Raw genomic sequence first — 59,375 nt, 5'->3', positions numbered from 1 at the left:
AAAAAAAAAAAGATTTTTATTTATTTGGCGGAGGGAAAGAGGGGGAGAGAGAGGGAGAAAACACAAGCCCAGAGAGTGGCAGGCAGAGGGACAGAAGTGGGCTAAGCTTAGGAATGCCTCGGTGGCTCAGTTGGTTGAGCAGCTGCCTTTGGCTTCCATCATGATCCGGGATCCTGGGATCGAGCTCTGCATGGAACTGCCTGCTCCTTGGGCAGTCTGCTTCTCTCTCTCCCGCTGCCCCTCCCCTGCATGTCTGCACTCTCTCAATCTCAAATAAATAAATTAATTAAATATTTTAAAAACCAAAAAACTGGGACGCCTGGTTGGCTCAGTCAGTTAAGCGGTTGCCTTCGGCTCAGGTCATGATCCCAGAGTCCTGGAATTGAGTCCCACATCGGGCTCCTTGCTCAGCAGAAAGCCTGCTTCTGCCTGTTCTGCCTACTGCTCCCCCTGCTTGTGCTCTCTCTCTCTGACAAATAAATAAATAAAACATTAAAACAAAACAAAACAAAACAAAACAAAACAAAAAAACAGCCCAATGCGGAACTCAAACCTAGGACTCGGATCATGACCTGAGTTGAAGACAGACACTCAACCAATTGAGCCACCCAGCCATCCCTGTTTGAACTTTTTTTTTTTTTAAGATTTTATTTTGACAGAGAGAAACACAGTGAAAAAGGGAACACAAACAGGGGGAGTGGGAGAGGGAGAAGCAGGCTCCCCACTGAGCAGGGAGCCCAATGCGGGGCTCAATCCCAGGACCCTGGGATCCTGACCTGAGCTGAAGGCAGATGCCTAACGACTAAGCCACCCTAAACTAACTCGGTAAAGTTGAAGGATACAAGATCAACACACAAAATCAGTTGTATTTTTTTAATGACTTTTAATTAGAAACTTTCACATTTTTAACTTAAAAAATTTTTGTTTTTAAGCTCCACAGCCAATGTGGGTCTTGAACTTATAAACCTGAGATCAAGAGTCACATGCCCTGCCAACTGAGCTTGCCAAACGCCCCCAAATTTTTAATTTTTTATATACTTCTACAGAGGCAGGCGGGGGTGGGGGGGAAGCAGGCTCCCCACTGAGCAGGGAGCCCAATGCGGGGCTCAATCCCAGGACCCTGGGATCATGACCTGAGCCGAAGGCAGAGGCTTTAACCCACTGAGCCACCCAGGCTCCCCGCATATGTTATTTTTATAATGAAAAAAAAAAAAAAAAAACTAACAGCTACAACAAACTATTTTTCTAGTTTCTTTTAATGTCTGTACCTTCAAGACTGCTTCTTTCTCATTTTCAATTCCTGAGAATGACAATGGCGCTTTGTGTGACGCCCACTGAATCTCTAATTTACCCAGTTCTTGGATTTTTTTCTGACAATGTATTAGAGTTCAATACAAAGTATTAAGACAAAAAATCAGTTGTATTTTTGTATAGTAGTGAATGGACAGTACAAAACAATTCAAATGAATAGCCAGGTATTCTGGAGGATTCAAGATTGCTAAGACAACAATACTACAGATTTGATGCAATCCCTACCAAAATCCCAAGGCTCCCCCCCACTCCGGAAATGAAGTAAAGCGGCTGAATTTGCTGACCCCTAGAAATCCTTTCCAGCTCAATCAAAAACAATACAACGATTAAGGTCATGGGTTCTGTTCTCAGACTCCTTGGGTTCCGTGGCTCCTATAACCCGTGCAAAGGAAACAAATTACTCAACTTCTTTAAGCCTCTGTTTTCTTATCTATAAAATGGAAATGATATTTTCCTCATACAAATGAGACTTGAAAGGGAGATTGTACGAAAAGAACCTGATACTCAGTGAAGGTTAGCTACATTTATTAATGTCTCTATGGTTCAAGCTTGAGCGAGGATCAGAAGTTAGTGTCATAAAAAATGAATGAGGGGTGCCTGGGTGGCTCAGTAGGTTAAGCACCTGCCTTTGGCTCAGGTCATGATCTCAGGGTACTGGGATCGAGCCCCGCATCAGGCTCCCTGTGCAGCAGGGAACCTGCTTCTCCCTCTCCCTCTGCCTGCTGCTCCCCCTCCTTGCGCGCGCGCTCTCTCTCTCTCTCTCTCTCTCTGTCAACAACAACAACAAAACCTAAATAAAAATAAATGAAAATTAAAAACCAATGAGAAGAGTTCAAAAACTAGGAGGTTGTCAGCCATATTAAATTCTGCAGAGACATCGAGATAAGCCACGATGAAAAGCCATTGGAAATAGCAATTAGGTCATGAGCGACCTTCAATAGCAGTTTTGAAGGGATGTTGGAGGCCAGAATGTCTTTGACTGAAGCAGCAAAGGAGGCAAGAAAGTGGGAACGGTAAGTATGGAGTTCTCTTGAGAAGAATAACAGTGACGAGGTAGAGAGTGGTCATTTCAGAGAAATGAGTGGCCAACAAGGGTGGCTAAGCTGGCCCATGTTTTCATAAAACGTACCTCAGCCACCAAAGCCAGCTTTGCTGCCATGATGATGACACGGCTGCCACGGACATGCAGAGATTTGAGGTGACCTCCTTTCAACCACTTGGTATTCTCTCCTGAACAGTGTCTCCTGAGACCGGCTGAAATCTGTCTGAAGGTGCCTCTCTTCCCAAGAAACTGCTGAGAAGGCAGAAATCTTAAACCGAGATTGATTCTCTGACTGTACTGCCTGTCCTCTCAACAAACAGAACACAAGGGACAGAAATAATTGATAGGGCAACAAAAATATAAACAGAAACATTTTTTAAAATTTTAATACCCCCCTGGGTGCCTGGGTGGCTCAGTCAGTTAAGCGTCTGCCTTCAGCTCAGGTCATGATCCTGGGGTCCTGGGATCAAGGACTGCATCAGGCTCCCTGCTCAGCAGGAGACCTGCTTCTCCCTCCCCTACTCCCCCTACTTCTGTTCCCACTCTCACTGTGTCTCTTTCTGTCAAATAAATAAAATCTTTTAAAAAACGTTTTTAATCTCCATATAGTTAACACACAGTATTACCTTATTTTCTGGTGTGCAATATGGTGATTCAACAACTCTATGCATTACTCAGTGCTCATTGTGGTAAATTAATCCGTAATCCCCATCACCTAGTCCACCCCTTCCACCTCCCCTCCGCTAACCTTCAGTTTGTTCTCTACAGTGAAGAGTGTTTTGGAGCCACCCATCCAGCTCTTGATCTCAGCTCAGGGCTTGGTCTCAGGGCTGTGAGTTTCAAAAAACTCACAGAGTTGTTGTTTTTTTTTTTTAATGAGCCTATGTAAAAAAGAAAAAAAAAAGGGGGGGGTAGTTTTCGTTTTGGTTTGTTTTTTTTTTTTAAAGATTTCATTTATTTGCTTGAGAGAGAGAGAGAACATAAGAAGGGAGAGGGTCAGAGGGAGAAGCAGGCTCCCTGCCAAGCAGGGAGCCCGATGCAGGACTCGATCCTGGGATTCCATGATCATGACCTGAGCCGAAGGCAGTCGCCCAACCAACTGAGCCACCCAGGTGCCCTCGTTTTGTTTTATTTTTAAGAGAGAGAGAGAGATTGCATACGTGATCGCGTTGGGGGGCTGGGTGTGTCAGAAGCAGAGGGAGAGAGAGAGAATCTTAAGATGGCTCACCGTGGGGACGCCTGGGTGGCTCAGTTGGTTAAGCTGCTGCCTTCGGCTCAGGTCATGATCCCAGCATCCTGGGATCGAGTCCCACGTCGGGCTCCTTGCTCAGCGGGAGCCTGCTTCTCCATCTGCCTCTGCCTGCCACTCTGTCTGCCTGTGCTCACTCTGACAAATAAATAAATAAAATCTTTAAGGAGAAAAAAAAAAAAAAAAGATGGCTCACCGTGCAACGTGGAGCCCAATACAGGACTCCATCTCATGACCCTGAGATCATGACCCGAGCCAAAATCACGAATCGGATCTTTAATTAACTAAACCACCCAGGCACCCTTATTGTTTCTTTTCTTTTTTTTTTTTTTTTTAAGATTTTATTTATTTATTTGACAGAGAGAGAGCACAAGTAGGCAGAGCAGCCGGCAGAGAGAGGGGGGAAGTAGGCTCCCCGCCAAGCAGAGAGGCCAATGCGGGGCTCCATCCAAGGACCCTGAGATCGTGACCTGAGCTGAAGGCAGAGGTTCAACCCGCTGAGCCACCCAGGTCCCCCACTTATTTCATTTCTTAAATTACAGATATGAGTGAGATCATAAGGTATTTGTCTTTCTCTAATTGTTTATTTTACTTTGCATTATATTCTCTAGATCCATTCATGTTGTTGCAAATGGCAAGATTTCATTCTTTTTATGGCTAAATAATATTCTATTGTGTATATATGTACCACATCTTCTTAGTCCATTCATCTATTGGTGGACACTTGGATTGCTTCCATAGTTTGGGTATTGCAAATAATGTTGCAATAAAAATAAGTGTGCAGGGGCGCCTGGGTGGATCAGTGGGTTAAGCCTCTGCCTTCGGCTCAGATCATGATCCCGGGGTCCTGGGATCGAGCCCCACATTGGGCTCTTGCCTCTGCAGGGAGCCTGCTTCCTCCTCTCTCTCTCTCTGCCTGCTTTTCTGCCTACTTGTGATCTCTGTCTGTCAAATAAATAAATAAAATCTTTTTTAAAAAAATAAGTGTGCATATATCTTCTATAAAAATATTTTGGGGCGCCTGGGTGTCTCAGTGGGTTAACCCTCTGCCTTCAGCTGAGGTCATAATCTCAGGGTCCTGGGATCAAGCCCCACATCGGGCTCTCTGCTCAGCAGGGAGACTGCTTCTCCCCTCCCCTGTCTGCCTCTCTGCCTACTTGTGATCTCTGTTAAATAAAAAAATCTTTAAAAATATTTATTTCTTGCAAGAGAGTGTGAGCGAGCAAAGGAGAATGAGGGAGTTGGGGAGGGACAGAGGGAGAAGCAGACTCCCCACTGAGCAGAAATCCTGATTCGGAATGCAATCCCAGGACCCTGGGATCATGACCTGAACCCAAGGCAGACATGTAACCGACTGAGGCACACAGGTGCCCTGCATATATCTTTTTTAATTAGTGTTTTGATGTTTTTTGGGTAAATACCTAGTATTGGAATTACTAGATCTCATGGTAGTTCTAATTTTTGGTTTTTTGAGGAAGATCCATACCGTTTTTCACAGTGGCTGCACCAGTTTGAAGTCCCAAAAGTGTAAGAGGGTTCCTTTTTCTCCACATCCTTGCCAACACTCATTGTTTCTTGTGTTTTTGATTTTGGGCATTCTCACAGCTGTGAGGTGATATTTCATTGTGGTTTTGATCTGAATTTCTATGATGAGTGATGTTGAACATCTTGTCATGTATCTGTTGGCCATCTGTCTTCTTTGGAGAAATGTCTGTTCATGTCTTGTGCCCATTTTTTAATTGGATTATTTGGGGGGTTTTTTGGTGTTGGGTTGTATAAGTTATTTATATATTTTGGATACTAAGCCTTTATTGGATATGTCATTTGCAAATAACTTCTCCCATTCAGTAGATTGTTTTTTCATTTTGATGGTTGGTGCTTGTGCACAAGCTTTTCATTTTGACATAATCCCAATAGTTTATTTTTGCTTTTATTTCCCTTGCCTCAGTAGACATATCTAGAACATTGATGCTATGGCCGATGTCAGATAAATTACCACGTATGCTCTCTTACTAGGACTTTTCTGATTTTAGGTCTCACATTTAGTTCCTTTATCCACAATGGATTTTTTTTTAAGATTTATTTATTTATTTGACAGAGATCACAAGTAGACAGAAAGGCAGGCAGAGAGAGAGGGAGGAAGCAGGCTCCCCACTGAGCAGAGAGACCGATGTGGGGCTCTATCCCAGGACCCTGAGATCATGACCTGAGCTGAAGGCAGAGGCTTAACTCACTGAGCCACCCAGGCACCCCTGGAATTTTTTCTTAAAGATTTTATTTATTTATTTGACAAAGAGACAGCAAGAAAGGAAACAGAGGGAGGAGGGTGGGAGAGGGGGAAGCAGGCTCCCACTGAGCAGGGAGCCCAATGCGGGGCTCGATCCCAGGACCCTGGGATCATGATCTGAGCCGAAGGCAGATGGTTAACGACTGAGACACCCAGGTGCCTCATTTTTAGTTTTTTTCAAGTTTTATTTATTTAAGTAATCACTACACCCAATGTCAGGCTTAAAACTCACAACCCCAAGATCAAGAGTCACACACTGCTGTGACTAAGCCAGTTGGGTGCCCCCATTTTTAGATTTAAGAAAGTGATCCAGTTTGATTCTTTTGCATGTTGCTCCAGTTTCCCCGACACCATTTGTTGAGAAGACTATCTTTTTCCCATTGTATATTCTTGCCTCCTTTGTCAAAGATTAAGTGACCGTATAATTGTGGGTTTATTACTGGGCTCTCTATTCTGTTCCATTGATCTATGTGTCTATTTTTATGCCCCCACCATACTGTTTTGATTACTACAGCTTTGTAGGGTGTCTTGAAATCTGGGATTGTGATACCTATAGCTTTGTTTTTCTTTTTCAAGACTGCTTTGGCTATTTAGAGTCTTTTGTGGTTCCATACAAATTTTAGGATTATTCTAGTTCTGAGATGCCTGGGTGGCTCAGTCAGTTAAGCATCTGCCTTCAGCTCAGGTCATGATCCCAGTTCCACATGAGGCTCCCTGCTCAGGGGGGAGCCTGCTTCTTCCTCCACCTGCCACTCCCCCTGCTTGTATCCTCTCTCTCTAATAAATAAAATATTTTTTTTAAATTTCAGGGGCACCTGGGTGGCTCAGTGGTTTAAAGCCTCTGCCTTCGGCTCAGGTCATGATCCGAGGGCCCTGGGATCGAGCCCCACATCGGGTTCCCTGCTCAGCAGGGAGATGCTTCCCTCTCTCTTTCTCTCTGCCTGCCTCTCTGCCTACTTTTGATCTCTGTCTGTCAAATAAATTAATAAAATCTTTTAAAATTTTTTAAAATTTCATTCTAGGATTATTCTAGTTCTGTGAAAAATACTGTTGGTATTTTGATAAGGATTGCACTAAATCCCTAGATTGCTTTGGGTAATATGGACATTTTAACAATATTTGTTCTTCCAATCTATGAGCGTGGAATGTCTTTCTATTTCTTTGTGTTGCCTTCGTTTCATCAGCGTTTTATAGTTTCCAAAGTATAGTTTTTTCATCTCCTTGGTTGAGTTTATTCCTGGGTATTTTATTATTTTTGGTGTAATTATACATGGAATTTTTTCTTAATTTCTCTTTCTACTACTTTATTATTAGTGTGTAGAAATGCAATGGATTTTTTTAAAAGATTTTATGTATTTATTTGACAGAGAAAGAGACATCAAGAGAAGAGATCAGGCAGGGGGAGTGGTAGGGGGTGAAGCAGGCTTGGACCCTGGGATCATAACCTGAGTGGAAGGCAGACGCTTAATGACTGAGCCAACCAGGTGGCCCTGCAATGGATTTCTGTACATTGATTTTTATCCTGTGACTTTACTGAATTCACCTATCAATTCTAGTAGTCCTTAGTGTCTTGGAGTCTTCAGGATTTTCTATATATAGTATCATGTCTTCTGTAAATAAAGGTTTTTTTAAAAGGTTATTTATTTATTTATTTATTTGTGGGGAGGAAGGGCAGAGGGAGAGGGAAAGAGTCTCAAGCAGACTTCTTTACACTGAACACAAAGTCCAAAGTGGAGCTTGATCCCACGATCCAGAAACCGTGACCCGAGCTGAAACCAAGAATTGGTTTCATCATTCTAGCTCATTAAATATAGGACACATGACTGCACAGAGAGGCATAGAAACCATGGAATTGGTCTAAGCTCCATTCTTCATCTCTTCCATTGCCATCCTCATTGAAAAAGCAACTACAGTAGAAAATGCAGTGCTAAAATTCAGAATAATCTTCCTCTACTGCAGTATTTCTTTTCCTTTTTGTGATAAAAGAATAGAGCACAAGGCGCCTGGGTGGCTTAGTGGGTTATGCCACTGCTTTTGGCTCAGGTCATGATCCTGGGGTCCTGGAATCGAGTCCCACATTGGGCTCCCTGCTCCACAGTGAGTCTGCTTCTCCCTCTGACCTTCTCCTCTCTCATGCTCTCTCTTACTCGCTCTCTCTCTCGAAATAAATAAAATCTTTTAAAAAAGAAAAAAGGAAAGAAAGAGGTGAGGCAATAAATGTGTTCATGATTGCCAACTGTTTAATTCATCAAACCAACTTGATACTTCAGATCTTCAAAGCTGTGGCCTGAAAGTTGTGTCGGTTAAGAGATGTACTACTCAGTGGCAGTACTGAACTGTCTTTATCTGTAAATTTTAAAGTTTGATTGTATAAATTATCAGTCCTTCCTTAAAGGCATCTAATCCAGGATGTTGAATGGGATTATTGCCATTTTATTTCATTTTGTTTATTTATTTGACAGAGAGAGAGAAAGCGTGCACAAGCAGGGGGAGGGGCAGGCAGAGGGAGAGGGAGAAGCAGGCTCTCCGGAGAGTGGGGCTTGATCCCAGGATCAAGCTGAAGGCAGATGCTTAACCAGCTGAGCCACCCAGATGCCCTGGATTATCACCATTTTATATGATATTTTTGTAAAATGTAGCTTAGTCATAATCTACACTGAAGATTTTGTATCACTTTTACTGTTTTTACTCTTTTAAGAATTAGAAGCCAAAAGACTTTATGCCTTAATGTGTCATTACATAACATTCCTTAAAAGAACTGTAAACACTGGTGTTCATTTGACATTTTAACTTGAAAGTCATATGCTGGGTTGCTTGAGTGGCTCAACTCATTAAGCATCTGCCTTCGGCTCAGGTCATGATCTCAGGGTCCTGGGATCAAGTCTCACATTGGGCTCCTTGCCCAGCAGGAAGCCTGCTTTTCCCTCTGCCTGCTGCTCCCCCACTTGTACACACTCTCTCTCTGACAAATAAAGAAATGAAATCTTAAAAATAAATAAATAAATAATCTTTGAAAGTGATATGCTGCAAGATAATGTATTTAACAATATCTGCTGGCAAGCAGTCAATAAGTAGTTAACATCTGTTAAAAATATAGTGAAAGTTTTATTTTTTCTTGACCAATTGGGAGCCCTTTCATTTCTTTTTCTTTTTCTTGTTTGATTTCTATGGCTAGGACTTCCAGTACTATGTTGAATAAAAAAGCAGAAGCATTTTTGGTATAGCATCTGGAGCTATAAACAGATGTAAAAAATCATGGTGCACAGGGCACTGGCTGGCTCAGTCCGTAGGACTTGTGACTTTTGATCTCAGGGTCATGAGTTTGAGCCCCATGTTGGGTGGAGAGATTACTTAAAAAAAAAAAAAAAAGAAAATCGTGATGACGTATTGAGGTGCCTCTCACAGTTTGGTACTGCTCTTCTCACAGCTTCTGTGAGTACTTCCTGTTCCATTGAAAATTCCTTAAAACAATCACCAGGTCATTAAATCACACCCTTACTTAGGACTCTCCCAACTTTATTGAAAAATTTCCTTTAATGGAAACAAGACCTCACTTGACCTGTCTTGAGTACAGTATCCATACATGGTAGTGCACTAAGCACTACAAGAAGGAAATAGGGCATAAAAAAATACGATGAGTCATTGCCTCCAGGAGCTGGCAGTTTAGTGTTTTTGTGTGTTGTTAAGTTGTCATTGTGTTTTTATTTGTAAAAATAAGCTAATTATTTTATTTTAAATCTTATGAATTTGTTTAAATTTTTAAAATATATGTATTACCTTTACAATATAGATGTATGTATTAGATACACATGAAAAATTCTCACAATGTGTGATTAAGTATAAAAGCCAAGAAATAAAATCACATGTTCAGTATTATTGCATTGTTAAAAATACAATTATACTTAGAAAACAATAAAAAATGCATTAAAAGAAAGTTAAAATCTGGGTTTTAAAGATTTATTTATCTATCAGAGACAGAGCATAAGCAGGGGAAGCAGCAGGCAGAGGGAGAAGCAGGCTGCCCACTGAGCAGGGAGCCCAAGGCTGGACTGGATCCCAGGACCCTGGGATCATGACCTGAGCTGAAGGCAGCTGCCCAACTGCCTGAGCCACCCAGGTGCCCCTCAAGATCCATTTTGATTTTGATCGAGTTGCCCTGAATTTATAGATTGATTATTGATTGACTAGGGGAAAATTGGGAGTCTTTTAAAAAATAAATCTTCCCATTTAGGAACACATTTCTCTAATTTTCTTCAAGTCTCTTTGGTATGATCTTAATTATTTTATATAGTTAGATTTCTAGAGATTTTTTTTTTAGATTTTTATTTATTTATTTGACAGAGATCACAAGTAGGCAAAGAGGCAGGCAGAGAGAGAGAGAGAGGAGGAAGCAGGCTCCCTGCTGAGCAGAGAGCCCGATGTGGGGCTCAATCCCAGGACCCCGGGATCATGACCCAAGCCGAAGGCAGAGGCTTTTTTTTTTTTTAAGATTTTATTTATTTATTTGACAGACAGAGATCACAAGTAGGCAGAAAGGCAGGCAGAGAGAGTGAGGAGGAAGCAGGCTCCCTGCTGAGCAGAGAGGCCGATGCGGGGCTCGATCACAGGACCCTGAGATCATGACCTGAGCCAAGGGCAGAGGCTTAACCCCCTGAGCCATCCAGGTGCCCCAGATCTCTAGAGATCTTATGTATTTCCTGTTAATTTTGTTTCCAAGTACTTAGGAGGCTATTGACATTATAAATGGGGTTTCCTTCTGCTTTTTGTTTCTGATCGTCACTGCTAATATATATGAGAAGTAAGGATTTTTGAATAGTTACCTTACATCCATCTGCCTCGTTGGACTTTATTCTTACAGTTTTCTATTTATTTATTTGAGAGAGAGAAAGAGAGCACGGGGTGGGGTGGGGGGGTAGAGGGAGAGGGAGAGAGAATCTCCAGTAGACTCCCCGCAGAGCACGGTCCCAGTGAGGGACTCTATCTCAAAACCCTGAGATCATGACCTGAGCGAAAATCGAGAGTTAGTCACTTAACCAACTGAGCAACCCAGTGGCTCCAATTCTAATAGTTTTCCAGTTAACTGGCTTGGCTTTCCAGAGAGCACTGCTGAAAATTTTGTCTCTACCTTTATAATATATTTTTATATATATATATATAATCTCCTATTTACTTCTCATTTCTCCGTGTCTATGGAGCTTCAGAGAAATACTGAATAAGAGATCAAAATAGGCCTTTATTGTTAAATTCCACATTTTAATGGAAATGTCTAACATTTCCCCATTAAGAGTAATATTTTCTATTATTTTCTGAGAAATAGTTGTTTTTGTTTTGTTTTTTTCTTGAACTCACGACCCTGAGATCAAGACCTGAGTTGAGATCAAGAGTATGTCGCTTAACAGACTGAGCCAGCCAGAAGACCTTGAAAGAGAATAAGGTTCCCTGGAGCAGCCTCTCCACCAGTGAGAAAGTTAAGTTGTACCACATCCAGTTCCACCAGAGCTTTGCTGAAAGGAACAGGAGCATGAACAAAGGCAAGATGGTTGTGGGCATCGTCATGGACTTCACCGCTCTCATTCTGATTTGGGGGAAGTACTAGGTGTGCCCGCACACCTTTGAAGAGGAGTGGGTGGCCAAGCACACCAAGAGGAAGCTCGTCCTGAAGGTCAGCCCGATGCAGGGCTTCTCAGCCGAGTGGGATGCCAACAACGAATGGAAGAAACAGGAGCCTGCCACGCACCCATCTGAGCCTCACCTCGTTCTGCCACCTCCACGCAGCTCAGCATCTTCACCGGAAATCATTATGTGGCAGCACCAGTGCTAATAAACGAGCTGTGTATGTGGGAAAAAAATGAGTTTAAAAAATTGAGTGTTGGGGCGCCTGGGTGGCTCAGTGGCTTAAACCTCTGCCTTCGGGTCCTGGGGTCGAGCCCCACATTGGGCTCTCTGCTCAGCAGGGTGCCTGCTTCCTCCTCTCTCTCTCTCTCTGCCTGCCTCTCTGCCTACTTGTGATCTCTGTCAAATAAATAAAATCTTAAAAAAAAAATTGAGTGTTGGGGCACCTGGCTGACTCAGTCAGTAGAGCCTGCGGCTCTTGAGCTTGGGGTTGTGAGTTCGAGCCTCACGTTGGGTGTGGAGATAAAGGAATATTTTTTTTTAAGGGTGTTGACTTTTTACTGGATGCTTTTTGGGCTCTATTTTTATGAATTATTTTTCTTTAATAAGTAAGTATGGTTAATTACATTAATAGAACTTCTAATATGGACTCATATTTATATTGCGGGGGATAACATCTCCTTAGTTATATATATATATGGCAGCCTGCCAGTGACTAGCTTGCTTGGGGACCCCTGTGTAAATTTGTTGGGAGGGTTCTGAAGGGCTTCCCCCCTTGGTAGGTTATAGGCAAGTGGGTTCAGCCCAGCAAGTTACTGTCTTGTCCATTTGGCCCACAGGAAAATACCCACATTTATATTGTGCGGAAAGATGGGAGTACAGATGGCTCCCCAGGCCCCTCTTCTCCATCCCACCATCTCTCTTCAGTCCTCCTGTCAAGCGCCAAGGAGAGGCTTGGGCACATGAGCAATCCACCACATCCGCTTCCTTCTACTTCTGTGGCTGATTCCAAAAAGATTCTGCTATTCTCCAAATCACTAGTAAAACCCATCACTTCCAGGGGCACCTGGGTGGCTCAGTCCATTAACTGTCTGCCTTCGACTCAGGTCATGATCCCAGGGTTCTGGGATAGAGCCCTGTATCAGGCTCCCTGCTCAGCAGGGAGTCTGCTTCTCCCTCTGCTCCTCTCCCTGCTCCTTCTCTTTCTCCCTAACTTTCCCTTTCAAATAAATACAATCTTAAAACAAAAACCAACAAACCATCAAACCATCAGTTACAAACCTCTCAAGTTTCGATGACTTTGGAAGAAGGGAAGATTATCTAACAAGTGGCTTGAGGACAATACTAAATTAGAGAGATGTTAGGTCTACGCTTTATGCTACTTGCCAGTTAGTTTTCAAATTTAATGAAGTAAAGTGGGCACCTGGGTGGCTCAGTCCTTAAGCATCTGCCTTCAGCTCGCATCATGATCCCAGGGTCCTGGGATTGAGCCCCACATGGAGCCCCACATTGGGTCTTCTCCCTCTCCCTCTATTTACTTCTCCCTCCACTTGTGCTCTCTGTCAAATAATTAAATAAAATATTTAAAAAAAAGAATCAACTTACAGAAATACCAGTATAAAATAAGATCAAAGATCTTCAGATCTCTGGAAGAAGGTTTTTTAGCATTGAAAGTAAGATTTGACTATTTGAATAAATAGTAAATCCTGGCACAGGTAGTTACGTGTCAGACTCTAGGTTTTAGCTCAGGTTGTGATTTCAGGGTTATGGGATCAAGCCCTGCATGGGGCTCAGTGCTCAACATGGAGCTGGCGTAGGAGACCAGCTCTCCCTCTCCCTCTGGCCCTCCCCCCAAAGCTTAAACTCTCTCTCACCCTCTTAAATAAATCAATCTTTAAATAGTAAACCCTAAGTGTAAATAAATAAATAATTTAAAAATTAAAAAAATAAGTAGTAAATCCAATAAGTAAAATAAGAGAAGGGTATAACCCCCAAAAAAGGGTATAACCTGCTAATTCATACATGAGAAAATTCAAAGGGTAAGTAAATGGAAATCTATTCATTCTCACTGGTAATAAAAATATAAAAATAAAGTACCTGAGGTATACTTTTTGAAAAATTAATTTTTAAATTAAAATTTTAAAAAATTTTAACTATGGTAAGGGTGCCTGGTTGGCTCAGATGATTGGGCCTCTGCCTTCAGCTCAGGTCATGGTCCCAGGGTCCTGGGATAGACCCCCTCATCAGGCTCCCTGCTCAGTGGGGAGCCTGCCTCTCCTTCTCCCTCTACTACTCTCTCTGCTTGTCCTCTCTCGCTCTGTCAAACAGATAAAATCTTAAAAAAAATTTTAACTATGGTAAAATACACAACAAATTTATCATCTTAACCTTTTTTGTTTTTAGAACTTTGTTTAATTTTTTATTTTTTTTTGAAATTTGTCTAATTTTTTATTAAAAATTTTTTATTGTAGTTGAGCCATCTTAACCGTTTTTTAAGATATGATTTTGTTTTTAAATTTTTAATTAATTTATTTATTTGAGAGAGAAAGAGCGTTTGTGAGAGTAGGTAGAAGGGGAGAGGGGGAGGGAGAAGGACAAGCAGATTCTACACTGAGTGTGAAGCCCAATGCAGGGTTCGTCTTCATGACTCTGAGATCATGACCTGAGATGAAGTCAAGAGTCAGACATCTAACCAACTGAGCCACTCAGGCAACCCTAAGATTTTTTTTTTTTTTAAGGAATCTCTACACCTAATGTGGGGCTTGAACTCACAACCCCAAGATCAAGAGTCACATGTTCTATGGACTGAGATAGCTAGGTGTCCCAAGATGTACTTTTAAATTTACTAAATTATTATTTTTTTAGTGTAATGATGAAAAGAAAAAAACAGAATGGTGTTTCATGCTTTCCAGCTTACTCTGTTGACAGTGCAGACAATGGATAAACACCCTTTGGAAAGCAAAATATTCAAATGTGATAGCCATGACCCAGTAATCCTACTCCTGGAAATCGTTGCTAAAAATAATTCAGTTGAACCAAAGGCTGTATTCATGAAGATACTTGTAATGTTTTCCTATTACTACTGTAAGAAATTACAACAGATTTTGTGACTTAAAGCAACACAAATATATTATCTTACAGTTCTGGGGGGTAAAGAAGTCCTAAATCCAGGTGTCATCACGGCTGTGTTCCTTCTGGTGCCTCTAGCAGTAAATCTATGTCCTTGACATTTTCAACTTCTAGAGTCATCTTGCCTTATTCGGCTTATTGCCCCTTCTTCCATCTTTAAGGCACCTCATTGGAACCTCTGGTTCCATTGTCATATTTCCTTTTCTGACTCTGACTTGTCCTTCATCCCTCTTACAAAGACACTTGTGACTGCATTGGAACTACCAGGTAATCCAGAATAGTCTTCCCAAGTCAAGATCCTTTTTCACAACTGCAAAAATCCCTTGTGCCATGTAAAGTAACATATTCAGAGATTCTAGGGATTAAGATGTGGGCATCGTTGGGGAACCATTACTTTGTATTGCACAGTATCACTAACAGACTTTGTTAATATAACCACAATATCGTTATTACACCCAAGATTAACATTTATTCATTCACTCATTTTTTTAAAAGATTTTATTTACTTATTTGAGAGAGAGAGAAAGAAAGAACACAAACAGGGGCAAGGGCCTGAAGGAGAAGGAAAGCAGGCTTCCTGCTGAGCAGGGAGCCCGAAGCAAGGCTCAATCCCAGAATCCTGGGATCTTGACCTGAGCCAAACTAGAAGCTTAACCAAATGAGCCACCCAGGTGCCCCTCATTCATTCCTTTTTAAGTATTTTTTAAAGTGATCTGTACACCCAATGTGGGGGTTGAACTCACCACCCTGAGATCAAGAGTCAAATGCCCTACCTTCAAAGCCAGCCAGGCGCCCCACATTCATTCATTCATTCATTTATAAAGATTTTTTTATTTGAGAGAGAAAGAGAGAGCATGAGCAGGGTAAGGGGCAGAGGGAGAGAGAATCTCAAGCACACTCCCTGCTGAGTGCAGAGCCCGACATGGGACTCAGTCCCACGACCCCAAGATCATAACCTGAGCCGAAAGCAAGAGCTGGACACTCAACTGACTGAGCCACCTGAGTGCCCCTATTTTCTAACATCATCTAATATTCAGCCCATGTTCAGTTTCCCATGGTTGTTTCAAATGGGTTTTTCCTCCCCACTTGGTTTACCTGAATCAGGATACAAACTAAATTCACAAAATATATCACTTGATAGAGCTCTTAAGTCTCTTTTTATCCATAGCAGTTCTCCCTTCCTGTCCCTTTTCTTTTTCTTACATTTGAGAAGAAACTGGGCCATTTGTCTTGTAGAATATCTTACATCCTGGATTTGTTTCTTCACTTCCTTATGGTGTTATTTGACTTGTTCCTGTATTCCTCACATTTCCTGCAAACTGATGGCTGAATCAGAGTCAGGTACAAATTTTTTTTTTTTTATTTGAATGCCTCAGAGGTGGTGCTTGCTGTGAGCTTCCTATTGTATCCATCAGAGACACACAATGTCTTGTTCACTTTTAGTGTGGCTAACACTGACAAAAGACAAATAATAATTTTATTATACTCAGAACAATGTTTTTAAAAATTTCTGTACATTGAAATATAATTATTATGCAATATACGATGTTATATTCATTTCAGGTATACAACATAGTGATTTGGCAAGACATCATTCATTGCTCACCACGGTAGTGTGGTCACCATCTGTCACCACACAGTGTTATCACATTATTTACTATTTACTACATACCCTACGCTGTGCTTTTCATTATCATGACTTACTTCTTTTATTACTGGAAATTTGTATCTCTTAGTCCCCTTCACCTATTTTGTTCCCACCTATCTCCGTTGGCAACTACCAGTTTGTTTTCTGTATTTAAGAGTCTGGTTTTTGGGGCACCTGGGTGGCTCAGTCATTAAGCGTCTGCCTTCAGCTCAGGTCATGATCTCAGGGTTTTGGGATTGAGCCCCGCATTGGGCTCCCTGCTTAGTAGGAAGCCTGCTTCTCCTTCTCGTACTCTCCTGGTTGTATTCCCTCTCTCGCTGTGTCTCTGTCAAATAAATAATTAAAATCTTAAAAAGACAACAACCAATTCTTTTAAAAAGTCTGTTTTTTTAAATTTGTTTCTTAGATTTCATATAGGAGTAAAGTCATATGCTATTTGTTTTTCTCTGTCTGACTTATTTCCCTTAGCATAATACTCTTTAGGTCCATCCATGTCACAAATGGGAAGATCTCAATCTTTTATGGCTGGGTAAATTCCACTATATATATATTTACATATACATCTTCTTTATCCATTCATCTATTTTTTTGAAAGATTATTTACTTATTTGACAGAAAGAGAGAAAGCACAAGTAGGCAGAGAGGCAGGCAAAGAGAGGGGGGGAAGAAGGCTCCCCACCGAGCACAGAGCCGGACGTGGGGCTTGATCCCAGGACCCCAAGACCATGACCTGAGCTGAAGGTAGAGGCTTATCCCACTGAGCTACCCAGGCACCTATTCATTTATTTTATTAGAAGATTTCTATTCATCTATTCATTCATCTATTTTAAAAGAAGATTTTATTTCTTAGAGAGAGAGCGCACAAGCAAGGGGAGCAAGCGAGGGAGAAGTAGGGTCCCCCCTGAGCAGGAAGCCCAATGTGGGACTCAATCCCAAAACCATGACCTGAGCCAAAGGCTGACGCTTAATCGACTGAGCCACCCAGGCACCCCTACCCATTCATCTATTGATGAACACTTGGACTGTTTCTGTATCTTGGCTATTGTAAACAATGCTGCAATAAACATAGGGGTATATATCTTTTCAAATTAGTGTTTTCATTTTGGGGGTAATTATTAATGGAATTTCTGGATCACATGGTAGTTCTATTTTCAATTTTTTTGAGGAAACTCCATACTGTATTCCACAGTGTATACCGTATATACACAGTATATATAGTATACTGTACTGTATTCCACATTCCCACCAAGAGTGCACGAGGGTTCCTTTCTTTCACATCTTCACCAACACTTGTTATTTTTTTTCAAGCATGAAGCAGAGATAAACTGTGTCAGCTGAAGGCCATGCAAGACCAGCCAGCCCACGATCAGAAGCTAGGTAGACCTGGGTGCCTGGGTGGCTCAGTTGGTTAAGCAACTGTCTTTGGTTTAGGTCATGATCCTAGAGCATCAGGCTCCCAGCTCCACAGGGAGTCTGCTTCTCCCTCTGACCTTCTCCTCTCTCATGCTCTCTCTAATAAATGAATAAAATCTTTTAAAAAGCAGCTTTGGGGGCATCTGGGTGGCTCGGGGGGTTAAGCCTCTGCCTTTGGCTTGGGTCATGGTCTCAGGGTCCTGGGATCGAGCCCTGAATCGGGCTTTCTTCTCAGCGGGGAGCCTGCTTCCGCCTCTCTCTCTGCCTGCCTCTCTGCCTGCTTGTGATCTCTAATAAATAAATAAATAAAAATCTTAAAAAAAAAAAGTAATCTCTATACCCAACATGGGGCTCAAACTCATGACCCGGCCATCAAGTCACATACTCTTCCAACTGAGCCAGCCAGGTGCCCCGACACAGTAACTTTCTTATGTCTCTAGGGTTATTACTACCCACATCTCCCACTTGGCTTTTGATGACCTCTAGCCTATCTTCTGTTTTTCTTTTTTTCTTTTGTCAAAAATATATATCCTGGGTATCTCCTATATGTTCAAGCAGAGCTGGATATTGGAAATATAGCAGTGAGCAATCTTGGTCTGGTGACAGGCAAGCACAGGTAATTTCGGTTCAGTGTGATGTTACAACAGTAAGCCCATACAGCCAACAGAGAACATGGGACAGACACCTCACCCAATTAAAGTGTCAGGTAAGACTGGTAATTGAAGGTGAGAGAGAAGGTGAGTCAGATAGAGGCACAAGTAGGTGGGTCAGGTAAAGAAAGGTCAAGAAATTCAGTGTGGCTAGAGCCCAGAGTACAGGAGGGAGAGCAAAGGGAGCTAAGGCGGGAGAGAAGCAGGAAGTGGAACAGACAAGGGCTCTCTATCCCTTTGCAAGAGTTTAGGTATCCTCTTGCCTATCCAATTCAACTCCTTTGTATTAGAGTAGGTTAACTGCTGCAACTATTTGACCTTAAAACATATAATGGGTTTTAAAAAAAATTTTATTTTATTTATTTTTAAGGATTTTATTTATTTGACACAGAGAGAGAGAGAGAGATCACAAGTAGGAAGAGAAACAGGCAGAGAGAGAGGAGGAAGCAGGCTCCCTGCTGAGCAGAGAGCCCGATGCGGGGCTCGATCCCAGGACCCTGGGACCGTGACCTGAGCCGAAGGCAGAGGCTTTAACCCACTGAGCCACCCAGGCGCCCCTAAAAAAAAGATTTTTAACATTTATTTTTAAAGATTTTATTTATTTATTTGACAGAGATCACAAGTAGGCAGAGAGGCAGGCAGAGAGAGAGAAAGGAGGCGGCAGGTTCCCTGATGAGCAGAGAGCCCGATGTGGGGCTCGATCCCAGGACACTGGGACTATGACCTGAGCCGAAGGCAGAGGCTTTAACCCACTGAGCCACCCAGGCGCCCCTATTTAAAGCATTTTAAAAGATTTTAAGTAATCACTACTCCCAACACGGGCAACATGGGGCTCCAACTTAAAACTCTAAGATTAAGAGTCACATGCTCCGGACGCCTGGGTGGCTCAGTGGGTTAAGCCTCTGCCTTAGGCTCAGGTCATGATCTCAGGGTCCTGGGATCGAGTCCCGCATCGGGCTCTCTGCTTGGCAGGGAGCCTGCTTCCTCTTCTCTCTCTCTCTCTCTCTGCTTGCCTCTCTGCCTACTTGTGGTCTCTGTCAAATAAATAAATTCTTAAAAAAAAAAAAAAGTCACATGCTCCACCCACTAAGCCATCCAGGTGCCCCCAAATAACAGTTGAACAGAAGTTTATGTCTTGCTACCTAGCTGGTAACTAAGCTGGAGATGGGTCAGGTGGGTGAAGTCTCTGCCCCAGTGTCAGCTCCATTCCAGCCTGATGGAAACAGAGAACATGGAGGAGCCCCTGCGGGAGGTTTCTATAAGCCAGGCCAGAAAGGGACGCAGGCACTTCTACACACAATCCATTGGCTGAACTCAATCACATGGTTGTATATAACAGCAAGGGAGCCTAGTTAATGTAGTCAGGCAGTGTGCACAGAAGAGAACATGGATTTGAATGAGTAATCTCTGCCATATCCCTTATGAGGTCTATCACTGGGCCCCCTAGGGGTCAAGATTCTGGATCAATAACCTTTGCTTTAGAAGAACAGGCCACTCTCCCCCCTCCCACAAGCACACATCCTGATTGCTACTGAAAATGTGACTAAAGATGATCATATTCTTTCCTTTCTTTCCAGGTATGACAGTACTCATGATAGCCCAGTACTCATAATAGATAGATCTACCAAATAGATCTCACCAAAAGGAACAGAAGTCTGCTCTGTTGTTTCAGTTCTGGCTGCTAGCCTGCCAAGTTGGTGCTTTATCTTTCCATTATGATGAAATTTACCACAAATCATCCCAAACAACAATGTTCTCCCCCAGTTCTTGCTTATGTAAATGTCGGTTGTCATGACAACAAGAAGACTGCCCTTGATCATATGGCAGAGCTTGCTAAGAAACAAGAAGCAACTCACTGGTTCAAACATAAACCTAATCCCACAGGCATGCCTAACATGGGAAATGAGAAACTGGGGCAATTTTTTATTCAAAAGAAAAAGTGAAAGTAGAGGAAGAACTTGATTCTACTGGGAGAAAAGATGTGGCCAAAGAATTTAAATAAACCACTTCCTCTTGTTACATTCTTTTTTGGGGATGGGATCTGGCTTTCTCCTTCTTTCTTGTTATATCACAAGGCTCCTAAAAGGATTTAGGCCCCAAACTCAGGCCAATTTTCTCTTTACTTCCAACTCTTTACTATAATTTACAGAAAGAATTCACAAAGAGGGACGCCTGGGTGGCTCAGTTGGTTAAGCGGCTGCCTTCGGCTCAGGTCATGATCCCGGCGTCCTGGGATCGAGTCCCGCATCGGGCTCCTTGCTCGGCAGGGAGCCTGCTTCTCCCTCTGCCTCTGTCTGCCTGTGCTCGCTCGCTCTCTCTCTCCCTCTGTCTCTGACAAATAAATAAATAAATAAAATCTTTAAAAAAAAAAAAAAAAAAAAAAAAGAATTCACAAAGAGCTTGCCCCTGTTAGCTGCATTCTTGACTTGCTGCCTCTGAGTTATTGAGACCCAAATGGCAACATAAGAAGTAATTACTTTGATTAGTGTTCAGGATATATTAAGCTACTTACATTACAATTGGCATTTTAGGACAGAATAATTTGGATCTAATCCTGGCATTGCTGGTAATGGAATTCGGTCTTTTTTAAAGTATTGCCAAAGAAACCTGTGTGGCTCAGTAGGTTAAGCGTTTGCCTTCAGATCAGGTCATGATCCCAGGACCCTGGGATCTAGCCCCACATCGGGGTCCCTGCTTGGCAGGGAGCCTACTTCTCCCTCCCCTCTGCCTGCCACTTTGCCTGCTTCTGCTCTCTCTCTCTAATAAATAAATAAATAAATAAATAAATAAACTCTTTGAAAAAAGAAAAAAAAAACCCTATTCCTAAAACTAGAAATTAAAAATAAGATACAACTAGTGAAGAATGCTCATGTACTGTCGGTGGGAATGTAAACTGGTGCAGCCACTGTGGAAAACCTTATGGAAGATCCTCAGAGAGTTAAAGTGGCACTACCCTATGATCCAGTAATTACACTACTGGGTATTTACTCAAAGAATAAAAAAACACTAATTTGAAGAGATATATGCACTCCTAGGTTTACTGCAGCATTACTTAACAGTAGCCAAACTACGGAAGTAGCCCAAGCCAAGTTATCTATTGATTGATGAATGAATAAAGATGTGAGATATAGTGTGTGTGTACGCACCCACACACTGGAATATTATTCAGTCATTAAGAAAAATGAAATCGGGGCGCCTGGGTGGCTCAGTGGGTTAAAGCCTCTGCCTTTGGCTCAGGTCATGATCCCGGGGTCCTGGGATAGAGCCCCGCATTTGGCTCTCTGCTCAGCTGGAAGCCTGCTTGCCCCCTCTCTCTCTGCCTGCCTCTCTGCCTACTTGTGATCTCTGTCTGTCAAATAAATAACTAAAATCTTTATTTAAAAAAAAAGAAAGAGGGGCACCTGGGTGGCTCAGTGGGTTAAAGCCTCTGCCTTCAGCTCAGATCATGATCCCAGGGTCCTGGGATCGAGCCCTGCATCAGGCTCTCTGCTCAGCAGGGAGCCTGCTTCCCTTCCTCTCTCTCTGCCTGCCTCTCTGCTTACTTGTGATCTCTGTCTGTCAAATAAATAAATAAAATCTTAAAATAAAAAAAAAAGAAAGAAAGAAAGAAAGAAAGAAAGAAAGAAAGAAAGAAAGAAAGAAAGAAAGAAAGAAATCTTGCCATTCCCAACAACATGGATGGAATTGGAGAGTATAATGCCAGGTAAAATAATCCAGTCAGATAAAGATAAATACCGTACGATTTCAATCTTATGTGGAATTTCAGAAACAAAATAAATGAACGGGAAAAAAGTGGCAAACCAAAAAACAGACTCTTAACTATATGAACAAATTGAGAGTGGAGAGATGGGTAAAATGGGTAAGGGGGTGGGGTTAAGAATGCGTTTTTTTTTTTTTTTATTTTTTAAGTAATTTCTGTACCCAATGTGGGGCTTGAACTTACAATCCTGAGATCAAGGTCACATGCTCTCCAGACTGAGACAGCCATGCACCCCAAGAGTGCACTTGTCTTGATGAGCACTGAATAATATATAGAATTGTTGGACACTATATCATACACCTGAAACTCATGCAGCACTAGGTTTACACTGGAATTAAAATTAAAAAGATACAACCAGTGAAAAATCTTCATTTATGAATATAGGTCCCCTCTAAGTGATCCAGTCACCTCTCCTATGCAAAAGGAAAGGAACATGGCCATAGAGAAGGACCCAAACCCTTGAGACTAGGCTTTGACAAGCATTTCATGTTTCTGCAACAGAAGGACATTCCTCAACGGATTTTACTCTCATATTAAAATGAACCTACATGGGGCGCCTGGGTGGCTCAGTGGGTTAAAGCCTCTGCCTTCAGCTCAGGTCATGATCCCAGAGTCCTGGGATCGAGCCGCCCCGCATCGGGCTCCCTGCTCGGCGGGGAGCCTGCTTCCTCCTCTCTCTCTGCCTGCCTTTCTGCCTACTTGTGATCTCTGTCTGTCAAATAAATAAACAAAATCTTTAAAAAAAAAAAAATGAACCTACAGTCTTGGAGCATACACAAGACCAGGAAAACCAGAGACAGCAGCTGAGAGGTAATCATCTGGGTCCCTGTTCCCCAGGACTACAAAATCTGAAGGAAACATTCTTCATTTAACAAATGTGTACTGTCTGCTGTGAGCTAGGCTCTGTGCTGGGCTCTCAAGATAGAATGAACAAATCACATGTAGCTCCTGCCCTGCTGGAGCAGACTTATAGTCTAACAGAGATGGAATGAAATTACCACAGAAATACATAATCACAATATGAGATGAGCACCATGAAGATAAATGATGTGACTGATTATGAGATTGAGGGGTTTAGGAAGAGATCTCCGAAGAAGTGACATTTAAGCTGGAACCAAGACAGTAGATCAAAGTTGGGGAGAGGGAGGTCCTAGAATGGGCAGGGGCTTTTTCACCTGAGCTTATTTGCTCCCCTCCTTTAGTAACCACTGTGCCCAACATGGGGCTCGAACTCACGACCCTAAGATCAAGAGTTGCATGCAGAACCAGCCAGGTGCCCCCCATCTGAAAAGCTGAAAGGAAAGCCTGCCAGGAGCAGAGAAAAAGAAAGGCTGAGGAGAAGGCGAGCACTTCCATGTAGGCTCTTCTATGGAATGCAGATTGTATTTTATGATTAAGAGGAACCACTAAAGGATTTTTTAAGCAAGGGAATGCCATGATCAAATCTGTCAAGGAAGACCATCCTGGTTGCTCTCTGATGTACAGATAAGGGAAAGTGAATGGCCAGGAAGGAGGTTGTCACAGTGGTCCACACAAAAGATGGCTGCTTGGGTCACTGTAAAAGAGGCACAAAGGGAGTATTTTGAAGGCAGAGCTGACAGAATTTGGTAATGGTGGGGATGTAGGGGAGAGACACATCTGTAAGTGGGCAAGCAACTGGAACCTCGAACAGAATAATCAAAGCTATTTGCTGTCATGTAGTATGCAAGAGGGGTTGTAACTCGAATCACTCTCTCACTGGCACTTGCCAAGACATGAGCCCATCCAGATAGAGGAAGGGGTGCCTTTTCCAAGTGGTTACTCACAAAAAGCTGCTGCCCACCAAGCTGTGTGTCTGGAGACCTGGACAGAACACTTACCTTCAGAGTCACCAGGGGCCCCCATGGGGGTTACAAGATGTGGCTTTTGTCCTGCTACTCCTAGAATATAAGATTCACGAGGGCAAGGATCTATTCTGTAGGAGCTACCACTCTTAGAACTGCATAACCTGATCAAACTAGTCACAGAAGCACCCAGTCAGCCATAAATAGCCGCAATATATGGGGTCAATTTCTCCCTTTGGTGAGAACAGATGAATACTTATTTATTAAAATACTCCATATTTAGAATAGCCCCTTTCTCTGGCAGTAGAGGTACCCTTGGGTTCATGTGATACTCTCTCAAAACAAAGAATTTCAAAATGATGAGTAAGGGCAAGATGGCTGTCACCCTACGGTAGGTGATTTTTAGACCCTGGAGCAACACCAGCCAAGGCAGCCAAGACTTTGTGTTAGGGCTTCCAACTGTTAAGGACTCATGGGAACCCTGCAGGCAGGGCAAGAGGGGGGTAGCACTGAGCATGAAAACCTGCACAAGTAGCACAGCAACTCCAGGAAGCTCGATCCTGCATCATGGAGAACACTAGGGCAGCCCAAAGGTATCCAACAAACAGTATTATACCCTTATATAGTACCAAATTCATTTTCACTCACTTTCCTGGCTTAAGAGAGGAGAAGCCCATCTTACATCTCAACTCAGGGTTCTACTTTCCTAGTTTCTTTGCAGGTACTCAGAACCTTGGAGAAGCCCACAAGCTTGAAATGAAGCTAGAAACTCCGTAAAATTTTCCCAAGTAAACAGAGGCTCTGAACAAGTCAACCTCCACATGTCTGATACACAACTATTCTTCCTCCCATTCCCAGAAAGCTAAATGTCCAAAGTCTTCCCCATTTGAAGTGGGAAGACAGAAAAAATCTGTCCAAGTCAGTTTACTTTGACCATTTAGTCAATATTCTAGAGCTCACTTTTCTAGGATTAATGCAGATCTCAAATCTAAGAAAATCAGGACAACCACAGAAATACTGGGAGTGTCCCCTTGACTAAAAGCCAGCCTGAGTGCTCATTTTTGTTTGCTTTCATCCTCTATCCCTAGAAGACCCTCAAGCATGGCTCTTTTTATGAATTTCATTTTTTTTTAAGATTTTATTTATTTGACAGAGAGAGATCACAAGAGATGGAGAGGCAGGCAGAGAGAGAGAGAGGGAAGCAGGCTCCCTGCTGAGCAGAGAGCCCGATGCGGGATTCGATCCCAGGACTCTGAGATCATGACCTGAGCCGAAGGCAGTGGCTTAACCCACTGAGCCACCCAGGCACCCCATGAATTTCATCTTTTATTTAAAGATTTTATTTATTTGAGAGAGAGAGAGAGAGAGAGAGAGAACAAGCAGTGGGAAGGAGCAGAGGGGAATAAAGAGGGAGAGAAACAGAGAAAGAAGCAGATCCCCTGCTGAGCAGGAAGCTTGATGTAGGGTTCTATCCCAGGACCCTGAGACCATGACCTAAGCCAAAGGCAGACACAACGGACTGACCCTCCCAGGTGCCCCACTTTTTTTTTTCCCCCAAGACTTATTTATTTGAGGGGGGGATAGAGGGAGAGGGAAAGAATCTCAAGCGGACTCCTCACTGAGTGCTGAGCCTGATGTGGGGCTCAATCCCACACTCCAACATCATGACCCAAGCCAAAACTATGAGTCAGACACTCAGCTGACTGAGCCACCCAGGTGCCCCTGAACCTTTTTTTTTTTTTTTTAAGATTTTATTTATCTATTTGACAGAAAGAGAGATCACAAGTAAGGCGGGGGGGGGGGGCGGGGGAAGCAGGCTCCTTGAACAGAGAGCCTGATGGAGGGCTCAATCCCAGGACCCTGAGATTATGACCTGAGCCCAAGGCAGAGGCTTAACCCACTGAGCCACTCAGGTGCCCCTGAACCTCACTTCTTGATGGTTAGTTCTCATTTGCCCTCCACCCATTTCTTTTTATCTTCAGGGTATGCAAGGCAATAGAGGTCCAAATACTTAGCCTCCTCCTGCCAAACTTAAGAGGCCTATTTTCACGTTTTCTTCTATGGAGGGGGCTTCTCTCTTCATATCTGTAAGAGGAATAGAATTTAATCTGAAAATCGGGGTCATAAATACAAGAGTCAGTATGATTATTCAAAGTTATGTGAAGGAACCCCAACACTCAACATATTAAAACAAGATTTTAACACTTTATTTTTATTGATAAAAAGGTGAAACATACTTAAGTCACCCTGCTATTAAGCTTGTGTATGCCAAAGTTGGCTCTATTTGGAGGAGATTCCTTTAACTCTGGGTTGACAATATGCTATGTCTACAGCAGTAATGAGATGTTTTATTTTGGGGCCAAAGCAGAATACTGTATAAGTAACTGGCAAAGCTTGTTCTTTTCATTTCATTTTTAAAAAGTAATTATCTATGCCCAAGGTGGGGTTTGAACTCAAGACCCCACGGTCAAGAATTGCATGGTTTGACTGAGCCAGTCAGGCTCACCTATCCTTTTCATTTTAAAACTTCACCACCCACCCTGGGGGAAAAAAAAAAAATATATAAATATATATATATATGTTTATAAAAAATAAAATTATTAAAAAAAAAAAAAAAACTTCACCACCCATAGGACACAAAACTAGAATATAATGTCAACCTTTTAGGTACATATAGTGTCACAATGTGTGTGTATCTACATGCTTTGAGAAACGATGGGAAGAATATAATGTTTAAACTTTTATTTACTAAATTATCTATTCTGAAAATGTGCTACTTATATAAAAAAGGGGAAATTACACTGTATTATCTACAGTGACATTCTGAAAACCTATTATTTAACATCTAAATTTCTCACTTGCTTTATAAAGCCCCCTATCAAATCCTTCTTTTCTTTACACCCACATATAACCATTTCTGGACAAATTTGATGTTCTGTGTCCACATTATTCCAGCTTTTTGATCATTACATAATCATTCTTACATTCATCTCAAATCAATTTACTTCATGACTTCTGGAGACCCTTCAAAATATCACCAAAGATTAACCTCATCTTTAAGGAGTACCTACAGATTATGTATAATTGCTTCTTTATCTGATTATATGATTGTGTGCAGGCTGTTGAATGCACACACCTCTTATTCCCTAAGCATAAAAGATTTAGCTCTTTTGTGAAAAATATTCAAAGATTACTTTTTTCAAAAGATCACCAAGCCAAACATTTGGCCATATTTTTATTTACTACATATACTATAAACATATACAATACATGCTACAAAAAAACTTTTTTTTTTTAAATTTAACTGTCAAGAAAGTGTATAGTGTTATAATACAATGGCACATGTTCATATTTTATTTCAAATTGGTCTGCTTACCATCCATTTCATTCCATTAATAGTGAAATGTTACTTAAAGATAATTAAAAATTATCTATTTGCATTATTAACAATAAACAATTCCAACAAATTAATAAGAATTAACCATGTCAAATATTAGTATCCAAAAACTGGGGTTTTGCAGAAATTATATAAAATATAGCAGCCAATTACAGTTTACTTTGCTCTGTGACAATGTACATATGCACTTGAATAGGATTCCAGCATTTGCTTTTGGAAGATACTTATTAGAAGTCCTTTGATCTTATTAAGGTCCAACAACGGCTACACCCAGCCAAATCCAACCCAATAGTTCATATAATGGCTTCGGACAACTGATCATTGAAAAATTCTTATGATTTGGGTAGAGTTGAAGTTCCACTAATATTACATATGATAAAAAGAGACATTACAAGCCAATATCAAAGTCAAAGGCAAAAGAAAATACAAACATTCAAATCTGTTTATGATGACATTTTTCTACAAGTACTTTAGATGTCATACTTTCAGGAAAACGAGATTTTTAATGTGTATTTGGATTTGGATTTTACAGTATCTATGCCCTATTTGAAAATTTAAGAGTAGTCAGAGAGAATTAAGTCTAGTATTGCAAATCTTTTCATTTAATATTATTGAGCACCCACTATGTGCATTGCACTGTGCTAACTTTTAAAAGTTGAATATTAATGTCTTTATCAAGCATTACCTTAGTGTGAGGTAAAAATACATTAAATTAGCGTCAACTCATTAGTTTGCTTGTGGTATGTAATCCTGTGTCAGCTGGCTTCCCTGTGCCATATAAAGAGCTTCTGCATACCCCTCATTCACTCATACAAACACCTGCACACCGACTATGCCAAGCATCGTGCTGGTCACTGGGATACCATGATTTGGTGTATGTTCAAAGAATGCATATTAATCATTAACCTATGTAAAAACAATTAGAAAGATACATTACTTTTCTAAAATGAGGCCCAAAGCAAAACAGAAGGTGTTTCCATGGGTCATATCACACCAGAGACCAGTGAATGCCTTCCTAGACTGGGAACTAACTCTGAAGGTTTCACACTGTAGTCTAAATAGCCTAGATCATTTCTGGTCTCAGAAGTCTGTTCTTGGGAGCACCTGACCCCACATACACCATTCCATACTTAAAAAAGGATTTGTAAACTGAACTGGAACACAATGAAAAAGAGCCAAAAATGAAGGCAGTTGATAATGAAATGCACTTCAAGCACTATTCTGGCCATGTAAAATGAATAATACGTAAGTAATTCATGATTGGTTCAAATGTTTTTCAAAGCACTAACCCTACTCCAAACTCATGTAATTTTAAATTGACTTTTATTTTATACAAGTTGTATATAAAGCAAAGGGCAGAATTTGGCCCTACAACCATCTATGGAATAGTCTAAGTGATTGGTCCTTCCACTCCAAGCAAGTAGAAGCTAAGAATTTCAGAGTCCTCTAACAGGATACCGGCACTCGGGAGAAATGGCCCTGCTGGATCCCATTAGCCAGGAGTCTGTTTAGTTGTGGTAGCAGTGTGAACCTACTATGACCCCTTGAAGGAAGGCGGAAAGCTGGGAGTTTGGGTGTCCACTCAGTGAATCCAATACTGGCTTAAAGCTATGCACTGAATAAAGTGCCCTGCACATCTGCTTGTCATCCAGAAGGTAAAGAAACACTTTTCTTGAGAATGAACCTTTTGGTAGGTTTGGGGGAAAAGAATGACAAGGATTTAAAGAATCCCCAAAAAAAGTACGAAGCATTGACTAGAAAGGAAGACAAATGCCTCTAGTAGTGTCCTCAGAAATCTCAGGATTTGAACTGTCAGAATGAGTCATACAGTGGTCATGTTCAATAAATGAAAAAGCAATCGCACTGGGTACTTACTATTCACCTGGTGCAAGATTACTTCATGGGGGTAGAAGGGAACAGTCTATTGCCATTTGATAGCATCATTTCAAAATGAAAACAAAACCACTGAATAAGTCAGGGTAAGCAGCGTGCAATATTCCTCTCCTGTCCATCAGTTTTCCACAGGCTGATTTGCACTACCTGAGGAAAAGGAGGCAAAATATCCATCCCTTCTGATACACTCAGGCATGGCTGCTACCACCTAAAATTGCCAATTCAGAAGTTAACACATGAGCCCTCCAGTTTCGTACCCTGAAATGGTAAATGAGACTAGAGATGTAGTTCAGTCTAAAAAAGATCACAGGTAACAGAATGCTTATATAAACTAGACTGCTTTGACATCTGTAAGAAAATTATATAGATGACAATCGGAAAAAAAAAAAAAAAAAGATTGTTCCCATCTGTCAGCAAAACTGTTAGTTGAGCTATACTCAGCTGAAGTCCTCATCAGGATTCTGTTGATCCAGCAGACGGACATGTGTGAATGGGAAGTGACCTCGTTTGCCATTACACTCCCCTTCCCACTGACCACTCACATTAATCTTCGTAACCTTTACCAGCTCACCGACCTGCAGGAGGAGAATAAGGAAAGCACTTTATTTCCAGTTATGAATGCAAGCTGAAAAACTCCATTCTCTGGTTAGGCATACCCTGTCCACGTGATTGCTCTAGGGCTGACATTATAGAAATGGCTATTTGTTGCCTCCCAAGCCCCAGCCACCAGACTGATTACTTGTGGTTAGTGCAGGAATAAGGAAGAAGGGATTTCAGCAGTGCAGAACAGAGAGTACAGAAAATAGAAATGATCGTAGAAAATGACACTTTTTTGGAAATGTTAATCATCTCTGGATGAGGAAATACCAACTAGAATGACCCAGTATTCCTTTTCTTGGTACCCACTACCCTTAGGTTCCTGCTTGCCCCATAGCCTGTGGCCCAGGAGGAGAGGTAACCCTACCCTCACTGACATAGGACAGCAGCACAATCCCCCAACCACCTGTGTACATGTATCACTGCCTGCTACTGCTTGCAGACAGAAGGTAATCATGGAATGCAACTTCACTTGGTCTCAGAAAATGAAGTGTTCCTTTCACCTTCCTACCAAGGCAAAGCTTTCCCACCTGGGCAGGTACAGGCTAAAATTCCAAAAGCCCCCATCTTCTTCATCAAACTCTACTTGGCAGGCACTGTCTGCCAGCTCCCCACCTCCACCCTACCATGTACCAACAGACCTTGTTGCTTCCTCAATGCCACTTGGTACATATTCATTAACAATAAGGAGACATCATGTTTTTGCTTATATATGAAAAGCTTTTCTTTGCAACATCAACTATAAAGTTTTGACAATCTAGGATATATGTCTATTTTATACATTTAAGACAAAATCAGGCTGATGAATGTATTCATCTTGTGGCAAAATACTGAACAATGGTGAGGTAAGTGGTGAGATACTGGACTAAAGAACTTTATCCTTTGATCATCAACATCTGAGTTCTGAGGCTACAAGAGCTTTTTTTTTTTTTTTTTAAAGATTTTATTTATTTATTTGATAGAGACACTGCGAGAGGTAACACAAGCAGGGGGAGTGGGAGAGGGAGAAGCAGGGAGCCCGATGTGGGGCTATCTGAAAGTTCCAGGACCCTGGGATCATGACCTGAGCTGAAGACAGACACATAACGACTGAGCCACCCAGGCGCCCCTACAAGAGCTTTCTAAGCATAACTACTCATTTGGTTTCATTAAGTTAGTAACTACTACTTACTGAACTTGCACTAAGCACTATAAAGGATTGTTTTTTTTTTTAAGATTTTATTTATTTGACAGACAGAGATCACAGGTAGGCAGAGAGGCAGCCAGAGAGAGAGGAAGGGAAGCAGGCTCCCTGCTGAGCAGAAAGCCTATGCGGAGCTCGATCCCAGGACCCTGGTATCATGACCTGAGCCGAAGGCAGAGGCTTTAACCCACTGAGCCACCCAGGTGCCCCCGATTTTTTTTTTTTTTTTTTAAGATTTTATTCATCTATTTGACAGACAGAGATCACAAGTAGGCAGAGGCAGGCAGAGAGAGAGAGGGAAGCAGACTCCCTGCCGAGCAGAGAGCCCGATGTGGGGCTCGATCCCAGGACCCTGGGATCATGACCTGAGCCGAGGGCAGAGGCTTTAACCCACTGAGCCACCCAGGCGCCCAAGGATTTTTTTTTTTAAATAGGCTCCATGCACAACGTGTGGCTGGAACTCAAGAGACCAAGTATTGCATGCTCTACTGATTGAGCCAGTAAGGTACACCTACTGTACAGAATATTTTATATAAATTATTTTGTAGTCATTATAATATCCTTGTAAGACACAAATTTTTTCATTTTATAGATGAAAAAACCAAGGTTCAGAGAAATTACAGACATACCTGAGGTCACACAGCCACTAGCAGGGCTGGAATTTGAGCTCAGAAGTATCAGCTCCAATGCCAATTTATAATTTATGTTCTATCATAGCAAGAACTTTCAACTACTGGCCAAACTCCACTCTAGGACCAAGGCCTTCTGTAAAAACTAGCTTGATATCACTCAGAGGACAAACAGCTTGCCTACTGACCTGTCTATAATTTCCTAAGGAACTATCTGAAAACCACAAAAGCCTAAGGTGGTTGTGGGTGTCACAGGATGCTGAGAAAAGGAAGACAGAAACTAGAGAATATCTTACATAAAAGGGATAAGAAGAGTGAGAAAAGGCAGCAGCTCCATCTGCTGATGTTGTGAAGATTAAGGCTGACATGGTAAGGGGAGAAGAAAGGATGATACTGCATTCCCATCCAGTCCCTACAGGGTGCTAGCTCCAGGGTTCTTTATTATCAGCAATCCTCTAATTCAAAGTTCCTGAAACCTAAGCAAGTCAACCATGACAAGTCAAGATCTTCCTAGTCTTTTGGGGAGAGGAAGACCAGGACCTCAAAGCAAAAATATCCTAGCAAGTAAAAACAATCTGAAAGTTTGTCTTATACCCCCCAATTCTCGTTCTCAGACTTCTTTTTTTAAGTAAACTCAATGCCCAATGTGGGGCTCAAACTCACAACCCCAAGCACAAGTGTTATGCTCTACCAACGTACCGGGCCAGTCAGGCACCCCATGAGTTCTAACTTTATTTTACCAGCTCCTTTTTTTTTTTTTTTTTAAGAATTTGTTTATTTGACTAAGAGAGAGCGATCTCAAGTAGGCAGAGAGGCAGGCAGAGAGAGATGGGGAAGAATGCTCCCTGCTGAGCAGAGAGCCCAATGTGGGGCTCGATCTCAGGACCCTGAGACCATGACCTGAGCTGAAGGTAGAGGCTTAACCCACTGAGCCACCCAGGTGCCCCCTTTTTTAAAAAACTCTTGCAGTGTTGTACCAGGAACAACATCGACCTGATAACATCTGACTACTCTATAGTGCATTTTCCTTGTTTCTAACCTGTCAACTATCCTTGACTGTCTCCCCACCCCCACACCCCCCACACCCTGCACACCCCAGGTGGAATTAATGTCACCACACTGCTAGCCCCTTCCTATGTTAAGGTCAATTGTATGAAGTGCAGTACTTCATTCCCCCATTTTAGTATTTATTTATATTTTGTTTTTTAAAAAAGACTTATTTGTGCTAATATTTATAAGTGCGAGAGAGCACCCAAAGGGGAGAGGCAGAGGGGAAGGAGAGGGAAAGATTCTCAAGCAGACTCCTTGCTGAGCACGGAGCACGAAGCAGAGTTTGATCTCAAAACCCTGAGACCACGACCTGAGCTGAAACCAAGAATCAGACACTTAACCAACTGAGCCACGCAGGCATCCCTGTACTTTCCATTAAAACACTTACGTCACGCTAAGTGCTATTCTGAAAGCTGGACCCAGAATAATGAAGTCCCTAACCTTAAGAAAAATGGTTGGGGGATGTGTATGCTCACATAGTCATGTCAAAAATTTAAATTGCCACTCATGTTAGGTTCCTCTCTAGACAGGGACAAAGGGGCCAATTTAAGAAGCTGGTTTGAGGGGTGCCTGGGTGGCTCAGTGGGTTTAGCCTCTGCTTTCGGCATGGATCATGGTCTCAGTGTCCTGGTATCAAGTCCCACATTGGGCTCTCTGCTCAGCAGGGAGCCTGCTTCCCTCTCTCTCTGCCTGCCTCTCTGCCTTCTTGTGATCTCTGTCAAATAAATAAACAAAATCTTAAAAAAAAAAAAATAGGGGCACCTGGGTGGCTCAGTCGTTAAGTGTCTGCCTTTGGCTCAGGTCATGATCCCAGGGTCCTGGGTTTGAGCCCCACATCAGCCTCCCTCCTCGGTGGGAAGCCTGCTTCTTCCTCTCCCACTCCCACTGCTTGTGTGCTCTCTCTCGCTGTGTTTCTGTCAAATAAATAAAATCTTTAAAATAAATAGATAGATAAATAAAAATAAAAAGAAGTTGGTTTGACAGGGCACCTGACTGGTTCAGTCAGTAGAGCATGTGACTCTTCATCTTGAGGTAGTGAGTTCAAGCCCTACACTGGGTGTAGAGCTTATTTCGGTCTGGAGGTGAGGGGGTGAAGCTAGTTTGACAAGATCCCAGCTAACATCTGCCATTTTCATTTCTTTTTCTTTTCTTTTTTTTAAAGATTTATTTATTTGCCAGAGAGAGAAACAGTGAAAGAGAGAACACAAGCAGGGGGAAGTGGGAGAGGGAGAAGCAGGCTTCCCACTGAGCAGAGAGCCCGATGCGGGACTCAGTCCCAGGACTCTGAGATCATGACCTGAGCCGAAGGCAGCGGCTTAACCCACTGAGCCACTGAGGTGCCCCAGCTGCCATATCTAAATCCATCATTTTATTGATATTAAAGACACACAAAAGGTACATGAGGGAACATTCTGGAGTGTTGGAAATGTCCCATACTTTCATCTGGATAGTTATACCATAGGTACATACACATGTAAACTCCAAGCTATATATACTCACGATCAGTACTTTTTACCGAAAGATTGATTTCTTATCTAAATGAAAAAATGGGGGGTGCCTGGGTGGCTCAGTGGGTTAAGCCTCTGCCTTCAGCTCAGGTCATGCTCTCAGGGTCCTAGGATCGAGCCCCACATCGGGTTCCCTCTCTCTGTCAAATAAATAAAATCTAAAAAAAAAAAAAAGAAATGAAAAGATCGGACACCCAGGTGGTTCAGTGGGGTAAGCATCTGCATTGGAATCAGGTCATGATCCCAGGATCTTGGGATCAAGTCTGCATCAGGCTCCCTACCCAGTGGGGAGTCTGTTTCTCCCTCTTGCTCTCTCTGGAATAATAAATAAATAATCTTTTTTTAAAAAACTGAAAAGGGGTGCCTGGGTGGTTCAGTGGGTTAAAGCCTCTGTCTTTGGCTTGGGTCATGATCTCAGGGTCCTGGGATCGAGCCCCATGTCGGGCTCTCTGCTCAGCGGGGAGCCTGCTTCCCCCCCCCACGCCTACTTGTGATCTCTGTAAGTAAATAAAATCTTAAAAAAAAAAACTGAAAAGATGAAAAAAAAATTGGTTGTATTTTATCTAGATTTTCTAGGTGTTTTTTAGAAGCTGATTCTTCAGGGGGCACCTGGGTGGCTTAGTCAGTTAAGCGTCCAACTCTTGATTTCAGATCAGGTCATGATATCAGAGTCGTGGGACTGACCCCATGTGTGGCTCCAAGCCCAGCAGGGAGTCTACTGGAGATTCTCTCCTTCTCCCTCTACCCCTCCCCCTGCTCACATGTATGCACATGGGCTCTCTCTAAAATAAATAAATAAATCTTAAAAAAAAAAAAAAAAGAAAAGAAAAGAAAAGATGGTTCTTTAGGATATATCCTTAAGCCCACCATTCTACTTGATACCAAAATCTGGTAAAGGTTTAAACACTTCTTTTTCTCTCAATGCTGTATTGTCTTTATTTTTAAGCATTTAAAATGCTATCTCAAAATGCATCCTAGAGAGCTCTAAGAAGCAAGGGTAGGCTGACTAGATTAGCCTCTTGCTGATACCAGTACCACAGAACCACACCAGGCTTCTCCACAAGCAGAATGGAGCCTGCTGATTTGCCTTCAGACTTTTCTTCTTTCCAAGTTCTAAGGGAGAAACAATAGGGGTTCCTACAGTGCAAGATGTCACTGGCGGGGAGGGGGTGATTTTGTACAGATTAGACCTTTGGAAAACATCAGAGCCATCTCCAATGTACATGGTCTCTTGGTTCTACTCTACAGGGGCTCAGGAACACCACACCATATTCTGAAATCCAAAATCTTTTTTTACAGTTGATTAGATTCTTGGCAGATAGGCCCAAACATCAGGGGGTGAAAACAAAAGCTATGCCATAACTCTGAAATGATTCTAACTTTTTTAAAATTCTGATTTTTAAATGGATGGAAAAGTTGTAAGCTGTCAACTGGGCTAATTAACCTATCCAAAGTGGCCTTAAAGTACAAATACTTCGAGGAAGACCTTATTAAAATTAAAGAACCCTTTGTATCCTTTGGAGTCTTTCTCTTGAAATACTCAAAAGCACATGGGGACTCATGGAGTCAAGGAAAGACAAATCCCAGGGGCACCTGGGTGGCTCAGTGGGTTAAAGCCTCTGCCTTTGGCTCAGGTCATGATCCCAGGGTCCTGGGATCAAGCCCCATGTCGTGCTCTCTGCTCAGTGGGGAGCCTGATTCCTCCTCTCTCTCTGCCTGCCTCTCTTGACTACTTGTGATCGCTGTCAAATGAATAAATAAAATCTATTAAAAAAAAAAAAAGGAAAAGAAAAGACAAATCCCAAAGGCAACATGACTATCCTTGGATCACATGAGGCCCAAGTGCTTCCATCGTTTGGAAGAATAAATGGCTGTCAAGCCTGGCAGGTACGAGTTGGGGAAGTGCAGGAGGGGACAGGGCAGTCTGAAAACACAGTACTACACTCAGGGCAATTCTTTCTCCAAGTTAGAAACAAAGCAAGAATTCACACTCCTCCTCCAGGTAGGCAACAACCCAGAAACACAGAATTCCCAAGGCCAGACCAGGGTGGGTGAAGGGGGCATATATGGGTTTGAAGCTTGGCAAACTATTTCAAAGATGGAGAAAGAAAAATGGAGTATCTGCCCCAGAAATATTATAATCTCAAGATACAAACAAATGTACTGCAGTGAGTGTAGTAGTAACTGTAATTCTAACACTATGGATTTCAAAATTCAAGTTAAGATGGAAAAAAACCCTAATTTGTCTATCATCGAACAAGAAAGACCTTATTAAGGATTTGAAGCACAAGGCAGTTAAACTTTCTTTTTATGAGGCAGACCCTACTACCACCTCGTAAAGAAGAGACAGTGAGGACCCTTTCACTGAGGTACTATGATATTATCCTCTCAGTTTCTCACTTCCTGATCCTGTATTACATCCTTAGGAGCAAGTCTGCAAGTCAATCATGGCATCATCTCTAAAGAGGACTGAATGTTGGTACTTCCGTTCTTTCACTCCTAGGGAACTTGATGAAAACTGGTTTCTTCCCTAGCTCTGAGTAGTTCCCAGAATAAATCACAATCTTGGTAAATAGGTAATCAAATCTACAGTTGGTTCAGGAGCCAAAGATTACTCAACTGATATTCACCAGTAAGGTCCCATGATAGCAAGAATGAAATTGGAACCCAAACAGCATTCATTTTTGGTAGTCCTTAAACAGGAGACATTAGGGATCTGTGTGACCTCCTTCGCTGGTGTAACCCCAGGTGACTACCCTCTAGTTTCTGTCCCTACCATCTAAGAGTTGCCAGTGTTCCTCTGATCCTGACTTGCTGCAGGATTCCAACGAGCTCAGGACAGGAAACATAAACAAATTCATAAAAATAGAGCAAGGAAAAACACAGAGAGAGAGATGGATACAGAGACCTTACCCTGAAACATTTTCAAACACACCAAGAACACATTTAGTTAATATTTCAAGATTTGGCTGAAGGAGAATAAAAGTTAAGAAGATGACAGCAATCTAAAACAGAGGGTCCACAAACTACGGCCCATGAGCCAAATTCAGCTGGCTGTCTGTTTTTGTAAACAGTTCTATTAGAACACAACAAGCTCATTTGTTGTTTTGTCTATGGCTGTTTGGTTACAATGACAGTTAAGTGGTTGTGACAAAAACTGTATGGCCTATAAAGTCCTTTACTGAAAAAGTCTGCAGATCCATGATCTAAGGAATAGGTAATATTTAGGATGCATCTATAGCCTTTCAAATGAATGGAAACAAATGAGAACAATTCAGCTTTAATGACTCACTTGCCTCAGAAATAGACTGAAACAAGCATGGGCTGTATTGGTAGAAAATGGCAGGTCTTTGAGATTTACCTGGTAGGCTTCCAGGTGAAGAGAAAAAGCATCCCAATAAATCTTGGAAAATAGGTCTCACCCTAGTTCTCTAGTCCAGGTAAGAAAAGATCTTCTCTAGCTCAACAGCTGATAATGCCTAAAACTAAGTTCCCTATCCCCCTGGTGCAAGTTGGGGAGATAACTACATATACTAGGTACATTTCCAGCTAAACTAACACAATGAACCTGCCCAAGGTTCCCAAACTGCAGTGTCAGAGGCATTGCAGCAAATTCAGACGATGCCATGAAATCTTTAAAATTTTGAGGGAAACAGTAATACTTGACATATATCATGCCATGTGAACCACTAGCTCCAGGCAGTTGACAATTTCTACATGAGATTTCTACATGGCGTCCCAAGTTATTAGGATATAAATATTTAATTTATCTGTATACCTATCTACCTAATCAGCGCAAATGTTAACTATTTCTTTTGGCCTAGGACACTGTGAAATATTACTGAGACACTAAAGGTGTTATGAATCAAGAAAGTTTGGAACCTCTGGACTATACTCCTGTGTTGATAGCAAGTTCCCCAAAAGCAGAGATATCCAAATAAATGCTTAAAAATCATCCGTGAAGGAGTGCCTGGGTGGCTCAGTTGGTTAAGTGGCTGCCTTCGGCTCAGGTCATGATTCCAGGATCCTGGGATTGAGTCCTGCTTTGGGTTCCCTGTTCAGCAGAGAGCCTGCTTCTCTCTCTCCCTCTGCCCGCTGCTCTGCTTACTTGGGCTCTCTATCTCTCTGTCAAATAAATAAGTAAAAATCTTAAAAAAATAAATTATCTGTGAAGATACCAGAAGGCCTGCCTTTAACTACAGTCTAGGTCAGTTTACTTCCAAGGTACTTTCCAATTGAGATTCTATGAGCTGAAATAAAGGTAATGTCCAAGGATGGAAAAGCAGACATCTCTCTCAATGAACGATACAGAAATCTTTAGCTATAATTCCAGAAAAAGACAAATTGACACAGGAAGAACTTGCCACTTGTGTTCTTGCACTTTCCAATCTCATTTTTTTTTTTTCCTAACAAAGGGAAAAGTGGGGTCTTTACTCCAAATTCCTATGCATAGGTCAAAAGGCCTAACCAACTTGGGTTTTATAGAGTACCACATGAGAAGATTAAGAGTTGATGTAGCCACTAATGCATATTATCAGGGACCTAAAGCACTTTACAACCTTTCCCATCTGTGTCGAGGAACAGGTCCAAGCCTAAGAACACCTGAGTAGCTCCATGATGACTCTAAAGTCTTATCGTCTATCAAAGGCCAAATGCCAGCTTGAATCAAAGAATGTAAGTTATCTGATTAGTGCATTTAAAAGTAATGTGATTGTTCTGGATAGTCTACAGAGGCATTAAAAAAGTTTAACACCTGCAGTTCACAAGATTTGTACTATTCCAGCTCCTAAGGAGCCATTAAACAAAAAATGAAAGCTGCCTCTGCACTATTCTAGTGTTATTTGCAGTATTTCTTATTCAAAACATTCAGCATATCTGCATGTTTAAAATCTTGGAAACTCCAGAATGGAACAGATGGTATCTGATTTAGTTATACTCCCCCGGAAATGACTGACTGACCCATAGAACTATAGTGGGTAGAGGAATACCCCTCCTTTGGTTAGCTGGAATCAATCCCTACTTTCTACAGCCTTCATCTCTACTACAGAAATCTGATGGGTAGACAAAAAGGAAATATCTAATAACTTATTTTCTACTGTGGTTATGGCAGTATGGGGGGCTGTGGTTATGGCAAATGTACCAATGCAGAAAAATTCATCTTTAAGGTGAGGGCAGGTGGCTCTTGAACCTCATTTTTTAAGATTTATTTTTTAAGTACAGAAATCCTTTCTTCAAACAAAATCTTAGAGAGATCCAAATATGTAATACAGTTAAAAATAGAATTGCTTTGGTTGAAGCAAGAGAGGGAACACAGAGCCTTACACCCTTGGTGTCCCCCCTCTCCTGAGGGATACCGAGAAGCAGTCGTTAGTCTAACACAGTATCTCCAGAGCCCTACCCAATTCTAAAATGCAATGATTCTAATTTATCAACTTCAAGTTAAGTGTAAAATTCCACTAAAATGTAGTGTAAAATGTAGACCAGTGAAACTAGGTCATTCATAACCATGAATGTTTTGTTTAACCAGAATGGTCAGACCAGAACACCACAGCCTCCTACTCTTATCTCCCAGTGTCACCTCAATAGGGATAAGGCATCAGCTCTTATAAAAACCCAGAGATAGGGAAGAAGAGCTGTAGACAACTGTGTCCTGTACAGCTGTACTGTACTGACTGCACAACTGTCCTCGCACACAGTCCCACTGCGGATACGCTGCCAGTGAAGCCACATAAAACCTATACTGAGGAGGGCAGCAGCGTGGTTATAAAGCAGTAAGAGTCACAGACTGAACCGAGCATGGTAGAGAAGGCGCCACAGTGGATTTGGGTTCATCCTATCTCTACCTCCAAATAGACTAAACAATCCAATCTGTCTAAACATCAGTTCTTTTTACATAATAAATAAAGATACCGAAGGTCCTTTCCTGCTCTAAAATTCTACGATGCTAAATGGACACATTTTTAAGTACGTAAGGTATTATTTTTTTTAAAGATTTTATTGATTTATTTGACAGAGATCACAAGCAGGCAGAGGCAGGCAGAGAGAGAGGAGGAAACAGGCTCCCTGCCGAGCAGAGAGCCCGATGTGGGGCTTGATCCCAGGACCCTGAGATCATGACCTGAGCTGAAGGCAGAGGCTTTAACCCACTGAGCCACCCAGGCGGCCCAAGTACATAAGGTATTATAAAGCTATTACTTTGGGGTATATGTTTTAACCTGAAGGAGGCCATCTTTAGCAATCAACAAATGTGGCTCAAAATCAGTATCTAACCAAAAAACAAAACTTACTGAAATCACCTATTTATTTCACAAGATTTATGTTTCACAAGGGAGAGCAGCTCAACCATTCCTGAGCATTGTAGCCTCTAATCAAGGCAGGCATCATTAAAAAAAAAAAACAGTTCTCTCTGGGCGCCCAGGTGGCTCAGTTGGTTAAGTGGCTGCCTTCAGCTGGGGTTGTGATCCCAGGGTTCTGGGATCGAGTCCCATATGGGGCTCCCTGCTCAGCGGGGAGCCTGCTTCTCCCTCTGTTCGTGCTCTCTCTCTCTCTCAAATAAATAAATAAATAAATAAAAAACAGGGGCGCCTGGGTGGCTCAAGGGCTTAAGCCACTGCCTTTGGCTCGGGTCATGATCTCAGGGTCCTGGGATCGAGGTCCACGTCGGACAGACTCAGTGCTCGGTGGGGAGCCTGCTTCCCCCCTCTCTCTGCCTGCCTCTCTGCCTACTTGTGATTTCTCTATAAAATAAATAAATAAAATCTTAAAAACAAAACAAAACAGCTCTCTTTAAGAAAGAAATGCAGGGCAGCTGGGTGGCTCAGTTGGTTAAGTGTGGCCTTCGACTCAGACTGTGATCCCAAGTCCTGGGCTAGAGTCCTGCATTGGACTCCCTGGTCCACAGGGAGCCTGTTTCTCCCTGTCTCTGCTCTCATGAATAAATAAGTAAAATCTTTTTTCTTTTTTAAAGATTTTATTTATTTATTTGACAGAGAGACAGATAGTGAGAGAGGAAGAAGCAGGCTTCCCGCCAAGCAGGGAGCCCCATGTGGGGCTTGATCCCAGGACTCTGGGATCATGACCCGAGCCGAAAGCAGATGATTAACGACTGAGCCACCCAGGAGTCCCTAAGTAAAATCTTAAAAAGAAAGAAAGAAAATGCAGGGGCACCCGGCTGTCTCAGTTGGTAGACCATGTAACTCTTGGTCTTGGGGTTGGGTTAATTTAACCCCGCACTGGATGTAGCGATTACTTAAAAATAAAATCTTAGGGACTCCTGGGTGGCTCAGTTGGTTAAGCATCGGACTCTGGCTCAGGTCATGGTCTTGAGGTCCTGAGATGGAGCCCTGAGCAGCGCCCCTCACTCAGCAGGAAGTCTGCTTGTCTCTCTCCCTCTGCCCCTCCCCCTGCTCATGCTCCCCTCCTCTCTCAAATAAAATCCTTAAAAAAAAAAAAAAAAAAAATGAAGGGGCACCTGGGTGGCTCAACTGCTTATGTCCAACTCTTGATCTAAGCTCAGGTTTTGATCTAGGGTCATGAGTTTGAGCCCCACATTGAGCTTACTTAGGAAAAATAAAAATAAAAAAATAAAAAGGGAGGGCACCTGCGTGGCTCCATTGGTTAGCATCCAGCTTTTGATTTAGGCTCAGGTCATGATCTCAGGGTCCTGGGAATGAGCCCTACATCAGGCACGGGGCTTGGCATAGTCTGCTTCTCTCAATCTCCCCTCATACTCATGCACATGAGCTCTCTAATAAACAGATGTTGTATCTCTGGAGTGCCTGGGTGGTTCAGCCGGTTAAGGGTCTGCCTTCAGTTCAGGTCATGATCCCAGCATCCTGGAATCAAATCCTGCGTCAGGCTCCATGCTCAGTGGGAAGTCTGCTTCTTTTTTCCCTTGCTCATGTGCTCGCTCTCTCTCCCTCTCTCTACGATAATAAATGAAATCTTTAAAAAAAAAAAAATAGATGAATCTTTTAATAAAGGAAGAAGGAAAGAAGGAAGGAGGGAGGGAAGGGAATGCAAATGGAAACAAAAATTAATGTCATGACTATTGTTTCCTGGCTGTTAGCTGGCTTATTTCATGACTGCTAGTTTTCATACTCCAGCCCAGTGCTAACAAGGTCTGCAAAAGGGTGCCTGGGTGGTTCAGTGGGTTAAGCCTCTGCCTTCAGCTCGGGTCATGATCTCAGGGTCCTGGGATCGAGCCCTGCATCGGGTTCTCTGCTCAGTGGGGAGCCTGCTTCCCCCCCACCCCCCGTCTCTGCCTGCCTTTCTGCCTACTTGTGATCTCTCTTTGTTTGTCAAATAAATAAATAAAATCTTAAAAAACAAAACAAAACACAAGGTCTGCAAAAAATGTCAGGAATCCCATCTGCCATATGCACAGCACCATGTTGGATGTTGATATCATGTGAACTTAAATGAAAACACAAGGCAAGAAACTTGTTTTCATTATCCTGCAAACTCAGAGTGGTGGAAATAATGGTGTGACCTATAATTTCATTTCTTATCAGAGACATGATACTTTTAAGTCACAACGCGATCTCAAAAAACAAGCACTATAAAAATACATTTTTCAGTCAAACCTCTAAGACTCAACTAGCCTTCTTTGCAGCCACTATCCAGAATGTAAAAGAAAATTTTCAAATCCAGTAATATCAGAGACTGGCTCAAATAAATCCCAGTTTATTCTGTAGGCTAACACTTCTACTTAGGCAGAAGGCAGCTTTACTCCCACTGTGTGAACACGACCCAAAGGAAACAGCACTTAGAGATTTCAGTTTATAAAAATACACTTTTGCTCCTTCTCTGCTAGTCTGAGCTCACGTAACTTCAGCCTGTACTTATGAAAGTTAGCTACTTACTTACATTCAAGTTCTATCAGTAGGTTCTGAAAGATGGCATGCCACTTTTGTACAAGCTTTTACTCTGAACCACTAGCTCTGTGTATCTCAGGGAGGGAGGGAGGGAGGAGAGAAGAGACAAAGCTGTGAATGTTAAAGAGAGGAATAAAGGAATGGACCCAATGCAATAGTTGACCAGAGGAGACAGACTACCAAGCACAACTATTCGCCGTAAAAGGCAGGAATTTACTCCTCAGGAGGAACCGGCTTCCTCGCTGTAAAATGTACCAAACAACAAAAAACAAGTAAACCTGCTGTTCCTTGGAACACACAGTTTTGGGTATGGATCTTTTCTCACCTGTTCTATGCTTTACTGTTCCTCCTGAATTCTTACTTTATAAACAAAAGCAGTCAATGGTAAGAACTCTATGCCCTCTAAAGAAAAAACATGTTTTTTGTGGGAAAATTCCATTTAAGTGCTTTGACAGAGCCCACCTTATTTTAGACATTGATAAACAGAAAGAATCAGAGTAGAAGGTAGATGAGAAAAAAATATTTTAGGTTAATTCCTGTGAATTCAGGTAGTGTTATCAAAGAAATCAAAGTATGTTTAGTAGATCAATCAAAACATTCAGTTATACAATTTTAAGCTTACTTATTCCAAAATAGGTTTTCTACAAAAAAAGAAAACCCAACATTAATGCCAAAATCAGTACTTAATGGTTCAACATCTACAACATCACAATGCTGATGTTTGTATTCAGCATTCCTACAAAGCTCTAAGAGGTGTGAAAGGGAGACCCTGTAGCAGATCTCTTCTTTCTACATTTTGCACATTATGTACCTCCAAAGCCAAGGCTGTCTTGTCGTAGGCATTAGGGACTCGCTTCTGGATTACCCTGGCATAAATGGGCCCATTCTGGAGGTTAGGGAGCGGAGTGTTGACGCTGGGTTGGGCATAGGGCCCAGGCTCCGGCCCACCCAGTGGCTGTGGGTGGGAACCCTCCTGGTTACCTCCAATCAGGGCCGATACTGAGGCGGAGGCAGGTCTATACTTCTCGACGTAAGGGACTGGAATCATCCCCCTCTTGCCTTCGCTGTCCTCTGCATTCCACCACTGCTCTTCAGGCTTATCCCGGATTCTCAGGATGTCTCCTTTCTTAAAGGGAAGATCTTCTTCATCATTCCCATTAAAGTCAAAGAGGGCTCGCACATACTCTGCCTCCTCCTGCCTGAGAATCACTCCACTACCCTGCCTGGATCTGGAAACTGGTTCTATCAATGTTGTAGTGTCCAAATAATGTATTTTGTAGAATTCCAGTAAAGCAGGCAATGAATCAAACTCTTGATCTCCTATTCGGAGTCTGGAGGGGCTCACCCCTGGAAAAAAACAGAGCAGGCTATTATTTAAAGATATATTACAAAGGAGATGAAATGCAGATTTTAACCATTTCCTAAACACATTTACTCAATACTAAATCAGAAAAAAAGTCTAGAAAGGATAACCCCTCTCCTTATGGTAAACTGAAAATCATACTCTAGTTAAAACATACCCTAAAAAGATGCCCATCACCACCTGCAGCAGAGATGGAACAGAAGGCCTTAACAGACCAGGCCAGTCAGGGCCTGCTTTCATACTGGATCAAAGACAAAGCAACATGGAGACTTTTTTGTTCATTCTCCCAAAATGTTCTGTGCTATCCCATTTACAGAGTAGCATAAGGTTCAAGGCTTTGTTGTAATCTTCTTTTCAACCTCAGGAAATGTAGCAACTCTCCTTTTTCATAGGTCCCAGTAGCTTTTCCAAGAAGAGTTGGGGAGAACTTGCCATCTATCTACACCAGGCTCATACATTCCTTCTCTTCACATCTAGAATGTACAATTCCTAACAAAAAAAAAGATTTTTTGCTTGTTTGTTTGTTTTTTTAAGTGAGTTCTATGCCCAATGTGGGGCTTAAACTCACAACCCTGAGATCAAGGGTTCCATGCTCTAGTAACTAGGCCAGCCAGGCACCCTCAATTTCATTTCCGACAGCCACCAAAACGAACAAACAAACAAAAAACCTTAATTAGGCAAAAGAACCAAGCAGTCTAAAAAGAGAAACCAGGAAGCTAACTGCTTAACAATCAATTCCCAAGGTCTGCACTGAAATAAAACATGTAAACCACATTGCTCCCTCAGGTCATGAAAAACAGTAAATAAGGATGCCTGAAAAAATAAAGTGTTAAAATTCTCAACCTCTGGGGGCACCTGGCTGGCTCAGTCAGCAGAGCATGCAACTCTTGATCTTGGCATTGTAAGTTCCAGCCCTACATTGGGTGTAGAGATTACTTAAAATCTTAAAAAAATAATAATAAATTAAATTAAATTAACATAAAATTCTCAACCTCTTATGACACGCTAGGGTCATTCACATAATGCAAAGGTGTGTATGGCCCTAGATACAGAGGGCATGCTTCCAAATGTGTTCCTGGGGGGGGGGGTATAGCTCAGGCATTGAGCATCTGACTGCAGAATATTTTCCCTCTCTATCCCAAGATTCTAGAACTGAAAGATATTAACATGCATCAGTTCAAATGAAAAAGTTTCTAGTGACAAATACACCTTTTTTTTTTTATTTAAGATTTTTATTTATTTGACAGAGAGATCAAAAGTAGGCAGAGAGGCAGGGTAGCGGGGTGGGGGAAGCAGGCTCCCTGCTGAGCAGAGAGCCCAATGTGGGGCTCGATCCCAGGACCCTGAGATAATAACCTGAGCTGAAGGCAGAGGCTTAACCCACTGAGCCACCCAGGATCCCCAGAAATATACCCTTTAACTTACACTCTGCTAAGCACCAAAATAACAAATCATCTTTATTGGATTTTTTTACCTTTTGGTTTCCTGATAAAGTAATAAAATAAACAGAAAACTGTTTTTTGCAGAGCTTTTTCTTCTTTTTCTTAAAGATTTTTTTTAGTTATTTGACAGAGATCACAAGCAGGCAGAGAGGCAGGCAGAGAGAGGAAGGGAAGCAGGCTCTCTGCCGAGCAGAGAGCCTGATGTGGGGCTCGATCCCAGGACCCTGAGACCATGACCTGAGCCGAAGGCAGAGGCTTAACCCACTGAGCCACCCAGGCGCCCCTGCAGAGCTTGTTTTTTTTAATCACCCTTAACCCACAATTCAGCATTAAGTTATAACCTCCCAAATTTGAATATGTGTGTGTGTGTATACAAGTATGTCATAAATATATACAAGTGTTTTATAGTTAGGTAATACAAATTTTTTATCTTGCCTTTTTTTCTTATAAAATAAAAAGATTTTATTTTTATATAATAAAAATTTTCTCATCTCTGCATGAACATGACTTTTTTTTTAAAAATATTTCATTTATTTGAAAGAGAGATTATAAGTAGGCAGAGAGAGGGAGAAGCTCTCTCAGCAGAGAGCCGGATGCGGGGCTCGATCCCAGGACTCTGAGATCATGACCTGAGCCGAAGGCAGAGGCGTAACCCACTGAGCCACCCAGGCGCCCCATGAACATGACTTTTAATAGCTTTAAAGTATTCTTAACTTTTCACTAGAGAAAATGCTATTATGAGCATTTTTGTTCTTATCTATTAGCGAGTTTTTTTTTTTAATTCCATTAGAATAAATTCCTTGAAATGCACCCGCTGGATCAAAGGGTAAGAACATTAAAGTTTATGTTGCCAAATTGCCCTCCAAAAGGTCTGTACGATTTTCCACTGCCACCACTGATCTATGAGTTCCCACTTTCTCCATATCCTTGCCAAAACAGCATTTTAAAAAGCATTGCAAAGGACACCTGGGCAGCTAGTTGGTTAAGCATCTGCCTTTGGCTCAGGTCATAAACCCAGGGTCCTGGGATTGAGTCCCATATCAGGCTCCCTCTTTAGTGGGGAGCCTGCTTCTCCCTCTGCCAGCCATCCCCACTGCTTGTTCTCTGACAAAATTTTTTTTTTAAAGATTTTATTTATTCATTTGACAGAGAGAGATCACAAGTAGGCAGAGAGCCAGGCAGAGAGAGAAAGGGAAGCAGGCTGCCCGCTGAGCAGAGAGCCTTATGCGGGTCTCGATTCCCGGACCCTGAGACCACAACCTGAGCCAAAGGCAGCAGCTTAACCCACTGAGCCACCCAGGTGCCCTGAAATATAAATTCTTAAAAAAAAAAAAAAAAAGAGAGAGAGAGGCGCCTGGGTGGCTCAGTGGGTTAAAGCCCCTGCCTTCGGCTCAGGTCATGATCCCAGAGTCCTGGGATCGAGCCCCGCATCAGGCTCTCTGCTCGGCAGGGAGCCTGCTTCTGCCTCTCTGCCTACTTGTGATCTCTATCTGTCATATAAATAAATAAAATCTTTAAAAAAGAAAAAAAGAAAGAAAAATTACTGACAATTTGGGATGCCTGTGTGGCTCACTCCATTATGTGTATGCCTTCAGCTCAGGTCATGATCTCAGGGTCCTAGGATCTGATCTAACATCGGGCTCCCTGCTCATCAGGGAGTCTGTTTCTCCCTCTCCCTCCACCCCTCCCCCGGCTCATAGGCTCTCTCTCATTGACTATTTATTTATTTTTAAGATTTTATGTATTTGAGAGAGTCAGAGATAGCAACAGAGAGCATAAGCAGGAAGGAGAGAGAGAAGCAGGCTCTCTGCTGAGCAGGGAACCTGATGCGGGACTTGATCCCAGAAACCTGGGACCATGACCTGAGCCAAAGGCAGACAACTTAACCAACTGAGCCACCCAGGCACCCCTCAATGACAATTTAATGAGAAATGCTATCTCTTTTTAAATATCATCTTTGATTGTTTGGTGTATTTCAAGATTACTATTTGTACTTCTTTTGGGAGGGTTACTTGTTCAAGTCCTCTGTTAAGGGAAAATGCCCAATTTATGTTCTTCACTCCAAGAACAATGGTCCACTATCTAAAAGCCATAGTGATATGGCTCAGGTCATGATCTCAGGGTCATGGGATTGAGCCCCAAGTCAGGCTCCACGCTCAATGGAGAGTCAGCTTGAGATTCTCTCCCTTTTTCTCTCCCCACCCCCGCTTGCTGTCTCTCTCTCTCTCTCTCTCAAATAAACAAATAAATCTTTAAAAGCCACAGTGAGGGGCGCCTGGGTGGCTCAGTGGGTTAAGCCTCTGCCTTCGGCTCAGGTCATGATCTGAGTCCTGGGATCGAGCCCTGCATAGGGCTCTCTGCTCAGCAGGGAGCCTGCTTCACATCAACCCCCCCGCCGCCTGCCTCTCTGCCTACTTGTGATCTCTGTCAAATAAATAAAATCTTAAAAAAAAAAGAAAGCCTGTGATTAATGTGGTGAAATAGGAATATTGTGATAGCCCAAGATGGATGTATAAATCAATTTGCACTCTAAAAGAAATGAGACCCAAAAGAAAAAAAAAAAAAGAAATGAGACCCAATTATTTTGTTCAGTATTAGAAATCACTTCTTCCAGAATGACCAGGAAAAGTACCTTTGAAATTCAGTGATGGAAAGTGAAAAGATAAACTACAGAAGTTAACCAGAAGTCCTCAATACAGAATGAGTACTGATAAGTGCCTTCACAAATGAAGGCACAACGAGACACCAAGACACAATTTAAAGGACAGTTGCACATTTCTTGTATCACACAAGTCCATCTGTGGAATTCATGGCTGTAAGCTAAAACAAGTTAATAGCCCACAATCAGTAATGCTGGCTGGCTCCCCAACTCAAGATGCTGAAATAGAGGGGTGCCTGGATGGCTCAGTCATTAGGCGTCTGCCTTCGGCTCAGATCATGATCCCAGGGTGCTGGGATCAAGCCCTGAGTAGGGCTCTCTGCTCAGCAGGAAGCCTGCTTCTCCCTCTCCCACTCCCTCTGCTTGTGTTCCCTCTCTCACTGTCAAATAAATAAAATCTCTTAAAAAAAAAATGCTTAAATAGATGCCCAGACCCAGGACTACATATCTACAGCAAACACTCATCAGGTACCTGCAGGACACAACCCCACTAGTTCCAAGAGCTGAACTGGAGAACTTTGGTTAGGAATATACCAGAGCATGGTGGTGCTATACTCTGGAGTTTGCCTTCACTCAAACGGACCACTGAAGGGGGATTGTTCCCATTCAAGTCGGGTAGGCAATGAGATACATGGTCATTCTGCTTATTACCACTAGGTTAATTCAGTGATCCTTTAGGCCTGCTGAACTATGTGAAGGATTGGGTCAACGTGAGCTCCAAGGAGACCTACTGAGCACTGTCTGGTCCAGAAAGCCTCCAGAGTAGAGAGTGTTAGGGAGGACCCTCACACCAGCAGAGTACCCATGGCTTAGAAAATGGTCCTAATGACACAAAGGGAGGAAAGCTCCCTTGCTAGAGTTTACCCAACTACATGCCAAGGTGCAAAAGCCAAAATGGTTTTCACTAGTTGCCTTTTTGGGACAGTGGTAGGAAGACGGTACTCAGTAGATGTTAGATATTATTCTTAATGAACAAAATTCTGAAGTGAGGGAAGGAAGTTAAATATAAGTCTGGTCCCAGTTTTAAGAAGCTCATAGCACAGCTGCGGATATAAAGGTACACACAGTGTGGTTGGTAAGCAAGGAATGAAGCAGGAGGTCTTAGGAAGACATTATTTCCCCCGACTTTCACTTTCAACTGGAGATGTATTCTTACAAAAAAACAGTAGCGACAAAAAACTGTGTTCTTAGATACAACGAAATCACCATGAAAGAACAGCCCTGACCATACCTGAACATTTCCAAGGCATTCTTTTCACTCTAAAAAGGAAGGTAACCACTCCCTGTCATCCATTGTTATGGTTCCTCCATTACTGTACTAGCTGAAGTAAAATGTGTTTTGTGTCTGATTTTTTGGTGGGGAGGGAGGGTGATAGTTTAGAAGAACAAATAAGACCATAAAGCCAAGACCCTTGTAAAGATCACTATGAAAATTACGAAAAGAAAAAATGGCAGCTCCTCTGCCATAAATATAAAGGTAGGAAGTTGGTTCAATTCATTTCTTGCTCAAATGCTGCATGGTGTGAACTGGACCCACAATGACTTCTCTTCTTTGGCTTGGCAATCCCAGCAGTCAGAGAAATACAAGCAAAACACCAAGGAAAATCTTTGATACTCTTAAAAAAAAAAAAGATTTATTTTTAAGTAATCTCTATACCCAATGCGGAACTTGAACTCACAACCCCAAGATCAAGAGTTGTACGCTCTATCCACTGAGTCAGCCAGGCACCCCTTTGATATTCTTTACCTACAAATTTTTTTCTATTTTACTGACACTATAATTCTACCAGAGGAGTGCCTGTTTCTGTGTACTGCTGAAGCAGTCAAATACATGGACCATCAACCAAACTCCACAGAAGGGGGAAGAAAAGAACGAAAGTGTCAGATAAGCCCAAACCTCATCACAGCTATATGTTCCAGCTCCTCTTCCCTACTTCATCACCTTCCAACCACAAACAGCCAAGGGCAAGAAATAGAAGGACAGGAAAGGAAGGAGATACAGTCAGTCAGTCTAGAAAAATGAACCAAATACCAGGTTCTCATTGCTGGGACTTGGAAAACATCAATGACTTGTTTTACATAAACCTGTGCTGGTGGGAAGCCTGGGTGGCTCAGTTGGTTGGACAACTGCCTTCGGCCCAGGTGATGATCCCGGAGTCCCAGGATCGAGTCCCGCATCGGGCTCCCAGCTCCACGGGGAGTCTGTTTCTCTCTCTGCCCTTCTCCTCACTCATGCTCTCTCTCACGGTCTCTCTCTCAAATAAATAAATAAAAATCTTTAATTAAAAAAAAAAAAAAAAAAACAACCTGTGCTGGTATTCACAACATGAATTATGAACAAACACATTAAGAAATCAAAATCAATGCAAGCACTTCATATTCTTTTGGTTTCTGTACATGCTCAACTCATTACTTCTAAGCATTTTAGCCCTCAGGTTACATCAATTTTTACAACACCATTCCCTGAAGGTTTTATGAAGAACACCCAAGAGCTCCATGGGCTTCAATAGGCCAGGTCACTTTTAGCCTGGGTACCACCACAGCAGCTTCATCACCGGTCTCTTCCTGAATTCGAAGCACTTCCGTTTTCCCTTCCTCTTTCCTTAATTCCACTCCTTTCCTCCTCTTCTGCCTATGGTATTTATAGAAAATGCTTAAACACACCCCACCACCTGTCCAATACAAAAGGCTAAAAAGGCTGCTGACTTTCATCTGAGAAGGTCTCCTAAAGAGGTATCAAATATCTGGTCTCCTAAGCAAACAGAACTTTCTAAAAATGGTGTGTATCAGCATGGTATTTCACAGATTCAGACTGCCTGGGTTTAATGAATTCTGGTTCTCCCATTTACTAGCTATATGAACTCTTATTTAACTTCTCCTGGTATCAAACACCTATGTAATAAAAGCTCCTAAAAGCAGTTGGTACACTGTATCCTGCCCAAGCCTCTTAATTTCTTTAGAAATTTTTGAATAATCCCCAAATCCAAAGTCCACTGCATTGTTTCCCAGAGAAGATTCTACAGAATCTCAGGACACTTCTCAAAATGTCCTGTGGTCAAATACCTGCCTCTCTTGGGAGGGTCATAATTTCACATGAGCACAGCAAATGGCTGAGAAGTCCTGCAACAAATAAACCTACTTCCTTTTACCTAGACATCCTTTTATGGATGTAAACCTAGAAGTAACTCACTGAAGAACTTCTCCAGAACCACTGGATGGAGGGATACTCTGTAACTGATGAATAAAACATGCAGACCAGGTTTGAGAACTGCAAAGATGAGGTAAACAGATGAAACACTGATGGTGGAGGTACAAAAGCAGTAGGTAATGAACAGTCTCACAAGATCTCTAGAGAATGGCTTGGTCCAGCACCACCTTAAAGAGGCAGCGTAAACAATAACCACCCCAACTTCTGCTCCTCCTGTCCCAAAATGAGGCAAGCTTTTATGCTTCCCTCACCCACTAGAACAATAGGTAGAAGGCTCTGGGTTAAGCAGGTAACACCAGGTGCCATCATATTTCCATGTCATGGATCCAAGGTCCTTTCACACTTCTCGATGCACTCCATCATGCTCCACCCCAGCACTCACTCCCTTACACATGCAACCCAGCACTCACTCCCTTACACATGCTATCCTATTACCAGTGCTCACCAACCCACATCTTGCCTGACTGTAAGCCCCTCAATGCTGAGAAGTCTTCCACTCCTGCTCTCCCAACCTCATACTTATGTTCATAAGACTAATACAGCTAATGCTTATCAAGTATTTACTATATGTTAGCCCCATTCTTTTTTTTTTTTAAGATTTTATTTATTTATTTGATAGAGACAGTGAGAGAGAGCATGAGCGAGGAGAAGGTCAGAGAGAGAAGCAGACTCCCCACGGAGCCGGGAGCCCGATGCGGGACTCGATCCCGGGACTCCAGGATCATGACCTGAGCCGAAGGCAGTCGTCCAACCAACTGAGCCACCCAGGCGTCCCTGTTAGCCCCATTCTTAAGCATTTAATACACTAAAACTCATTTAATCCTCATAAGAACCCTATGTGATCAATATCACCATTTCCTTTCTTTTGCAGATGGGGAAATTGAGGCAGAGGCAAGTTAAACAATGTGCCCAAAGTTACATAAGTAGTAAGTGGCCAGAAAGAATGTCTCAAACCCAAGCTCCAGAGCTCAGACTTAAAACTACTCTCCCTGCTCACAGTTACTCAATTCTGTCAACTGTCTACTGGCTAAGGTCTAGTAATACCTCATTGTTCAAAGAAACATGTGAATCAATGATTGCAAAGCCTTCCCAAGAGGTCCACATTGAAGTCCAACCTGACAAGGTATGCCCACTAGACTTGACCAAACCCTGCCTTATGTCCCTGAGGCACAACCAGGGTGCTCCCTGACTATGGTAGCCTGTGGAAGCTGAACAACTAAGTTAAAAATATACTCACCAGAAAAGCTGAAAAATACCTAATCCATCCTACCCATATTCCTCTAAAGGAATAAGCCATTCCATACAAAATTATGTCCACAAAATATGCTATATAGTCCTAAGTAAAAAGCTCATTTTTCTCATGTTCAATTTGCCAAATGAGAACTGTAAAAGCCTCATCATCATTAGACTTTTAAATAACAGACAAGTATTGTCCAAATATTAAAGTTAGTTTCTTCTTGTCATTCTTTCATCTTTAAACAGAACCTAGGACCTCATGACAAAAACAAAAGTGTTGAATCTTCTATGTGCATTGTTTAGATCTCAAAAGAAAGAAAAAGAAGTACAGCATAAGTGTCAGCTCTCTAGTCAGAATTCTGAGGTTCAAAATCTGGCTCAGTCATTTACCAGCTGTGTGACCTTGGGCAAGTTACTGAACCTCTCTCAGTTTCCTCACCTATAAAATGAAAATATTTCAATTAATAGAGATCACAGTACTTCTCACCAGATTGTTATGGGCAGAAAATGAGATAAAGTACAGAAAGTACTCGGCAAAGTACCTGGCATAGAATAACCAGTCGATAAATGTTAGCTATTAATATTCTACATGCTTTTCTAAAATTTAAGAAATTTCTGTGTAGTTTCAAAAGAAAAAGAGCTTGATGAAAGAGGACGGGGAACAAAGATTAAGTAATCTTTATTATAAAGACAGCAACTCAATCAATTGCTGTGTGTGGAAAATTGGGCACATTACCAGAAACAAGAATTACCACAATGCCCATGAACTTTCTACACCCCATCCACAAACTCTGGCAATCTTCACCTTCTCTTTTGGGCCAAGGATCTGAATTCATATCTGTTATGAAAAGGTGGAGCTCCGTATCAAGGTAAGTGCAGAGATATAAAGTCCTAACGCCAAGGTGTGGAGGAAGCTCAAACTAGCAAACCCGCCTGCTGCCATCTCCAAATTTTACAAAATGTATACACAAAAGGTTGAAAATTGGGGGAAAGAAGGTCAAAAATTGAGTTTCAGTGACCGTTTGCCATCATATTACTGCACTGTAACGTAAAACCCTAGATACCAAGAAGTGGTAAAAAGTCGAATTTAGGGGTGCTTGGGTAGCTCAGTCCTTAAGCGTTTGCCTTTGGCTCAGGTCATGATCCCAGGTCCTGGGATCCTGCTGGACAGTAGGCTCCCTGCTCAGCGGGAAGTCTGCTCCTCCCTCTCCTATCTGCTGCTCTGCCTATTTGTGCTCTCTCTCTCCCATCAAATAAACAAATAATTCTTAAGAAAAAAAATACATTAAAAAAAGGTAGAATTGGGGTGCCTGGGTGGCTCAGTGGGTTAAAGCCTCTGCCTTCAGCTCAGGTCATGATCCCAGGGTCCTGGGATTGAGCCCCATATCGGGCTCTCTGCTCGGCGGGGAGCCTGCTTGCCTCTCTCTCTCTATCTGCCTCTCTGCCTACTTGTGATCTCTGTCAAATAAATAAATAAAATCTTAAAAAAAAAAAAAAGGTAGAATTTATGTGATTTAGGGCAAAGTTATGTTACATCAATATTCTTGTCTCACGTTATGCTATTAAACTAACCAGACTGAGAAGACCTAGGATAATTTGTGGACTTAAAGATTCCATACTCTTTTTTTTATAATTGGTATTTGTTAGCAACAAAAAGACTGACTATCCCACCTCCCCATTTCTGGCCAGAGTGAATAAATCTAAATTAGGACTATCCCAAAAGGGAAAGAGCTAGGCTCAGCTAGTCAGAAGAAAACTGCTTCAACTTGGGAACAATGAGAAAGACTAAGACTCTTGATGCTGTTACACAAGTGATGGTAAGATGACAACCTCAGAATTACTCTGTACTTCACAAACCTCAGGCACTAAGTGCATAAATCTCCTTAACATTCTCCAAACAACTCTCAAGGCATAAGTAAGACAGTCACATCTCAGTGATCCTTGGTAAGAAAGACCTAGGTCACAGCTCCAACTAACTGAGCAAGAAGAAGCCCTAACATATAGCACTGACAATGCTCAAGTCCAATAAAACTGGAAGTTCCATTCACTTTCAAGGAAGGGACTGTTTCCACTAGCTTATTTCCTGGGGAAAAAAAAAAAATCTGCCTTCCACAAAATACCCTGAAAACTAGATCCCCAGCTGACACCATCAGCTGTACATCAACTTGTTCTGGGCTGATCACAGAGGGCTTACTTCTATCCCCAAGACACTTAACTCACCACCTTCGTCCTCTGCGGGGGAAGAGGACAGTAAAAGTATTTTGGAAAAATGCCCAAGAAAGGAAAAAGCTGACCGGTTTCCTGAGGGTGTCTCCATCCCTCCGGGCTAGTATGTGGTGACTTCCTACCAAAGGCCAGCAGGGGAGTATAGCTCTCCAAACCAAGCCCGGCTCTCTAACACTACAGGAAATGTTTCAAGTCTAAAAAGCCACTTGTAGGATTATCGAATTCATTCTGGGAACCGCTGCCAAGTGATGCCCCCGCAGTGCCAACATCCCCCTCAGCTCTTTGTCCCCACGTTGCCCAGCCCTGCCCTTGTGCCTGGCCCGGGCGCTAGCCCCACCCTGGGGCCGAAGCAGTTCCCCTTCCCCTGGGCTGTCCTCCCAAGTCACACCCAGAGGCCTGGGTCAGCGGCGATTCCTTCCCCCCCCACACACACACCCGCTCCTGATGTGAACGACCCCAAAGCACCAGGCTACCCCCTGCCATGGTCACTCCGGCCCTCTGCCCACGTCCCTCGTGGAGGTCAGCTCTCGGAGAGGAGCCGGCTAGGCTGGGGAGTTCCGCGGCCCTCACCCCGCCCGGGGCCTCCCGTCCCGTCCGTCCTCACCGGGCGGAGGCTGGGCGGGCGACGGTGGCACAGACGGGCGCGGGCCGCTGCTGTTGATGATGTAGTGGGAGACGCGCGAGTTCTCGGAGACGCTGAGCACATAGTCCCCGGGGCTGGTGCTCGAGTCCCGCACCAGAAACACCCCGTGCCGCTGGCCCTGCAACAGCGCCACCGCCTCCTGCCGGCTCAAACGCCCCCAGTACCAGCTACTCCTCTCCTCCGAGTCAAAGTTGCCCGCCATGGCCGACTCCGCGCCTACACGCTGGGCCGCCGCCGCCACGCGCGCCCCTCCTGCCCCGGCGCCCGCCGCCCAGCGGACCGGCTCCGGTCTCAGCCTCACAGCAGTGTCCGAAATGGCGGCGGCGGCCGCGGGCCTTCCCCACCGGAAATGACGCTCACCGTGCCCCCGCGAGGATGCCGGGAAGGGGACCGCAACCCGCCATTGGGAGAAGGGCAAAGCGCTCACTGCGCACGCGTTCTCACGTGCGTCGCCACCTGGTAGGGATCGGAACTGCACCGGATGGAGAGGCGAAGTCTGAGGCAAGGGGATAGGGGCTTAGCCAGCAGTCGATCGGAGGTTTGTATTTGCGCTTTTAGCCACGCGGCCCGTCGCTGCACCAGGCTTCAAGTTCCCGGAAGGCCCAAGATTTCTGGGCAGCGACTCCGAGTACAGAAGATGGATGTGGCCCCAGGGCCTGGGCTTCTGGAGACATCGGTCTTTTTCTGGTGGTTCGTCCAGCTTCTCTATAGACTGGCTAAAGTTTTTTGTTTGCACTGATTCATTCAGTAAACAGTTGACACCACATTTGCCACGTGGGTGCAAAGGTGATCAAGGCTGGGCTCTGACATCACAGAATTTACAGACCAGTGGGAGGAACCAGGAAGCAATGACAAAGGAATGCTGACTGCTATGATAGGGACCCGACAAAGGGGCTCTAGGAACACAGAGCAGGGCCCCCAATCCAGTCAGTAAAGGGATTCGATATGGAGGTGGCTTTAACTCAATGTTGAAATGGCAAGTGGGGAAAGAGCATTCAAGACAAAAGGAGCCGAATGTGCCAAGCCAGGTAGAAGTATAGAGTTCTCTCCATAGAGTCTCTCAGGTCATTTGTCCAGATTCTTCTAAACCTTAGCTGTGGCTACACGTATCCTGGGCTCTCCCTGCTATCATGATCTCCGTCTCTATTCTATATCTACAGCTGTATTCCTGTGAACAGCTTGCTCACCGGTTCTCTGTAGTGCATTACACACATCTGCCAGTGTGGGCTTTCTAAATTACAACTCTAAGTCTGTTGCTACCCTGTGCACAACTTTTAACAGTCTCCAGATGTTAAAATTCCCAGTTTAGTTCACAGCATAAAATGGGGCCACAGTCTCCTCTTAGCTGCTCCTACATGAACTGTGTGTTTCTTCTTTATGGAAAACTTTTCCGGATCTCAGACTCAAATGTCTCCCCTTTTTGACCAACCATCACTTCCTCTCTGCAGCCACAGGACTGTGTCCATATTATTTCCATCACAGTTCCTACCCATTGTCCTATAATCTTTCACTTTACTGGTCTGCGTTCTACGATAGAGCTTCTCAAAGGCCAAGGATCCAGTGTAGGAGGCACTACATAAATCTTTTATGAGGATGACTAACATTTATTCAGGGAATACTACCTGCCAGGCATAGCACTAGTTGCTTTTATATGGATCATCTCATTGAATCCTCTTAACAACCTTATAGGTTGTATTTTACAGCTATCCCCATTTTACAGGTGAAGCTCAGAGAGGTTAAGTTATTGATCCAGAGTCACACAGCTGCTGAGTGGGGGGCTGGCATTCAAATCCTGGAAGGAACAGAATGCTGTGGTCACTGCGTTATATCCTCAGACTTCTGGAATAGGCATGGAGGGGGACAGGAGGTTGGAGGAGGATGGTAGAAATAGACATCAAGAGAAAATATATATCAGTCAGCCCTAGGTTTTGATCTTACATGAATAATATGCCTCTTACGGATCTACTTCACACACCCCTGGGCCTGCTCTGGGAAGGGAAGGGGAGCAAAGGCACCTTCCCCGCTGTGACTCATTGTGACCCTGGCTTAGTCACAGTGTGTTACCACAAGCCAGCAGCAGAAGCCACCCCAGTGTGAATTCTGGCCTTTTGGGTAATAGAAGGGACTGTTCTTCCCTTCTCCAGGTTGGAGGAGCTTTGAGGTAGGGCCTCACTCAGAGACTGCTTGTGGGTTCTGATAGAAAACGTACTTTAAAAGAAGAAAAGGGAAAGAAAAAGAGGAAAGAAGGAAAAGAAGGGAGGGAGGAAACGTCATAAATAAGCTGGATAATAAGAAGGAGATTGGCAAGGAGAGGAAATCTAGACCCAAGGGTTATTCAATGGTGCTGTTTCTTGGAGCATAGAGAGAACAACATGGTAGGAACAGGAGTGGCCTAGGGGCGAAGAGAAGACAAACCCGTCCTGCCCCTCCCTCCTTTGTCTTTTCTTCTCCCCTTCATACATTCAGGATTTGCAGCTATAATTGTGGCTTTTGACCCCTGATAAATTTGTGATCAACCCTACAAAGAATGTGACCTTCCTGGGGTGCCTGGATGACTCAGCTAGTTCAGAGTCTTTTTCTTTTTTTAAATTTTATTTATTTATTTATTTATTTATTTATTTATTTGACAGAGAGAGAGAGAGAGAACCAGAGAGCACAAGCAGGGGACTGACAGAGAGAGAGGAGGAAGCAGGCTCCCTGCTGAGTGGGGGGCCAAACGTGGGACTTGATTCCAGGGCCCTGAGATCATGACCCTACCTGAAGGCAGATGCTTAACTGACTGAGCCACCTGGGTGCCCCAAGCGTCTGACTCTTGATCTCAGCTCAGGTCTTGATGATCTCAGGGTTGTGAATTCAAGTCCTGAATTGGGCTCCACACTGGGAGTGGAGCCTACTTTTTTTTTTCTTTTTTTCTTTTTTAAACATTTTATTTATTTATTGTCACAGAGAGATATCACAAATAGGCAGAGAGGCAGGCAGAGAGGAGGGGAAGCAGGCTCCCTGCTGAGCAGAGAGCCCGATGCGGGCTCCCAGGACCCTGAGACCATGACCTGAGCCAAAGGCAGAGGCTTAACTCACTGAGTCATTCAGGCTCCCCCTACTTTCTTTTTTTTTTCTTTTTCTTTACTTTTTTTTTTTTTTTTTAAGATTTTACTTATGTATTTGACAGCGAGATGGGGAACACAGGCAGGGCGAGCAGGAGAGCCCAATGCAGGGCTCAATTATAGGACCCTGGGATCAAGACCTGAGCCGAAGGCAGATGCTTAATGACTGAGCCACCCAGGTACCCGACATAGAGCCTACTTTAAAACAAAACAAAACAAAACAAAAACTGTGCAGAGGCAGACACTAGGGGAAAGCTCTGGAGATATGTGAAACGACTCCGACTCCAAGAAGGGTCTTGGGGAGGAGAGCATGCTGGGAACCAAGGCAGGAGGCTGGACCTTCCCAGAAAAGTCAGCAAGATGTTCCCAGGGATGACATGCTATAGGACTGCTGAGAATGGGTTGTCTGCTTTGCTGTGAGGTATATGCCGCTCAC

General features: G+C 42.8%; 1 protein-coding gene and 1 long non-coding RNA gene across 7 annotated transcripts; both read right to left on the bottom strand.

Annotated features, from left to right (window-relative positions):
• Positions 1–2,344: 2,344 nt before the first annotated feature.
• LOC116860609 lies at positions 2,345–16,457 on the bottom strand. Of its 2 annotated transcripts, none has more exons than XR_004381325.1 (3): positions 15,835–16,457; positions 15,020–15,024; positions 2,345–2,605 (listed from the first exon to the last, which is right to left on the bottom strand). It is a non-coding gene; the product is annotated as an uncharacterized LOC116860609 (long non-coding RNA). The 2 variants fall into 2 exon arrangements; XR_004381326.1 differs by lacking the exon at positions 2,345–2,605 and adding an exon at positions 13,030–13,061.
• A 9,317-nt stretch (positions 16,458–25,774) lies between these two features.
• CRK (CRK proto-oncogene, adaptor protein) lies at positions 25,775–56,171 on the bottom strand. 5 transcript variants are annotated; one of them, XM_032846770.1, is made up of 4 exons: positions 55,797–56,171; positions 43,870–44,405; positions 29,758–29,790; positions 25,775–26,010 (listed from the first exon to the last, which is right to left on the bottom strand). In XM_032846770.1, exons 1-4 carry the CDS (start codon positions 56,035–56,037, stop codon positions 26,005–26,007), a joined length of 816 nt encoding a protein of 271 aa, XP_032702661.1. In that variant the 5' UTR covers positions 56,038–56,171; the 3' UTR covers positions 25,775–26,004. The 5 variants fall into 5 exon arrangements, with proteins under 5 accessions (XP_032702661.1, XP_032702664.1, XP_032702662.1 ...); XM_032846773.1 differs by having other exon boundaries at positions 44,040–44,405; XM_032846771.1 differs by lacking the exon at positions 29,758–29,790 and having other exon boundaries at positions 25,776–26,010; positions 44,040–44,405.
• Positions 56,172–59,375: the final 3,204 nt, after the last annotated feature.

Source organism: Lontra canadensis, unplaced genomic scaffold, assembly GCF_010015895.1.
Source record: "Lontra canadensis isolate GAN:19392208 unplaced genomic scaffold, GSC_riverotter_1.0 scaffold180, whole genome shotgun sequence".
NCBI lineage: Eukaryota > Metazoa > Chordata > Mammalia > Carnivora > Mustelidae > Lontra > Lontra canadensis.
This window is presented reverse-complemented; position numbering and strand designations above follow the sequence as displayed.

Bases quoted from the DNA above. Each gene is read 5' to 3' on its own strand.
- CRK (XM_032846768.1), bottom strand. From the start codon at position 56,037: ATGGCGGGCAACTTTGACTCGGAGGAGAGGAGTAGCTGGTACTGGGGG. The intron at 44,406-55,796 runs GTGAGGACGGAC...GTTTTTTTCCAG, and splicing joins GCCCGCCCAGCCTCCGCCCG to GGGTGAGCCCCTCCAGACTC. The intron at 29,791-43,869 runs GTACATAATGTG...CTCCTCCTGCAG, and splicing joins AGACAGCCTTGGCTTTGGAG to GTCGGTGAGCTGGTAAAGGT.